Consider the following 72,089-nt stretch of genomic DNA (forward strand, 5'->3'; position numbering starts at 1 on the left):
ATGTATATATATATATATATATATATATAAACATCTTTATCCATTCATTTGTCGATGGACACTTAGGTTGCTTCCATGTCTTGGCTATTGTAAATAGCACTGCAATGAAAATTGTGGTGCATATATCTTTTTGAATTATAGTTTTGTCCAGATATATGCCCAGGAGTGAGATTGCTGGATCATATGGCAACTCTATTTTTAATTTTTTGAGGAATCTCCATACTGTTTTCCATAGTGGCTGCACCAATTTACATTCCCACCAACAGTGTAGGAGGGATCCCTTTTCTACACATCCTCACCAGCATTTATTATCTCTTGTCTTTTTGGTAATAGCATTCTAAAAGGTGTGAGGTGATATCTCATTGTGGTTTTGATGTGCATTTTCCTGAGAATTAGTGATGTTGAGCACCATTTCACGTACCTGTTAGCCATTTCTAATGTCTTCTTCGGAAAAATGTCTGTTCAGGTCCTTTGACCATTTTTAATTGGGTTATTTGTTTTGTTGCTCTTGAGTTACATGCGTTCCTTGTATATTTTGGATATTAAACCATTATTGGATATATGGTTTACAGATATTTTTTCCCATTCTGTAGGTTGCCTTTTAATTTGATTGATGGTTCCCTTTGTTTTGCAGGAGCTTTTTAATTTGATGTAGTCCCCCTTGTTTACTTTTGCTTTTGTTGTCTTTGCTTGTGGTGTCAAATCTAAAAAATCACTGCAAAGACCAAAGTCAAGGAGCTTATCCTCTATGTTTTCTTCCAGGAGTTTTATGATTTCAGGTATTATGTTCAAGTATTTAAACCAATTTGAGTTGATTTTGCTGTCTGGTATAAAATAGGGGTCCAGTTTCACTCTTTTGCATGTGACTATCCAGTTTTCCCAACACTATTTATTAAAGAGACTATCCATTCCCCCATTGTATATTCTTGGCTCCTTGTTGTAAATTAATTGATAATATATGCATGGGTTTATTTCTCTATTCTGTTGCATGTATTTATGTATCTGTTTCTGTGCCAATAGCATAGTATTTTCATTACTATAGCTTTATAATATAGTTTGAAATCAGGATGTGTGATGTCTCCAACTTTGTTCTTCTTTCTCAGGATTGCTTTGGCTGTTAGGAGTCTTTTGAAGTTCTATAAAATTTTAGGATTTTTTTTCTATTTCTGTGAAAAATGCCACTGGAATTTTCATAGGGATTGCATTGAATCTGAAGATTGCTTTGGGTACTATGGACATTTTAACAATATTAATTCTTCCATGAGCACAGAATATCTTTTCATTTATTTGTGTCTTCTTCAATTTCTTTCATCAATGTCTTATAGTTTGCAGTGTACCGGTCTTTCACCTCCTTCCTTAAATTTATTTCTAGGTATTTTATTTTTTTGAAGCAATTGTAAATGAGATTTTCTTAATTTCTCATTCTGATATTCATTATTAATGTATAGAAATGCAACGGATTTTTGTATATTGATTTTGTATTTTGCAAATTTACTGAATTTGTTTATTAGTTTTAAAAGTTTTTGGGTGGAGTCTTTATGGTTTTCCATATATAATATCATGCTACCTGCAAATGGAGACATAGTTTTATGTCTTTCTTTCTGATTTGGATGCCTCTTTCTTCTTCTTGCCTAATTTCTCTGACTAGGATTTCCGATTTCCGATACTATGTTGAATAAAAATGGTGAGAATAGGCATTCTTTTCTTGTTCCTGATTCTAGAGGAAAAGCTTTCAACTTTTCACTGTTGAGCATGATGTTAGCTGTGGGCTTGTTATATATGGCCTTTATTATGTTGAGGTATATTCCCTCTATACCCAGTTTGTTGAGAGGTTTTTTTTTTTTTTTTTTTTTTTTGCTTAGAAAGGTTATTACTAGAGGATTAATACTTTATGTTATTGTTTTTTTATTTTTAACATCTTTAATGGAGTATAATTGCTTTACATTGTTGTGTTAGTTGCTGCTGTATAACAAAGTGAATCATATATACATATACATATATTCCTGTATGCCCTCCCTCTTGCGTCTCCCTCCTACCCTCCATATCCCACCCCTCTAGGTGGTCACAAAGCACCAAGATGATCTCCCTGTGCTATGTGGCTGCTTCCCGATAGCTACCTATTTTACATTTGGTAGTGTATATATGTCCATGCCACTCTCTCACTTTGTCCCAGCTTACCCTTCCCCCTCCCTGTGTCCTCAAGTCCATTCTCTATGTCTGCATCGTTATTCCTGTCTTCCCACTAGGTTCTTCAGAAGCATTTTTTCCCTTTAGATTCCATATATATGTATTAGCATACAGTATTTGTTTTTCTCTTTCTGACTTACTTCACTCTGTGTGACAGACTCTAGGTCCATCCATCTCACTATAAATAACTCAATTTCGTTTCTTTTTATGGCTGAGTAATATTCCATTGTATATATGTGCCACATCTTCTTTATCCATTCATCTGTTGATGGACACTTAGGTTGCTTCCATGTCCTGGCTATTGTAAATAGTGCTTCAGTGAACATTGTGGTACATGACTCTTTTTGAATTATGGTTTTCTCAGAGTATATGCCTGGTAGTGGGATTGCTGGATCATATGGTAGTTCTATTTTTAGTTTTTTAAGGAACCTCCATACTGTTCTCCATAGTGGCTGTACCAATTTACATTCCCACCAACAATGCAAGAGGGTTCCCTTTTCTCCACACCCTCTCCAGCATTTATTGTTTGTAGATTTTTTGATGATGGCCATTCTGACTGGTGTGAGGTGATACCTCATTGTACTTTTGATTTGCATTTCTCTAATGATTAGTGATGTTGACCATCCTTTCATGTGTTTATTGGTGATCTGTATATCTTCTTTGGAAAAATGTCTATTTAGGTCTTCTGCCCATTTTTGGATTGGGTTGTTTGTTTTTTTGATATTGAGCTGCATGAGCTGCTTGTAAATTTTGGAGATTAATCCTTTGTCAGTTGCTTCATTAGCAAATATTTTCTCCCATTCTGAGGGTTGTCTTTTCATCTTGTTTACGGTTTCCTTTGCTGTGTAAAAGCTTTTAAGTTTCATTATGTCCCATTTGCTTATTTTTGTTTTTATTTCCATTTCTCTAGGAGGTGGGTCAAAAAGGATCTTGCTGTGATTTATGTCATAGAGTGTTCTGCCTATGTTTTCCTCTAAGAGTTTGATAGTGTCTGGCCTTACATTTAAGTCTTTAATCCATTTTGAGTTTATTTTTGTGTATGGTGTTAGGGAGTGTTCTCTTTGGTATTTTTTGAGTTTTTGAATTTTATTTCATTTATTTTTTTATATAGCAGGTTCTTATTAGTTATCCATTTCATACATATTAGTGTATATATGTCAGTGCCAATTTCCCAATTCATAACACCCCCCCACCTCCCCACCACTTTCCCTCCTTTGTGTCCATACGTTTGTTCTCTACATCTGTGTCTCTATTTCTGCCCTGCAAACTGGTTCATCTGTACCATTTTTCTAGGTTCCACATATATGTGTTAATATACGATATTTGTTTTTCTCTTTCTGACTTACTTCACTCTATATGACAGTCTCTAGATCCAGCCATGTCTCTACAAATGACCCAATTTGGTTCTTTTTATGGCTGAGTAATATTCCATTGTATATATATACCACATCTTCTTTATCCATTCGTCTGACGATGAGGGAGTGTTCTAATTTCATTCTTTTACATGTAGCTGTCCAGTTTTCCCAGCACCACTTATTGAAGAGGCTGTCTTTTCTCCACTGTATATGCTTACCTCCTTTATCAAAGATAAGGTGACCATATGTGTGTGGGTTTATCTCTGGGCTTTCTATCCTGTTCCATTGATCTATATTTCTGTTTTTGTGCCAGTACCATACTGTCTTGATTACTGTAGCTTTGTAATATAGTCTGAAGTCTGGGAGCCTGATTCCTCCAGCTCCATTTTTCTTTCTCAAGATTGCTTTGGCTATTCGGGGTCTTTTGTGTTTCCATACAAATCGTGAAATTTTTTGTTCAGGTTCTGTGAAAAATGCCATTGATAGTTTGATAGGGATTGCATTGAATCTGTAGATTCCTTTGGGTAGTATAGTCATTTTCACAATGTTGATTCTTCCAATCCAAGAACATGGTATATCTCTCCATCTGTTGGTATCATCTTTAATTTCTTTCATCAGTGTCTTATAGTTTTCTGCATACAGGTCTTCTTTCTGCTTAGGTGGGTTTATTCCTAGGTATTTTATTCTTTTTGTTGCAATGGTAAATGGGAGTGTTTCCTTAATTTCTCTTTCAGATTTTTCATCATTAGTGTATAAGATTGCAAGAGATTTCTGGGCATTAATTTTGTATCCTGCTACTTTACCAAATTCATTGATTAGCTCTAGGAGTTTTCTGGTAGCATCTTTAGGATTCTCTATTTATAGTATCATGTCATCTGCAAACAGTGACAGTTTTACTTCTTCTTTTCCTATTTGGATTCCTTTTATTTCTTTTTCTTCTCTGACTGCTGTGGCTAAAACTTCCAAAACTATGTTGAATAATGTGGTGAGAGTGGGCAACCTTGTCTTGTTCCTGATCTTAGTGGAAATGGTTTCAGTTTTTCACCATTGAGAGCGATGTTGGTTGTGGGTTTGTCATGTATGGCCTTTATTATGTTGAGGTAAGTTCCCTCTATGCCTACTTTCTGGAGAGTTTTTTAAAATCATAAATAGGTGTTAAATTTTGTCAAAAGCTTTTTCTGCATCTATTGAGATGATCATATGGTTTTTATCATTCAATTTGTTAATATGGTGTATCACCTTTGTGTATATTGAAGAACCCTTGCATTTCTGGGATAAACACAACTTGATCATGGTGTATGATCCTTTTAACATACTGCTGGATTATGTTTGCTAGTATTTTGTTGAGGATTTTTACATCTTTGTTCATCAGTGATATTGGCCTGTAGTTTTCTTTCTTTGTAACATCATTTTGGTATCACGTTGATGGTGGCCTCATAGAATGAGTTTGGGAGTGATCCTCCCTCTGCTCTATTTTGGAAGAGTTTGAGAAGGATAGGTGTTAGCTCTTCTCTAAATGTTTGATAGAATTCGTCTGTGAATCCATCTGGTCCTGGACTTTTGTTTGTTGGAAGATTTTTAATTACAGTTTCAATTTCAGTGCTTGTGAGTGGTCTGTTTGTATTTTTCTATTTCTTCCTGGTTCAGTCTCAGAAGGTTGTGCATTTCTAAGAATTTTTCCATTTCTTCCAGGTTGTCTATTTTATTGGCCTAGAGTTGCTTGTAGTAATCACTCATGATCCTTTGTATTTCTGCAGTGTCAGTTGTTACTTCTCCTTTTTCATTTCTAATTCTGTTGATTTGAGTCTTCTGCCTTTTTGTCTTGATGAGTCTGGCTAATGGTTTATCAATTTTGTTTATCATTTCAAAGAACCACCTTTTAGTTTTATTGATCTTTGCTATCATTTCCTTCATTTCTTTTTCATTTATTTCTGATCTGATCTTTATGATTTCTTTCCTTCTGCTAACTTTGGGGGTTTTTTTGTTCTTCTTCCTCTGATTGCTGTAGGTGTAAGGTTAGGCTGTTTATTTGAGGTTTTTCTTGTTTCTTGAGATAGGATTTTATTGCACTAAACTTCCCTTTTAGAACTGCTTTTGCTGCATCCCATGGGTTTTGGGCCATGTGTTTTCATTCTCATTTGTTTCTAGGTATTTTTTGATTTCCTCTTTGATTTCTTCAGTGATCTCTTGGTTATTTAGTAGTGTATTGTTTAGCCTCCATGTGTTTGTATTTTTTACAGTTTTTTTCCTGTAATAGATATCTAGTCTCATAGTGTTGTGGTCTGAAAAGATACTTGATATGATTTCAGTTTTCTTAAATTTACCAAGGCTTGATTTGTGACCCAAGATATTATCTATCCTGGAGAATGTTCCATAAGTACTTGAGAAGAAAGTGTATTCTATTGTTTTTGGATGGAATGTCCTATAAATATCAATTAAGTCCATCTTGTTTAATGTATCATTTAAAGCTTGTGTGCCCTTATTTAGTTTCATTTTGGTTGATCTTTCCATTGGTGAAAGTGGAGTGTTAAAGTCCCCTACTATGATTGTATTGCTGTCGATTTCCCCTTTTATGGCTGTTAGCATTTGCCTTCTGTATTGAGGTGCTCCTATGTTGGGTGCATAAATATTTACAGTTGTTTTATCTTCTTCTTGATTGGTCCCTTGATCATTATGTAGTGTCCTTCTTTGTCTCTTGTAATAGTCTTTATTTTAAAGTCCATTTTGTCTGATATGAGAATTGCTACCCCAGCTTTCTTTTAATTTCCATTTGCATGGAATATCTTTTTCCATTCCCTTACTTTCAGTCTGTATGTGTCCCTAGGTCTGAAGTGGGTCTCTTGTTGACAGCATATATATATGTGTCTTATTTCTGTATCCATTCAGCCAGCCTATGTCTTTTGGTTGGAGCATTTAATCCAGTTACATTGAAGGTAATTATCGATATGTATGTTCCTATTCCCATTTTCTAAATTGTTTTGGGTTTGCTATTGTAGGTCTTTTCCTTCTCTTGTGTTTCCTGCCTAGAGAAGTTCCTTTAGCATTTGTTGTAATGCTGGTTTGGTGGTGCTGAATTCTCTTAGCTTTTGCTTATCTGTACAGGTTTTAATATCTCCGTTGAATCTGAATGAGATCCTTGCTGGGTAGAGTAATCTTAGTTGTAGGTTTCTCCCTTCCATCACTATAAATATGTCCTGCCACTCCCTTCTTGCTTGCAGAGTTTCTGCTGAAAGATCAGCTGTTAACCTTATGGGGATTCCCTTGTATGTTATTTGTGGCTTTTCCCTTGCTGCTATTAATATTTTTTCTTTGTATTTAATTTTTGATAGTTTGGTTAATATGTGTGTTCCCATGTTTCTCCTTGGATTTATCCTGTATGAGACTCTCTGTGCTTCCTGGACTTGATTGACTCTTTCCTTCCCCATGTTAGGGAAGTTTTCAACTATAATCTGTTCAAATATTTTCTCAGTGCCTTTCTTTTTCTCTTCTTCTTCTGGGACCCCTATAATTCGAATGTTGGTGGATTTAATGTTGTCCCAGAGGTCTCTGAGACTGTCCTCAATTCTTTTCATTCTTTTTTCTTTATTTTGCTCTGAGATAGTTTTTTCCCCTATTTTATCTTCCAGGTCACCTATCCATTCTTCTGCCTCAGTTATTCTGCTATTGATTCCTCTTAGAGAAATTTTAATTTCATTTATTGTGTTGTTCATCATTGTTTTTTGCTCTTTAGTTCTTCTAGGTCCTTGTTATACGTTTCTTGTATTTGCTCCATTCTATTTCCAAGATTTTGGATCATCTTTACTACCATTATTCTGAATTCTTTTTCAGGTAGACTGCTTATTTCCTCTTCATTTGTTTGGTCTGGTGGGTTTTTACCTTGCTCCCTCATCTACTGTGTGTTTCTCTGTCTTCTCGTTTTGCTTAACTTACTGTGTTTGGAGTCTCCTTTTCGCAGCCTGCAGGTTCATAGTTCCCGTTGTTTTTGGTGTCTGCCCCCAGTGGGTAAGGTTGGTTCAGTGGGTTGTGTAGGCTTCCTGGTGGAGTGGACTAGTGCCTGTGTTCTGGTGGATGAGGCTGGATATTGTATTTCTGGTTGGCTGCACTGCGTCCGGTGGTGCATTTTGGGGTGTCTGTGACCTTATTATGATTTTAGGCAGCCACTCTGCTAATGGGTGGGGTTGTGTTTCCGTCTTGCTAGTTGTTTGGCATGGGGTGTCTAGCACTGGAGCTTGCTGGTCGTTGAGTGGAGCTGGGTCTTAGTGTTGAGACACAGATCTCTGGGAGATCTCTTGCCAATTGATACTATGTGGGGCCAGAAGGTCTCTGGTGGGCCAGTGTCCTGAACCTGGCACTTCCACCTCAGAGGCTCAGGCCTGACACCTGGCCGGAGCACCAAGACCCTGTCAGCCACACAGTTCAGAAAAAAGGGAGAAAAAAAAGAAAGGAAGAAAAAAATAATAAAATAAATAAAGTTATTAAAATAAAAAACTGAAAAATATTATTAAAATAAAAAAAAAGAAGAGAGCAACCAAACCAATAAACAAATCCACCAATGATAACAAGTGCTAAAAACTAAACTAAGGTAAACATATAAATCAGAAACTAGTCAGTTGCATGTAGCAAACCCTAAGTCTACAGTTGCTCCCAAAGTCTACCACCTCAATTTTGGGATGGTTCGTTGTGTATTCAGGTATTTCAGAGGTGCAGAGTACATCAGTTGATTGTGGAGATTTAATCCGCTGCTCCTGAGGCTGCTGGGAGAGATTTCCCTTTCTCTTCTTTGTTCACACAGCTCCTGGGGTTCAGCTTTGGATTTGGCCCTGCCTCTGCATGTAGGTCACCCTCTGCTGTCTGTTCTTCACCCAGACAGGAGAGGTTTAAAGGAGCGGCTGATTAGGGGGCTCTGGCTCACTCAGGCCGGGGGGAGGGAGGGGTACAGAATGTGGGGCGATCCTGCAGCAGCAGAGGCCATCATGACGTTGCAACAGCCTGAGGCATGCCTTGTGTTCTCATTGGGAAGTTGTCCCTGGATCACGGGACCCTGGCAGTGGTGGGCTGCACAGGCTCCCGGGAGGGGAGGTGTGGATAGTGACCTGTGCTTGCACACAGGTTTCTTGGTGGATGCAGCAGCAGCCTTAGCGTCTCATGCCCGTCTCTGTGGTCTGCGTTGATAGCTGCAGCTTGCGCCCATCTCTGGAGCTCATTTAGGCATTGCTCAGAATGCCCTCTCCTCGTGCACCCTGAAACAATGTCTCTTGACTCTTCGGCAGTTCCAGACTTCTTCCCAGATTCCCTCCCAGTTAGCTGTGGTGCACTAGCCCCTTCAGGCTGTGTTCATGCAGCCAACCCCTGTCCTCTCCCTGGGGTCTGACCTCCGATGCCCGAGCCTCAGCTCCCAGCCCCCACCCACCCCGGCGGGTGAGCAGACAAGCCTGTCAGGCTGGTGAGTGCTGGTCGGCACCAATCCTCTGTGCGGGGATCTCTCCGCTTTGCCCTCTACACCCCTCTTGCTGTGTTCTCCTCCACGTCTCCGAAGCTTCCCCACCCCACCCCCCACCCATCCCCCGTCTCCTCCAGTGAAGGGGCTTCCTGGTATGTGGAAACTTTTCCTCCTTCACAGCTCCCTCCCAGAGGTGCAGGTCCTGTCCCTATTCTTTTGTCTCTGTTTTTTCTTTTTTCTTTTGCCCTACCCATGTACGTGGGGAGTTTCTTGCCTTTTGGGAAGTCTGAGGTGTTTTACCAGAGTTCAGTAGGTGTTCTGTAGGAGTTGTTCCACATGTATATGTATTTCTGATGTATTTGTGGGGAGGAAGGTGATCTCCACGTCTTACTCCTCTGCCGTCTTGAAGGTCCTCTCCCCTGTTGAGAGGTTTTATCATGAAAGGTTGTAGAATTTTGTCAGATGCTTTTCCTGCACCTATGGAGATGATCATGTGATTTTCATTCTTCATTTTGTTAATGTGGTTTATCACATTGATTAATTTTGGATTTCAAAACATCTTTGCATCCCTGAAATAAATGCCAGTTGATCATGGTGTATGATTCATCTAATATATTGTTGAATTAGGTTTGCTAATATTTTTTGCCTCTGTCTTGATCAGGGATATTGGCCTATAATCGTGTTTTCTTAGAGTATCCTTGTGTGACTGGTATCTGGGTAATGCTAACCTTGTAAAATCAGTTTGGAAATATTCCTTTCTCTTCTATTTTTTTAGAGGAGTTTGAGAAGGATTGGTAGTTCTTGAAATGTTTGGTAAAATTCACTAGTGAAGCCACCTTGTCTTGGAGTTTTCTTTGTTGGGAGGTTTTCAGTAACTGATTCAATCTCTTTAATAGTAATTGGTCTGTTCACATTTTCTATTTCTTCATAATTCATTCTTAGTAGATTGTATGTTTCTAGGAATTTATCCATTTCTTCTAGGTTGTACAATTTGTTGGCATATAATTGTTCATAGTTCACGAGCCTTTATATTTCTATGGTATCAGTTTTAATAGTTCCTCTTTCATTGCTGATTTTATCTGTTGAGCCCTCTTTTTTTGTGGTAAGTCTAGCTAAAGGTTTATCTATTTTGTTTATCTTAAACAAATTAAGCATCACATAAGTTTTGATATGTTGTGTTTACATTTTCATTTTTCCCAAGTTTTAAAAAATCTCTCTTAATTTTTTCTTTGACCCATTGGTTATTCAGTAGCATGTTTTTTTTTTTAAAGATTTTTTAACGCATTGTTTACTTTATTTATTTATTTACTTATTTTTGGCTGTGTTGGGTCCTCATTTCTGTGCAAGGGCTTTCTCTAGTTGTGGCAAGCGGGGGCCACTCTTCATCACGGTGCGCGGGCCTCTCACTATCGTGGCCTCTCTTGTTGCAGAGCACAGGCTCCAGATGCGCAGGCTCAGTAATTGTGGCTCACGGGCCTAGTTGCTCCATGGCATGTAGGATCTTCCCAGACCAGGGCTCGAACCCATGTCCCCTGCATTGGCAGGCAGATTCTCAACCACTGTGCCACCAGGGAAGCCCAGCATGTTTTTTAATCTCCACATATTTGTGAATTTTCTAGTTTTCTTCTTGTGATTGATTTTTAGTTTCATACCAGTGTTGTCAGAAAAGATACTTCATATGATTTCTTTTTGATTGGAGAATTTAGTCCATTTACATTTAAAGTCATTATTTGTAGTTATGAACTTTAAAAGAAAATAATTTATTTATTTTTCGCTGCGTTGGGTCTTTCGCTGCTGCACGTGGGCTTTCTCCAGTTGTGGTGAGCGTGTGCTACTCTTCGTTGCGGTGCGTGGGCCTCTCATTGAGGTGGCTTCTCTTGTCGCGGAGCATGGGCTCTAGGCGCGTGGGCTTCAGTAGTTGTGGCATGTGGGCTCAGTAGTTGTGGCTCATGGGGTCTAGAGTGCAGGCTCAGTGGCGCATGGGCTTAGTTGCTCCACGGCATGTGGGATCTACCTGCACCAGGGCTCAAACCCGTGTCCCCTGCATTGGCAGGTGGATTCTTAACCACTGTGCCACCAGGGAAGTCCCCACAGCTTGCTCTTTTTTACCTTCTCTTCTCTTTGCTGAAGCAAATGCCTTAGGTATAAATAAGGCTTTTTAAACATTTTATGTTCATTTGTGAGATATTTTGGAGTTAAGATATACAGGTATGGTTACTAAAGAATGCACTATAATTTTCTGCCTCTGGGGCCTGCCTCTTGCCTGTCAACTTCTTCATATTTTGAATGCTCTAATCTGAAATACACTGATATTGTTATTTGGTATGTAGACTGGTCTTTACCCTGCTCCTTGTAGCATGTTGTCTTTGGTCCACTTGTCTAGAAAACTTAATATATAAGTCCAGTGGGTATGCTTCAAGCTTGCTCATTAAACTCACATTCCAGGGGTTTACTATGATGGGGACATGTTTTTCTTCTATTTGTAAGAACAGTGCTAACCAAGTTGCCTATAAAACTGTAGTACTTCTATTCTTTTAGTCTACAAAAACTCTAGAAGTTCTTCCTTTTAATGTTCATAGTCTTCAAATTTATGATTAGCTATTTTTCTATTGAAGACTTTCATTATTCTCTTTAATTACTTTATTTCTAATTAATTACCTCTATCCCTCTCCCCTTCCCTCTTCTTCTTCCTTCAAAACAGATTCATTGACACTGCTTTGTGTAAAACAGTGTACAATTATAATTACAGCCAAATGTTTAATAATTAGATTGAGTAGCTCCAGTTGCCATCTTTCATCCATGTTGCTGAATGAAGCTTTGACTGTGTTGAGTACAGAGGAAATGGAGCCATCCTCAAGTATTCTGCTAGCTTTTCTCTTTTCTGGCTTCTTCTTCTTCTTTTTTTTTTTTTTTTTCTAGTTTTACTCAGTTGGGTTTGTGTTTATTCATTATACCCTGTGACTCTTGCTGATTGGACTTCTCGTTTCAGATATCACCCATGATTGTTGATGTCACCTGAATCAAATTTATTGTTTTTGGTTTTCTTATGTATGATTTCCTACTTACACACACTGGACATCATTTTATTTTGGAAAATGCTGTTTCTCTGAATTGTCATAGCCCGTTAGAACCCTTCTCAACTTCTAGGAAGCTAACAATTGCACCCCAATGGAGGGAAATACAGATTTACTGGGCTCCTTTCTCTCATAGGTCACTGATAAAAATAAACAACTTGGTGCTTTTTCTCTTGATGCAGAAAGTAGGTTACTATGGGCCCATAGAAAATAGCTTCTCATTTTACTGTGTTACAATGTTGCTTCTAGACCGTGATCATGTGAGATGTTGCTGCAGTTCTGGCATTCATTTTTTTCTGTGTATTCCCTAGTTAAATGTAACATGTGACAATCATGCTTCATGTTTTATTTTATTTTATTTTAGAATATGTGTATATGAAGAGTAACAAGAGATTAAAGCTCTGTCTGACTCTTCTGTCGTAACATGTTATCAGCCAGGTGTGTAGTCTTCCAAAAATATTTAAACATAAAGGCATATCCAGAAGGTTTTTAAAAATAGTTTCACACCATACATACTATTCTGTAGTTCTCTTTTACCACTTAAAATTACATGATAGCACCTCTCCAGGTTAATAGATATGGACTATACTCTTTTTTTATAGCTGCATAATATCCTATAATATGGATATACTGTAATTTATAGCCATTACCCTATTGATAGACATTAAGATTGTTTCTAATTTTTTGCCACTAAAAATATTGTATAACAACATTACAGTGTTACACTGATAATCCTTATGCATATATATGTTTTCATTCTGGTGCTTTTACTGCTGTAGGATAGATTCCCCAAAGTACAGTTGCTAAGTGAAGGTGTATATGTGTTTCTTACTGCAATAGATATTGCCACATTACTTTGCAAAATGTTGTAGCAGTTCATGCTTCCATCAGCTCTGTAGGTGAGTGTCCATTTTTCTGCATCTTTCTAAACACTGGATATTTTTACTCTTTTAAACATAGGCCAAAAGCTAATGGTTAAGAAACAGTATCATGTTTTATTTTCTGTTTCCCTTTGTCCACTGATAAGGTCAATGTCTTTTTTTGGTTTGTTTGTTTAAGTGTTATGGCCATTTGGATTTCCTCTCCTGTGAGTATCCTGTGCATAACCTTTGCTCATTCTTATTTTGAGTTGTTTGTTTTCTTCTTTTCAGTTTGTAGTTCTTTATATTTTAGAACTAGTAATCTTGTATTTGTAATTTTTTAAAAATAAACTTTTAATTTTAGAACAGTTTTAGATTTACAGAACAATTGTGAAGATAGTCCAGAGAGTTCCTGTATTACCCTCATCCTCCCTGCCCCTAGTTTCTCCTATTATTAACATCTTACATTAGTTTGGCACATTTGCCACAATTAATGAACCCATAGAATACCTTATTATTAAGTAAAGCTCATACTTTATTCAAATATCTTTAGTCATTTTCCCTAATACCCTTTTTCTGTTCCAGGATACCATCAAGGAGACCACATTACTTTAAATTGTCATGTCTCTTTAGGTTCCTCTGTGCTGTGAAAGTTTCTCAGAATTTCCTAGTTTTTGATAACCTTGTCAATTTTAAGGAGTACTGTTTAGGTATTTGTTGAATGCCCCTCAATTGAGATTTGTCTGTTTTTCTCATGACTGGACTGAGATTATGGGTATTTGGAAGGAAGATCACAAAGGTAAAATGCCATTGACATTGAATCACATCAAAGGTACATTCCATCAACATGAGTTATCATTGTTGGTGATCACCTTAATCACTTGGCTGAGGTAGTGTTCGTTGTGTTTCTTCATCATCAAGTTACTTTTCCCTGGCCACCACCCTTTCTATACTAACTGCACTCTGGAGAGAAGTAACTATGTGCAGCTCAAACATATAAGGAGTGCGGAGTTATGATCCACCTCCTCTGAGAGTGCAGTATTTATGTAAATTATTTGTAATTCTTCTGCAAGGGAGATTTGTATCTTTCCCCCACTTATTTATTTATTAATGCTCCCATCATTGTTTTGTTTGTTTGTTTTAGCAAGAGTACTTCCTTACATGTTCTACTAGATACTCCAGGCTCATCTTGTATATTTCCTGCCCCAGTCCTAGAATCAGCCACTTCTCCAAGGGACCATGGTTCCTTTAGTAGACAATATTAGAAAATAACATCTGGCCCTACCTAAGATGTGCTACAAATTCAGCTGACAGGGCAAGGAAATGTATGTTTATACATTTCTATACAAATGAATACATTTCTCTATATGTAACTATCTGTATCTATGTTACACTAAACATAAGTTCATACTGACGTCTGCAACTCTATCTATTACCGCAGGGATCATTCTAGTCTCCTCCTCTCATTTATTTGTAACCTCCACTCCAACAATGAGAAACCTAGCCCCCCCCCCCAATGACTATTCATTTTCTTAATTGTACCATTGTGTATAAATTGTTAACCTATGCTTACACCCAGGGGAGGTGACTTTATCAGCAAGAGTTCAGTAATTTAGTCAGGTTTTTTGGCCTTTAGTCTTATAGATTCTACTCATTTCCATTTGTTTAAGTCAGCACCTTTTGCCTCTATTCCCTTCCCTGAGGCTGTTTCAGACATTTGTAATGCAGTTAGAGTGTTTTGTCAAATTCTGCATTCCTTTCTGAGATTGCCTGACCTACTAAATTGTGTTTTTAAAATTTGTATACATTAAGGTTCACTCTTTGTGCTGTAAAAGGCTATGGATTTTTGCAAATTCATAGTGTCATTTATCCACCATTACTATAACATACAGAATAGATTCAATGCCCCCAAAATATCCCTGGTAACTCACTTATTCAACTCTTTCTCCTTCCATAACCACTGATCTTTTTACCATTTCACTAGTTTTGCATTTTCTGGAATGCGATATAATTAGAATCAGGGTAATTAGCCCTTTCACACTGATTTCTTTCACTTAGCAATATATATTTAAGATTGACATGTCTTTTAATATTTTTCTAGATTATACCTTTTTAAAATCACTGAAAAATTCCATCATATCATATTTTACTTATCCACTCACTTATTAGAGAATTTCTTGGTTGCTTCCAGTTTTTGGTGATTATGAATACAGCTGCTATAAACATTCATGTGCAGGTTTTTGTGTGGACATAAGATTTCAGTTAGGTAAATACCTAGGAGAGTAATTATTGGATCATGTGATAAAAGTAGGTTTAGCCTTGTAAGAAGCTGCCAAAGTGTCTTCCAAAGTAGCCATAACCACCAGCAAGAGTGAGAGTTCCTGTTGATTTGCATCCTAGTCCCCAGCTGGTATTGTCAGTTTAGGGGATTTAAAAAATATTTTTTACAGGGGCTTTATTCATAACTGCCCAAATATGGGAACACCTGAGATGTTAGTAGGTGAAAAGATCCTATATGGGGTACATCCAGTCAAGGGAATGTTATTCAGTGAAAAAAAGAAATGAGCTATGGAGCCATAAGGAGACATGTGGGGAAAGGTAAATGCTTATTATTAACTGAAAGAAGCCATCTAAAAAGGTTACACATTACATGATTCCAACTATACAGGATATTCTGGAGAAGACAGAACTATGGAAACAGTAAAAAGATCAGTGGGTTGCCAGGGGTTAAGGTGGAGAGAGGGAAGACCCAGGTGTTTCTCATCCCAGGACTCCCGGAGTCCTGGTAGAACTCCCGAGATTCTGCAAGATCTGGCTTCCTCTGAGAAGAGTGGTCGAGCGCCTCCAGTCTTGATTCCGCCATATTCCAAGCCACCTGTGATTGCTCAGCACAAGTTTTTTTTGCATTTTAACCACTCTAATAGGTATGTAGATGTATCTCATTTATGTTTTAACTTGCAATTCCCTAACGACAGATGATGTTGAGCATCTTTTCATATATTTATTTGCCATCTTTGGTAATATGTCTCTTCAGATCTTTTGCCCATATTTTAGTTGGGCTGTTTGTTTTCCTATGGATTTTTAAGGGTTCTTTCTATATTTTGGATATAAATCCTTTATCACAGGGGTCCCCAACTCCGGGTCTGTGACCTGTTAGGAACTGGGCCATACAGCAGGAGGTGAGCGGTGGGCCAACGAGTGAAGCTTCATCTGCTGCCCCCCATCGCTAGCATCACTGCCTGAACCATCCCCCCTCCTCCATCCGTGGAAAAATTGTCTTCCACGAAACCAGTCCCTGGTGCCAAAAATGTTGGGGACTGCTGCTTTATCAGATATATATTTTGCAAATATTTTCTCCCAGTCTGTAGCTTGTCTTTTCATACTCTTAACAATGTCTTTCCAGAGCAGAGTTTTTCATTTTAATAAAGTCCAACTTATCCATTTCTTCTTTCATGAGTTGTGCTTTTGGTGTCGTGAACAAAGTTCACCACTAAATCCAAGAACACAAGTATTCTCTTATGCTTTCTTCTAAAAGTTTTATAGGTTTGAATTTTACATTTAGGTCTGTGATCTCTTTTGAGTTTAATATTATGAAAAGTGTAAGGTCTATATCTAGGGTGTTTTATAATTTTTTTTTGCATATGAACATCTTTATCATCATTTGTTGAAAGAACATCCTTTTTAAATCAAATTGTCTTTGCTTCTTCATCAAAGATTAGATGATTACATTTGGGTGGGCCTATTTCTGCATTCTCTATTCTGTACATTGTCTATTATTTTTCCAATACCACATTATCTTGATTACTGTGGCTTTATAGTAAAGCTTGAAATTGGGTAGAGTGAGTCCTCCAACTTTGTTATTCTTCTTTAGTATTGTGTTGGCAATTCTAGATCTTTTGTCTTTTCATATACACTTTTGAATCAGTTTTTCGACATCTGTGAAATAGCTTGCTTGGTGTTTGGTTGGGACTGCATTAAAGTCACAGACTAAGTTGGGAAGAATTGACATCTTAACAAGGAAGTGTGTTTCAATACAGGAACACAGTATTTCTCCATTTACTTAGATTTCTAAAAATTTCTTTCATCAGAGTTTTGTAGTTTTCCATATACAGATTTTGTACATATACATAAGAATCTTATTTTATTTCTTGGTGCCATTATAAATGATATTGATTGTTTTTTTTTTTTTAATAGCTACTTTATTGATTTATTTATTATTTATTTTTGGCTGTGTTGGGTCTTCGGTTCGTGCGAGGGCTTTCTCTAGTTGTGGCAAGCGGGGGCCACTCTTCATCGCGGTGCGGGGACCGCTCTTCATCGCAGTGCGTGGGCCTTTCGCTATCGCGGCCCCTCCCGTTGCGGGGCACAGGCTCCAGACGCGCAGGCTCAGTAGTTGTGGCTCACGGGCCCAGCTGCTCCGTGGCATGTGGGATCTTCCCAGACCAGGGCTCGAACCCGTGTCCCCTGCATTAGCAGGCAGACTCTCAACCACTGCACCACTAGGGAAGCCCTTGATTGTTTTTTAAATTTCAAATTCCAATTGTTCATTGCTGCTGTATAGGAAAACAATTGATTTTTGTATATTATCCTAATATCTTGTGACCTTGCTGTACTCACTCATTATGTGAGTTCCAGGAGCTTTTTGTTGTTGCTGTTGATTTTTTAAAAATTTGTCTACATAGTCAATCATATTATCTCCAAATAAATAGTTTCATTTCTAATTTTTCTTTTTGTTTGTTTTAAATTTTCTCTTCTTGTCTTATTTCACTAACTGGGACTTCTGGTACAATAATGAATAGGAGTGGTGAGAGGGGTATCCTTGTTCTGGATCTAAGGGAGAAAACAACCAGTTTCTTCCCGGTAAATATGATGTTAGTTGTCGGTCTTTAGTAGATGTTCTTTATTAATGTGAGAAAGTTCTCTTCTGTTCCTAGTTTGCTGTTTATCAAAGATTTTGCAAATATTATCCCCATTCTATAATTTGTCTTTATATTTTATTCTATCTTTTGTTATATACACATTTTACACTTGCTTCCCAAGATTATCATATATAAGCTCTCAGATAAACTTTGAGCTTCTTTGTATCCTTTTATTCTTCCTTTATTTTTCTCTCCAGTGCCTAAGACTTCTTAGTGGTCAAGCATATGGGCTTAGGAATCAGATTCTTCTGGGTTCAATTCCTAGATTTCCCTTTACTACTTGTCTGACCTTGGAAAAATTCTTTTACCTCTCTGAGCCTTAATTTTCTCCCCTGAAAAAGTTGGTATATTATACCTTTCTCAAAGCGTCTTTGTAACATATTTGTAAGTACTCAGTAAGTGGCTGCTTTTATGGAGAAAGTTAATGTATTTTTTAATTCTGGAAAACATTAAGATTATATTATCCAGTTGTGTGACATTTCTAAGGAAAGAAAGTGACCAGAATATAGTTTCATTTATGCAAATGTTTTCTTCTGTGAACAGAGAAATATCTCAGTCAAATTCTAGATCCATCCATGTTATATCACTGTTATAAGTAAGTAATCTTCTTCTAATTATTAGCCTTGACTGGGATGATAGAAGTGGTATTAAATTTTTGTTGCAGGGAAACTTGATGGGGACAATCTTTCACAGATGTGTGTAAAATGTTGTGGCTATAACCTGGAAAGTTGGTTGCTTAAATGCTTTACAGAAATTATAAATCAATGCAAAGAATGTTATTAACGAGTTACTAATACACAAAAGAAAATCCTTGGTGTACTATTACTTCATTATGGACATTCAAGTGGGATTTGTATTACCTGCACACACAGTTGGGCACGGGGAAGAAGTTGGTGACTGCTGTATTTCGTTGTCACAGTACTTATTTTGTATTTCTCAGATTGACATCACAAATTGGGAACAACTTGTCTAGAAATAGCTAAGGTTCTGCTATGAAGAGGATTTAATTGGGAATGTGCTCTTGGAATTTCTGAATTTGAAGAAGTATGATTGTTGAAGGCATACCAAGTGTTTGGAAAACAATACTTGCCAACTGTGTAAAACCAACGTGAATCCTGGGCTAGAAATTAAGCCGTTTGGGTGCTAGGGGCCCATTATTTCCCTTGCTTTAAATTGCTTAACCTTTCTTGGTTTCTCCAGATATAAAACAGTAATCATACTTTCCATTATTTAGCTCACAGAATGTTATAAGAACAGAACAAAGATTCTTCATTTGTTTTCCATTACTTATAGGCTGAAATCCAAATTCCTTAGCAGTATCATAGTGGCTGAAAAGACAGGTTTTGGAGTCAGATAGATATTTTGAGCCCAGATTTTTACCTCCATACACAGCCATGTTCTTGGACAGTTTACTTGACCTTTCCAAGCTTCGGTTTCCTCATCTATAAAATAAAGATAATAATATTTTCCTCATAAGGGTTGGTGTGAGAATTAAATTGGGTAATGCATGTACAAGGAAAGCACAGGGTTTGGTACATTTTATGTGTTCAGTAAATGGTAGCTGCTGGTATTCACATCACTGTGTCATATAAGGCATTTGCTAGGTGGTCTTTCCAACCTCATCCGCCAGGTGGTCTTTCCAACCTCATCCGCCATCATTGACTCCCTAATTCACTCCTTGTTTATGCTGAGTACACTTCTCTATTACAACACACCCCACTTACCTCCTGACTTTTCTCTATCATTACGCTGTGTATCTTTGATGTCAGAAATGTTAGCCTATTCATGGTTGGATCCTCATTAGTTAACAGGAAATTGTAGCCAGTTAACTCAAGAAAATTGTGTAGAACTAAGCTAATATAGGGATAGTCATAAATATATAAGAATTGGTCAGATAAATGTTATATTCTGTGCATTAACAATAAAGTGAATAAAAATCCCTGTGTATATGAGACATCTTAAACCAGTGGTCAGTGGGCCAAACTAGCTATATGGAGCTGTTTTATCTGGTCTTTGATGTTAAAATAAATCAGAGGAATTGACAACAAAAGTTTGCATTTCTGGCTTCTCTTGAAAAGGTTGGAGACCTAGAAACTGAACCTCCATTGCTTCATAGAAATGGTTGGGGTTCTCCAGTTAGCCTCACTCTCCACTCAGGTGATAAGCAGTAGAGACACTTTGCAACAGAGACTCTTTGTGTGACTACCAGCAGAAAGTTCATATTTTCCTTCAGAAAAGGAGCTTTGATTCATGCAAAATAAGGAAGAATACTGCTCTTTATTTATTCCCAGGTAGGTAGGGCATAACTGATCTACCTGAAGAAGCAACAGCAGCCACCTACACCACATCCCAGTTCACCTAACCAAATATTCTTTAAAATGTTTGATCTTGGTAAAGCCCATATTTCTATTGCTATGTATAGTTTTGGTACTGAAAATCCTATTCAAAATTGCTCTTGTTGTTTGTTCTGTGCTCTTCTGAGAAGCCTTACAGTTTGTAAAGATGACTTTGAGTTATTTATAGAGATGGATTGTGTTAGATGAGCCCTGTTTTCCTAAAGCCCTATGACAGAGGTAGGTGGTGACAGGGTCCAGGGGCCCCTGTGCACTCATGTTAGGAGGCTGTGTAGAAGAGTGTTTTACATGGGTATCAGGCCAGTTTACAAGTTGAGTTTTTTGGGGGGTATTCATTCAAATTTTGATCACTTCAGTAATTAAATTAAATGTCATCTCTTGTGGCTGCAAGTACATCCCATAAATTCTCATGCTTAGGAGAATACCCACAAAGAACAAAGGGAAATGACTTAGCAGTAATCTAGTTAATTTGGTCAATGTAGGCACCCCAATTGGCTGTATCATATTCTGTTTTGAAACTTGAATTGTGCACCCTTTTTTTTGTTTGTTTACACTGACTAAATTGAGCATAAAATTACCAGATCATTTTACTCCATGTTTTACAGATACAGCATAAAAGCCAGATTAAGCAAAGAGATAGTATTTTTCTCTGAGTAGAGTGTGGGAATTTGAGTTCTTATCAGACTTTGAAACCTGTGAATGTTAAATTATACTTGGTTGACATTTCCTGCTTTTACTTGTCATTGAATTTATTTTCTTCTTCTGAAGCCCAAAGCAAACTTTCAGCTGTATATCCTTCAATGCACTGATGTGAGAAGAGATGAGGTAGAGTTGCAGCTGGGAAAATATTTAAAAATTTAATCAAGAAAATTTTGTATTATTCAGCTCAAGTGCAGGAACAAACATGACTTGTGTAAGATTTGGCAACCTCTCATTCCTCTTTCAAAATGAGGCACATCCAAAACACCTTCATGAGGCATGTACTAATTGGCTCTTGCTGCTTGCTAGTTATTGTGTTATTACCTAATCTTATCCATTCAGAGATCCAAAAGGAGACCATTTACAAGAGACAGTATAATTCAGTGGATTAAGTACAAACCCTGAAGTTTAATGCTCTGGTGCTGCTGACTTACTTGCCAGACTCTTGGGAATATGCGTCAACATTACAATATCTGAGTTTCCATAAGGAACATAATGGTTCTCTTTCCCCACCTCCAACATAAAGATATTATAATGACTTAAAGGTAAATTGCTGTAAAAGAAAATAATACAATTCAATGAATGTGATAAGAAATAATTAGATGAGTATATAGACAATATGTTTATAAGAGGATATAATAACAGAGTAACTCAATTTTCATCACCAAATGACTCAACCATGTGCATGATCTTTCTTATATAAGCAGTAACTCTTCACAAGCACTCTTTACTTCTTGTCTGACCAGTGAAATGGGCTTGATGGGTTAACTTAAACTCCACTGAGATGTAGATACTGTCCCACAAGTATGCACTTTTAATATCTGGCTAAAAATCTCCTTCTATGAGAGGCCTTTTCCAAGTAATCTCCCCAATATAATCCCTGACCCAGTTGAATTTGCTCTCTTGTAGGTAATACCACTTAACTTTTCTTACGGAAGCTGTGGCCCAGAATTACATCTTTCAGTTTTGCTGTGGGCCTGCTCCTAAAGAGAGTGCCTTGAGTGCGGGACCCAACTTCTTCATCCTTGTATCCCGTAGGGCAGGTAGAGTGTCTGGTCTCTAGCTGCCTGCTCAATGCATGATGATTGAAAGTATGAATCTATCCGTCAACAGTAGTGCTTTGGTAACCATTTACTCCAACAAGGTTAAGTTACTTCAACTCAATAGACCTCAGACTTTTCTACCTGTAAAATGAAGATTTGGACTAGCTAGTTAAAAAGTTTCCTTACAACTCCAAAATTTGACTCTATGATTTTATGTATTGTAAAACATGGCAAATATACATAACTTAAAAAGTTTGTGGGTCCCTGGTACGAATGATGTGGGAAAACAGAAAGATTTTGAGTTTGACTTATTGAAGTATTACTGTTTAATTTTAATTTATTGATGTATTTATGCTCATTTGTATTTCAGAAAGTATTACAAAATAATTAGGTGATCAAACATTTGAGGGGTTGTTTGTTTATAAACATATACTTAATAGAATAACCATTGAAAATTATAATAAAAAAAGAATACTGACTTAAATAATATACTTACAGAAAATTAAACAGTGAAAAGAAATTAAAACAATAAAACATAATTAGGTATCTTAATGGCCAGCAAACATCAACCATGACTGTTAACATATGACTATCGTCCTAAGTGAAAATTTGTTACTTTTAGTGGAAATCTTAACGTTTGAAAGTTTTATCATCAAGAGTTTGGGTATATTAAACATTCCATGTAGAGAGAGGCTTCTGGACATATGGAATTGACTTTGACTTAAATCCAGGTGACCCCTCTTATGACATGACTACCGATTACCTTTTCTTATAGATGTGAGGGAATGGTCAGGAGGGAGTGTGAGACCTTCCCTTTCTTTAGGTCCTTTTAAGGTGCTGAAAGTCTTGTTTCTCCTCTGCCCATGCCTGACTTGCCTGGGGGAGCGCAAAGCTGCAGGGCCTGTTTAGCTGCTGCTATTTACATGTGCTGACCAAGGTTTATATGCCAATCACTTTCATATCAGAACTCTGTAGTTGAGAAAGCACCTTTGAAAAATTCAGTGATGCCTGTTCCAGGAGGGATTTTTATTTGAAATTCTTGCTTATTACTCCTTCCTCTTCATTTGGTCTCTTCTTCTTCCTTCACCATGATTCTCCATTCATTTATTCACTCATAAACACATATGGGACACTTCCTATATACCAAACACTTTGCTGGGTCATGAGGATAGAGAGCTAAAGATATGCTCCTCACCATCTAAGAGCTTATTGCCGAGTATCATTTTTTTGGGTACAAAGTCTTTGCAAGATTGGTCCTTTGCTGTTTATAACCACTGGGCATATACTTATACTTTGAATGCTTAGCTTTTTTTTTCTTTTAATTTTTTTTGATGTGGACCATTTTTAAAGTTTTATTGAACTTGTTACAATATTGCTTCTGTTTAATGTTTTGGTTTTTTGGCTGCAAGGCATGTGGGATCTTAGTTCCCTGACCAGGGATTGAACCCGCACCCCCTGCATTGGAAGGTGAAGTCTTAACCCCTGGACCACCAGGGAAGTCCCTGAATGCTTAGCTTTTGATTCTTAGCTTTAAATAATTGATTCCTAAATTCTGTTAAGTATCTGTGGAAGTCAATCAGCCAAAGCTGTCTTTAACCATCAGTTAAAAAGATATGACCACTTAATATTAGTTTTCTTTCATTTTGCAAATGTCTCTTTTTCAATGAGAATTTCAAAACCAGGATAATGCTTTTGCAGCTTTAAGCTTTCTGATAACCAGCTTCTAATCTTATTGGTCACTAAATTTGAGGGTGGGTGTGGAAAGAAAATTTTTATTTAGGTTATAAGGTCTGGCTCCTCTCTTAAACTTTATTGAAATCCTCTGATGAAGCTATAAACTTCCTGCTTCCATTTTCTTTTCTTTCTCCTTAACAGTTATAGATATAGGAGACAAAGACTTAGATCTCCGTTTGAAATTTATGGGATAGTTAGTAGAGAAATTATTGCAAGCTTTCAGAGTTGAGGATGGAGAAGCTACTTAAGGCTATTATTGTAGCTAAGCTGAAGGAGAGGGAAATAATAGGAAAAAGGCCATTATAAGGAACCACAGCAGTCAATTTGTTTGAGCCAAAGACAATGACTGTTTTGATTCTTTATTGCTTCATAACTCTCCTCTTCCCCAAAACTTGGTGGCTTAAAACAATAACCGTTAATTATATCTCCTAATTCTTTGGGCTGACTGGGTTCAGCTGAGTGATTCTTCTGGTTCACATGAAGTCATCTGGGGCTGCAGCTACTTTGGATCTCAACTGGGCCAGAGCACCCAAGATGGCATACTTAGGTAGCAGTGATGCTGGCCATCAGCTGGTAGCTCAGCTAGCGCTGTCAGCTGGGGGCCTTGATTCTTCTTGAGACCTCCTAAGCATCTCCTTGTGGCTGCTGAGGCTTCTGTGTAGCGTGGTGGTTGCATTTCAAGAGGCAGGAAGTGGAGGCTGCCAGTCCTCTTAAAGTCTGGCCCTAAAGTGGCATAGCTTCCCTTCCCTTCTATTCTACTGGTCAGAGCACTCACAGGCCCAACTTATATTCAAGGGGGTAAAGAAATAGACTTCACTTCTCATGGGAGGCAGTGACAAAGAAATCGCAGTTAACTTTAATCAACCATAGTAAATCTATGTGTAACTGACCAATATAAAAGCTAGTGTTTGAAAAAAAGAGAGGGGTATAAAAAAGACTAGGTATCTCCTGAATGCATGTGATATAAAGGGGGAAATTAGCTGCTCCTGATCACATTCAGTTGGGTTTAAGAAATGGTTTCCTTAGACCAGGGGTCCCCAACCCCTGGGCTGCACCAGCAGGAGGTGAGCCGTGGGCGAGCCAGCAAAGCTTCATCTGAGACTCCCCATTGCTCCCAATCGCTTGTATTACCGCCTGAACCATTCCTCCCCCCCACCCCCAACCCCGTCCCTGGAAAAATTGTCTTCCATGAAACCGGTCCCTGGTGCCAGAAAGACTGGGGACCGCTGCCTTAGATCATTCATTCTCAAACTTGAGTGTTCAGAATTTCTAGGAGGGCATGTTAAAACACATATTGCTGGACCCAACCCCTAGAGTTTCTGATTAAGCAGCCTGGGTTGGGGCCTGGGAATTTGAATTTCTAACTAACCCTCAGATGATGCTGATACTACTGGTCTTAGGAACCACAGGTGGAGAACCACTGTTTTAGACTGTGCAGGGCCAGAAAAAGTGAGAAAATAAAAAAAGAGAAAAGAAGGAAATATATTCTTTTCCTCTAATGGTATTTTTAAAAACCAGTAGTATAAATTTAAGTTTCAGGCCACCATGAACATGTTAACATGGGGCCTTTATGTTTGTCATGGTCATTAATCCTAGTGCTGCAACATCAACCCCTGAAATCTCATTAGTTTAACACAGCAAAGGCTATTCTTACTTATGTAAAGTCCAGCGTGAGTCAGTAGCTTTCCTCTGTTGGCACTACAGCATCTGGAACATGTGACCCTCAGTATTGCTGAGGCAGGGAAGAGGGAAGAGAGGTGAACAAGGCATACCAGTTCTGAAATGCCTCACCCTGGAAGTGAAACAGGTTAACTTCTCTGAGAGTCCTTTGGCCAGAACTAGTCACATGACCTCAACCTAAATGCAAAAGAAGCTGGGAGATGTTGGGAGCACGTGGATAATTAGCAAGCCCTGACTATCTCTGCTAAAGCACCCAACTAACTTTAATGTCCCATATTCTATGATTAGGCAGGGCTGGAAGTAGAAAGAGTCCCACAGGCCCTCAAAACCACATGTACAGGGGGCTTCCCTGGTGGCGCAGTGGTTGAGAATCTGCCTGCTAATGCAGGGGACACGGGTTCGAGCCCTGGTCTGGGAAGATCCCACATGCCACGGAGCAGCTGGGCCCGTGAGCCACAATTGCTGAGCCTGCGCGTCTGGAGCCTGTGCCCCGCGACGGGAGGGGCCGCGATAGAGAAAGGCCCGCGCACCGCGATGAAGAGCGGTCCCCGCACCGCGATGAAGAGTGGCCCCCGCTTGCCGCAACTGGAGAAAGCCCTCGCACGAACCGAAGACCCAACACAGCCAAAAATAAATAAATAAATAAATAAATAAATAAATAAGAAACCACATGTACACCTCTGCTTACAATTCTTCAAACATTACTGTTATGACTTTAAAATATTTATTCTTGTCTATGAGTAATTTATGGTTTTATTCCTAATTTTCTGTGTGACATTAAACAGAATGCCTAATGACATCACTATCTCAAAAGGAAAATCTGTCGTAAAACCTCTTTTTCTCCTATTACAAATAACGTGGTAAGTCTTTGTTCCAGGCCATTTTAGTTGTTCTGTTAAAGAGTGATGAACACCATCTCTTTTTCTTTGCTGATTTTGCCAAGCACATAATTCTTTAGGTAATTATTGAGGTGATTACTTATGCTTCTGGAGTCTCGACAGCTTGTGCATATTGGCATCAGGGCATTATCAGGACTTTAAAACCATCCTGTGGGTGTTTTTGAAAACAAAGGAATGTTTTAACCATATTATGTAATACTGTTAGCCAAGTATTAGATAATACAGTACGGAATATTGTCAGTGAGAAACAAAGCTCAGGTTTGGTTTAGTTTCTTCATCAGCTTCCCTTTTACTGCTGTTGCCTACCTTTGTCTGGAATTCTTTTCTTAACGGTGCCTCCACAAAAATTGATACAGTAAATCCCCTACATACGAACCTTCAAGTTTCAAACTCTTAAAGATGCAAACGTGCGTTCGAATGTCCAATCGTGAAAGTTAGTTCACATGTCTGGCGTACATTGTCACGTGCGTGCATCCTCTACAAGTGGTTGTGCTTTTGTGTACTTTACTGTACAGTACCGTATAGAGTACAGTAGTACAGTATCTTTATTTCAAGCTAGATCTGCAGGGGGATGACTTCATTGAACTCCTTGCTGTGCAACACAAGGAGCTTACTAATGAAGAGCTGATGGAATTGGAGGCCCAGAGAAAGGATGAAGAGAGACAAGAGGAAGAAGAAGTAACTAAAGAACCGAAGAGATTCACAGCACAGGAAAGGGGATCTTCGTCATCTGAGGAGGCGCTATTAGTTTTTGAGGCACAGGACCGGAACGTAGAACGGTACACGAAGGTTGCAGCAGCCATTCAGAATGCAATCCAGTGCTACCATGTCATCTATAACGAGAAAAAAAGAGCTACTACCAAGACATCACTGGATCGTTTTTTCAAGAGGGTAGATGGAATTGAATCCAGCAAGGAACCAGAACCTGTGCCATCAACATCAGGCATGAGTGCAATTGCAGCTTGCCCTCCTTCTCCTATTGCTGACGATCCTTCAGCTCTACCATCTCCCACCTCCTCTCCCTCCTCCAGTCAGTAACTCTTCTTGCCTGTTCACTCGATGCCAGCCCCTGTGTGCCAGCTGTTGTACTGTACTACTGTACTTTTTAAGGTACTGTACTGTAAGATTAAAAATGTTTTCTTTATTTTTGTGTTTGTTTGTTTTTTATGTATTATTTGTGTGAAAAGTATTATAAACCTATTACAGTACAGTACTATATAGCCGATTGTGTTAGTTGGGTAACTAGGCTAATTTTGTTGGACTTACAAACAAATTGGACTTACGCACTTGCTCTCAGAACGGAACTCGTTTTTATGTAGAGCACTTACTGTACTGGTGAGCAGGACTCCAGCCACACAGAGACTGTTTGGTCATGGGAAAGCAGTTCCTATTTTACTCAGCTGATGGGAAGACTTTATTTGGCAGATAAACATGCTTAGGAAATGCTACACACCCAGTCTCAGTAGCTTTGAGGCAAATTTCCATTTCAGTTTTGTCTCTTAAATTCTGCAGGCTTAATTAACACCTCTGATATGTTCAAACAATATGATGATGAGATGTTTTCTGTAGAAACATGCTTGACTCGTAGCAGTCACCTGTTTGATAAACCGAAACACTGTATGTCATGATTTTTAGAAAACATCCAAGTTATGTGCCTTGATGCCTTAGTTATATGGTCTCAGTTTATACTTAGAATCTGTATAGGATTTTCCCCCCACAATTATTTAGTAGCTACCAGACAGACAGCTTCTTTAAATTAATAAGTGACAGATCAACATAACTCTTTCCACTGAGCAGGTGAAGAAACTGAGACAATTTCATGGCTAGCCCAAAGCATCTTGGTGAGTCAGGGGCAGATTTAGGATTAACCTTAGTTCATATGCCCAGGCCAGAGCACCTTGTGTAACTCTGAAGTTAAATTTCTGGAGGCAAGGACACTCTCTTTTTTTAATATTTACTAGAATAGTAGGATGATGTGTAGTTAAAAAAATCAGTGACTCTTTAAATCAAGTTATGTGATTCATCTCAGAAGCATGGCTGTAATTGCCTACCCGGATGCGTGAAGAAAGACTTGAGAATACACAGAAGGCTGCCTAATGTAGTGGAAAGAGCGAGGTACTACAGCTGGAAGAAGCATGTTCCAGTGAGAGCTGTGTGACCTTGGTCACGTCACTTAACTTCCCAAGAACCTTAGTGTCTTCGCTTGTAATATGCGAGGCATCAGCGTAGATGTTCCCTAAGGTCTAAATTTCTATTGCAGATTTTTGAAACTGTTATGTTTGTGTTAGGAAGCATCCTCCGTAGGTGAATCTTAATCCAACCAAAATTCCCATTCTTTTAAAGAGTTATTTCTAAGTGCAATTGCTATGAGAGAGAGTTTCCTTGGCTCTAACTTGGCATCTGGAATCTTCTCTCTGTCATCAGCTCTGCTGAAGAGCACAGAAGGGAATCGGAGAATGAAGCTTGGCTGTGAGGAGGCTGAGTGTACAGGGCAAGCACAAACTTGTAAGGCCAGGCTCTCCTTACATCCCTGCTTTCCATTTTCCCCAGAGCTGGAGGCTGAACTCTAAACCACCTCCTGCTACCCACGCACCTTACTGATAGATAGAAGAAATCTTGGCGTGGGGACAGTGTTTGCCAGGTTATTTTGGTAGCAGCTCTTGTATTCACCCTCACCCCCATGTACTTGGTTGGTTTGCCATGGAAAGAGTCTGGGGGAATTTGCTTTTTCAAGTTTTTCCTCTTGCTGAGTGAGAAGAAAAATGGGGCATCAGCCTCATGGAAATACAATGGTGCCTCCCTATTTCTCCACCTGCCCCTGTGGAAGGGAGCTTGATGACCCTCATCAAGGGCACAGCATGGGGGTTGGAGTCCCTTTGAAGGGGTATTCTCTGCAGAGGTCCAGGCTTATTTCTGAATATCACTCACCCAGAGGCCAGTTTCACATTCTGCAAAAATCTCTGAGAGAGTGTGTCAGCAGAACCAGCATTGCATGTCTAGACAAAGAATTGATATTAGCATCATCAGCCAGCATCCAATCTGTTAACTCTTGTGTAAGCATTTGCTATCTGTGCCCCAGGCATTTTTTGGCTTAAAGTGAAAACTGTAGCTCTAAGATTTAGACTTAGGTCTTTCAGGAGGTTCTTTCAAGGGAAGGAATCATAAGGTACCTTATTTCAAGATCAGATATTTTATTGATTAATATGAAAGTCTCCTCTTTTTTTCCTTCTTCAGTAAAATGGTGGCTGTGTCCTTACCATCTTCACTGTATTATATATTCATTATTTTAAAAAATATTTATTAAGCAACCTCTCAAAACCTATGCAGGGCATTCTGCTAGGTTCCGCTGATACACTGATGAATAAATCAGCTAAGGTCCCTGCCCCTCTGGAGTTTATAGCTTAATGAGGAGACTGACCACAAACAAGAGTAACAGGATATTTCTGTCTCAGTTTCGACTGAGGCACCAAAGAACAAAGCAGTAGGTGTCGAGTTCCTTGGCTTTCTAAATCGAAGTGCTAGACTACCTCTGCAGGATTTGCAGAAAGGGTGCCTCAGAACTGGTTCTGCCAGCCTGACCCATCATCCACCTCCTGGGCATTGGTGAGAAGGCTTAGTGTTCTTGGAGGTGCAAGTGCTGGTAGGGAGAGTTCGTTTGAGGAGAGTTGTCACTGTGCTGAGTGGTTCTCCTGACCTTGGGGAGGGGCTATGTGTCCCCTCACTCAAGCCTCTTTGGGAGGAGCCTTCTAGGGAACCACTCAGAGAGGGCACTGTCCTGTGTTGCCTGGAGTTTGGGAACTTGGGGACTAACATCTGAGGCATCTCAAGGCAAAGGCCAGAGTGGAGGAGGGTAGGACATGGTGGTGGGGGTCACAGCAGAGAAGAGGTGGCTGCATTGGGAATGCCAGCACTTTTGGAGTTGACTGGGCAAGAACTGACTCTGAGGAAAGAACAGATTGGGTCATCTTGAAAGTAACTTGACAAGAAGGACATATGGAGGGGTGAGGTGACTTTGAAAAAAAAGCCGGGCTTTTAGAATGGGGCAGCTGAGTGGGAATGAGGGGGAAATTCTTTTTTTTTTTAATTAATTAATTAATTTATTTATTTTTGGCTGTGTTGGGTCTTCGTTTCTGTGCGAGGGCTTTCTTTATTTGTGGCGAGCGGGGGCCACTCTTCATCGCGGTGCGTGGGCCTCTCACTGTTGCGGCCTCTCTTGTTGCGGAGCACAGGCTCCAGACGCACAGGCTCAGTAGTTGTGGCTCAAGGGCCCAGTTGCTCCACGGCATGTGGGATCTTCCCAGACCAGGGCTCGAACCCGTGTCCCCTGCATGGACAGGCAGATTCTCAACCACTGCGCCACCAGGGAAGCCCAAGGGGGAAATTCTTAAGGGGCCAACCAGAAAGGGCTTTGCCCAGTAAAGCTGCTGTTTATAAGACATCTGCCATGATGGGAGTCACTGAAACCCCATAAAGAATGGGCTTGGGAAGCTTGGTTGTCTGCTAAGTGCAGAGGCACCAAGCCCAGATTACAGCCATATCTGACAAGTTAGATCTATTTCCCCCTATTCTAATCCATCCCCTGCCCCAACCTGGAAGGGCCTGAATCGACAGCTAGCAAGATGGGAGGAGGTGGGGTGAGGAGAGGTTTGCCCCATTGGACAATCTTCCAAGCCTGAAGCAGATCTGAGCTGGCAGAGGGGAGAAATAGCAGGTTAACTTAGGTTTGCAGTTTTGATATTAAAATCACCTGTGAAAAGGGACTATTTGCTTATGATCAGGAAATGACTAGGATAGCTACGGGACAAGTGGGAAATTTTCATCTAACGACAGGGAAGGACATATGAAGGGAGCAGATTTGAAGTAGCAGGAGTAGGAGAGGATAAATTGCTTTTAGCTCGTGCCATACTGACCCTGGTTCTTTTATTAATCAGGTAACACTAGTGAATGAATAAAATATATAATTATAAAACTGTGTTCTTAAAGGATAATGGGGTGGAGTGGTAGTGGTCTGGAGCCCACTTAGAGAGCTCGACAAGGGTGACCTCTCAGGAAACAATAATTAATGAATGAGAAGGAGCCAGCTGTGCTGTGTTTGGTGAGAGTTGGGGGAAGGCGGTCCCTGCAGGGTCCAGGCAGAGGAACATTTATTAAGTTTATGTGGAGTCATATGATCCGTACCCAGTAAACATTCGAGTGGCTTCAACCAAGGCTATGTACGTTCTTTGTACAGGGCACTGACTTAAATGCCAGGACTACAGACAGGATAAATGCCTCCTTCCCTGAGGTTTAAGGCTTAATTGATCAACACATTAAAACAAACAAACAAAACAAAACAAAAACAAAAAAGCAAACCAAAAAAACCCCAAAAAACTTTGATGAAAGGTTAAGATCTAAAGGCTATGAAGAGGGAAGAAGCTCTTGCCCTCTGCTCTCAAGCTCCTGATGGCCCCAGATAACGTTCTCCCTGTTGGAGAATTGCCATGACAAGCAGCCTCTTTTAGTGCACTGGTGACCTTTTATGAAGTGCAGGGGCAGCTGGACAAAGAAACATAGAGCTCCCCGACAGTTCCAGGAGGGAGGGAAAACCTCTGAACTTGTCCTAGGGCTCTGTTTATGTGTAAGACTTAGAAAAGACTACTTGCTGTAAGCATGCCATCCAAAATAATAGAGGTAGGATGTCAACAACTCTGTCAGTTGGGGCAGATATAACTCCTCGCATTGACACAATGATTGGAAAAGTGGCTCGCCTTAGCTGGTATAAGTTTGTTCACTCAGGAAATGAAAAGAACAGAAAGCTGAACTGGTGACCTGGTCACAGCCTGGGGAGAGTCTTTTTGGGAATGTGGACTCATCCATTTAAAGCTCAGATCCTGGGCAGATAGTGACCTCAGCGAGTGTCTGTGTGGGTGGCACTTTCCCAGCCTCGCTGGGGTTCTAGGTGGCACTGAGTCTCCACCAGGAGATGGAGCATCTCAGGGCAGGGAGCAGTGCACCAAGGCCTGTGGGGCTCTCAGGAGACAAGGACTAACAACCCCTGCTTTCAAGGAACACCCTGGTTGGGAGATAGAACTGCCGTTGCCCACATATCTGGCAGGCACATGTGCAGAGAGCCAACTCAGGGAGGTGAAGAAAGAGGTGAAATATGCTTCCTGTGAATACCAAGAAAAGGCAGTGCAATCTCAATGACCAGAGTTTTCCATGTCTCTAGCTTTTAATTTTGTCTGTTCACTTTCCCAAAAACACATGCTCAACAGAGAAACTAGCAAGTGCAGACAGTGTAAGAAATCAGCGATGTTCATTTTTAAAGAATATTTTGTAAATAGAGAAGACACTACTGAATTTTGGAGGAGAGAGTTTGTGCTATGTCTTTCCTCTTTTCCCTTTGGTGGGGAGAAGAAATTTGCCCCATTAGAACCTGTGCCCCTTAGAGAGGAACCAATCTCTAAACAGGCTGTCTGGTTCTCAGGAAGTTCTCAATAAATATATTTAAAAATCAAAGTTGGGGGATTTAGGGATCTAAGAGTTGCAATTTTTTTAAAAAAAATTTGAATTAGAGTGCTTTGTAACTAGTCTGTCTTGCCAGTATTATGTAAGGATATCAGACCCTAAACATGCTCTCTGATACTCTTTAACTTAAAAACACAGTGAGTTTCAAAAATCAGTTTTCAAGTTGATATTGTGGTCCTTGGGTGTACTTTTTCCTTGGCAACACACAGTAGCAGAAAGAGCACAAGTATTTGAGTCAAGCAAACGTGCATTCGAACACCAGCCTTACAACCTGTAGATCTGGAGTCTGGGACCCTGCTCTAGAGTTCTACTTTGGAGGGTCCTCTCTGATCCTGTGACAGTTGCAGCCCTCCTCATAGAGAAGTCTGAGGGGCTGAGAACATGTGCCCACCTGAACCCTCTGTCCCTGTGCTTTCAGGACCTGAATTCCCTGCCCAGGCAACTGAGAACACACTTCCAGGGACTGCTGGGGCCTGGGATAGGCTGGCTGGGCTGTCCACCCTTTGCAGGATGGGGCCTGACCGGGATGGGTGTGGGGTGAGAGGCAAGGAGGATGGGGCAGTGGGCTGGAAAACTTCCATTTGTCCTCTATATTGAGTACTGAAAGTGTCACACTGCTAGCAAGCGACTTGACAATTCTGAAGGTCATTTTTCTCCTTTGAAAATGTGTATAAGAATTCCTATCTTACAGATATTAAGGATCCAATCAAATTATTATATAAACATAATTGTATGGAATATAGTAAATGATAAGTTCTTAATCCCTGCTACCAATCATGGCTAGAGTTTCAGGCTAAACTCAAAATGTCTGCTAAATCCATCATACAACTGAAATGCACTACTAATTATATTATTAGCACTAACAGTATTTCAGGTATATGGTTTCTTACCTAAAACCTTTGGGGCCAGATGTTTTCAGAATTCAGAATTTTGAGGATTTTAGAAATATGTGCATAAACCATATATCGCATTGACCCTGGAATATTTGAGGCAGGGCCATGTTATCAAATACATTAATATTTTTATAGCAAAACCTATTGAATGAATATGTGTGGTAAGTAAAGACTATACATGGCCTCATGTCAGTTTAGGTTATTTTTTTTAAATAACTTTTAAAATTTTAGAACAGTTTCATATTTATAGAAGGATTGTAAAGACAGTACAGAGACTTTTCCATATGATTATCATCTTACCTTAGTATGGTACATTTGTCACAATTAATAAACCAATATTGATACATTATTATGAACTGAAGTCCATACTTTATTCAAATGTCCCTAATTTTTACCTGCTTTCCTTTTCTGTTCCTGGATTCCATCCAGGATACTCCACTTCATTTATAGTTGTTATGACTCCATAAGCTCTTGTTGGCTGTGACAGTTTCTCAAACTTTTCTTGTTTTTCATTACCTTGATAGTTTGAGGAGTACTGGTCAGATATTTTGTAGAATATCCTTCAACTGGGATTTGTCTGACAGTTTTCTCATGATTAGACTGGGGTTATGGGTTTGGGGGAGGAAAACCACACAAGTGCCATTCTCATCACATCTGAAGGGTACATACTATCAATATGACTTATCACTGTTGATGTTGACCTTGATCACCTGGCTGTGGTAGTGTTTGTCAGGTTTCCCCACTGTAAAGTTACTCTTTTTTTCTTGCCTTTTCATTTTGAACTTGTTGGAAGTCACTCTGTACAACCCATACTTAAGGAGTGAGGAAGTATGCCCCCCTCCTAGAAGGGGAAGTGTCTGTAATTGTTTGGAATTCGTCTGTGCGGGAGATTGGTCTCCTATTTCCATAAATCAGATCTTGCTGCCAAATGGGTTAAGAAATCTTTTTTTTTTCTTTATAAATTTTTGTACTGTGGATAAGGGATTATGGACCAGAACCAGTGTTATACCTAAATTTTAAAAGTGCTTGCACTCACTGTACCCCCTGGTGATAGAAGAGACTGAGTTGGTGGTTCCTTATAGGAAGAAAGAATGAAAGGGGCTAGTGGGAAGGGATAATGGTGGCCTGTTTCTGAGAGCCGTGGATGGTCGCCTCCCACCACACGTGGCTTGGCTGTACATTCCTAAACAAGAAGTACATTTGGTTGCTTCCGTACCTTCATAACAAATTTATCCTGAAGGGAAATACTGGGAGATATGGTGATGACTGAGTTAAGAGTGTAAGTTTTTAAAAATAAGACAAATTTTCCCCTTCTTGTGTTTGTCAGACCTTTTAAAACACGCATTTTCATAGAAACTCTTAAATTGGGATTATTCAGGACTAGGAGAGGTGTGTATAGAAAGCAATGTAAATTGTTCTCGCCCTGGGCATGCAGAGTCACCTCCCACAGTCACCAGGGATCCGCTCCACCCTCCTACATTCCCTCCTCCCTCTGAGATGCCCTGTACCTGCCTCCAGGCAGCAACATGTCCCAGGCTGAGTCTTCTTTCTCCTCAACTCTTCTCACCCTCCTGCCCTCCCAGCTGGGTGAGACTCTCTCAGGATTTTTATCATCCAGTCCTAGCTCCCCTGTGGTCTCTATATGGCTTCTGAAACTTGCTTCTCCCCAGGGTTAATATTCAAAGTGTCTGACAATCTATGCCCTGGAGCTGCAGCTGGGTCTTACTGTGCCAGGCACTACCTCTTCAGGTACAGAGGGTCCAGTAGGAGGGGACTCACCGAACGATGTTTGAAGGGATGTGGAAATGGCTGAGAGCAGCTGCAATTTATCAACCTGAAGAGGGGTCTTGATATTTTAACATTCAGGAAAAGTAAATATTATTAAATATATTTTGTATCATATTGGTCATAGGAGGCTTCCAGAATTAAGCTCTAGCCTCCACTTACTGATTACTAACATAATGCGTACATACCCTCAGGGTTGACTTTCTAGGTTTTGGAGTTGCTCACTGATGCCCCAAGAAGGCATCCATTTTAATTAGGGCTGCAGTGTGACCTAATATTGATATGTTACTGTTCAAACTCACCCCTAAAACCTAATAGCCAATGTCATAATGATCTTAGAGCAAACTCACAAGATGGTATGAGCCCCAGGCAGCACCAGAATTGTTTAAAATGGGCTGACAAGAATGTAGCTGTAGTGAAGTTTTTCCTATTTCAGTCTTCAAAGGAGCACAGGTCAGGACATTTCTCTTCTATTGATTTCACTTGATCCCTCTCCAACCTATGACATCATTGCCTACAATTACATGCATCTCTTTAGTATACTATGGGTGATCCTATCTCTTCCACCTAATTTAGAGGAATAATGTGGAGGTCTTGAAAATGGTATGAACTTCTGAGAAAAAAAAGTTACATGTAGGGGTTATGGGGACATGTGTATGCATATGACTGATTCACTTTGTTGTGCAACAGAAACTAACACAGTATTGTGAAGCAATTATACTCCAATAAAGATCTATTAAAAAAAAAAAAAAGAAAAAAAAAAGAAGAAAGTTATATGTAATTTAGATGATGAATAATCTTCAAACAACTCCCTGAATTTGAGCTCCAATTAGAGAGGAATAATTAGACATGTTGGCATTGAAGAAATAAAATATTTCAAACCACTCTCTGATCTTGGTCATGTCTCTTTTTCAAAGTCCAAAAATTAAACATAATGATGGACTAGATAAGTAAGTTTATTATTCACCATCTGGTTATGCCACTTGATGAATTGACTGGAGTTTCTCAGAGACCTTCTTTTCAAAGGCTTCCCTGGGTTAACAATTCCCTCAAGCCTGTTTTTTTGTGGTGTCTTTAAACCACATGTCACTGGGTTTAATTGCCTATAGCAAAGGCCTCTCAACTTTTTTGTCAAATGCTTTTATCCATAAAAATTATTTGACTTCTTAAGTCTTATAATACACTTTATACATTTACTACCAAAATAATGCATTATGTATGTCGTAAAACTGTTTGCATAGTTCATTTGGAAATTTCTTGTGTACTGCCTTGTGAAAACCTTGTATCTTGAATTGTTTTTTAAATAGTTAATTGTGATTTACATTTTCATTGGTTTATGTTTCCTTTTTGTGTCTGATTAGATTTATAAAACTAAGGTCAAGAATTAAAAAAAGAAAAATATTCTCTACAACAGAACCTTTCGCTTAACTGGAGTCTTGTCCGGTTTTGCCCCATTTGTGTGATCAGGAGCAAGCCACTTAACTTGCATGAGCCCTGATGATCTCATCTGTAAAGGAAGGGCTTGGACTAGATGATTTCTAACATCCCTCCAGCTTTATAATTTGGATGATAGGATTTGATTTGGCAAATCTCCCAGAGAGATGTTCTCTGGGTTTGAGAAGGCTGTCCTAATTTGACCATGGATGTTATGAATTTAGAAAAAACTGTTTTAGAAAACTCCCCAAAGACAAACGCCCTAGAGGCTTGGTGTCCTAAACCATCTTCCTGCTGCACGGCTCTGACAGTAGGTTGAGGGGTGCCACTGTGGAATGCCACACCACAGCACCACAGCGGCAAGAGGCTGGTTGCACATGTGAATCATGAAACTGTCAGCAACAGCATTATTCATAAAGAGAACTTCAGTTGAGAGCTGAGTTCAATAATTTTTAGCCCAATATGCCAGCACTTGGCCTTCTCACATTTTTTGGTTGCATTATGTTAAAAATCCTGATTTTATTTTCTAATCCTTTGTGTGTGAGCTGTGGTGTTTAGAGAAATAGATGCATAAAAAATACATATCAAAATGCCACATCCTGTAAGCATAGCTTACACTGATTATTTTAAATGTTTTCTTTACTCAAGCAGGTGGATTTAGGACATAACAGTAATAATAAACACTCATCTAAAGAACAGATTTTGATCAAGGAAGTCTCCCATTGGTTATATATATATAATCTTTACTCTGTTGGTTTTCCCAGGGCAAAAATTGCACAAAAGAAACAGACCACAGCTCTTGCAATATAATACCAGTAAAAGAAAACAAACAAAAGAAAAAGCACACAAAAAACCAAACAAACCCCCTCCCCCCCCGAAAAGTAAACAGAACCTCAAGACAAAAACTGGCCTAACAATGCAAACTAGAACTTAAATGAGATCCTACCACACCTAGGCAGCCTCCCGTATCCAATCTGTATCCTGGAAAGACTTATGACTAAGCAAAGAGAGGAGAGACCATGAAAAGAATCAGTCATGGATTTTTAATTTATAAGCACAGACTGATCCAGGGAAGACTTACAGCAAATTTTATTCCAATGCCTCTTGCTGTTTTTTTATCATACAATCTGTGTCTGTCAGCAACAGCCTTTGATCGCTTCTTTAGCCAACCTGAAATGCTAGGAGGATCCTTGTTTAACCAGTTTTTAATAACTACGTCTCTATGCCACCCTCACCATCATTTCATTTGTTTTCAGGACCAGAGATCTTTACTCACATTATATTTAAGGGTCTGTTAGAGTATTATCAAGGGGGGTTAGAAGTAATTATACAGGAAATGAAAAATCAAGAATCTTCTATTTCTGTCCCAGGCAAGGACCATAAATTAGTTGTGCCACAGCAGTCCTCTTTTCCGTGGGATTATCTTTGTGATAACACTGATGATAACACATTTGACATTTTGTGTAAAAGATGCTTTATATTTGTCATATAGAAAATAGGAATGTGCAGTCGGCATTGGCATCTAAGCAGATGTAGATGCTGTGGTTAAACACAGGAGGAGATCTCCTATGAAAAGTGGACAAATGTGTATTACATGAAAGTGATTGTCAGCACTACTTCAAGTAGATACTGCTGCCCTTAGTGAGAAGAGTGTAGAATAAATGCCAGTTGTTTTTATTTCATGCCTAGATTTTGTGTGTTAAAAGTCAGGTTAGTTCTCTGATTATATGATTTAAATGCTTGGATTGATTCAGTATCATTAATAATTTTGCATTTTGTGACCTCAGTTGTTCAAGCCAGCTGTTTTGCTCACCAGGTATGCTCAAACTGGGAAGAAAGGCAAAGTCTGTCAGTCAACTGAAGTCTGATATAGACTTTCCTTTAGATTTAAAAAGAAAAAATTTAAATCATGATATTCCATGTGGAAAATATACTCTACTGTCTTTTTTTTTTTTTTTTTCTTTAATGCCAATGAAATCCCCACAGCACGTTCAAGGCTAAATAAGCAGGGAGGTTGCAGACCATGCTTATACTTTATAGTCTGGGTATTTGGGAGACTCTCTGAGTCAGCACCCTTTCTTCTGTGCCTTCTGCCCTCCCTGCCTGGGAAGGCCAGTATGAGTAGGGCTAGCCTTAACTGTGGGGACAGTCAGTAGGTGGCTCTCTTAAAAATGCTATTTTCCCCCCTGTTAATTTGTCCTTTTCAGATATCTATCTATCTATCTACCTATGATGTATATATATGTAATTTACTAACTTGATAAAATGTACTGAGTACATTTATGTACAAGGTATGTAGAAGACAGAAGATAGAAAAACAAGTTTCAGTGAGTTCTTTAGCTTACAGAGGTGTGTGGAAAATGAGAAATAGTCACCTATAAATATAATATAACGTAGAAAGTGTCAAGTGCCATAAAAGGGAAAGAGCTGAAGTACTCTCTCCTTTGGGTTAAATGAACATATACTCTGGGTGCAGCCTCATTTTGGCTTCAGTCTGGATAATTGGTCTGGCTAGCCCATCATCTCGCAGAATGTGAAACAAGAGAACCCATGAGGAGAAAGATTTGCTGCACGAGGCATTGCAAAATCAGATCAGGAAGATGGTTGGCTGATTGTTAACAATCCGTCTGTAAATCTTTACTGAGTCTCCACTTTGGGCTGGGCGATGGGGATATGGAAGAGAACAAGCCAGATGTGGTCTCTGCCCTCCAACAGTCTGGAAGTTGTTTTAATGAAGAGCATGATCAACCAGAAGGCAGGAGAGTGTGCAGAGAGAATAAACTGGAAATAGAAAAGTAGCTTTACCTGCTTATAGTTATGCTATGCGTTAGCCAAGAATGTGAATAAATGTCATGAGTCTAGATCTAATATTTCCCTTTTCTCTCTCTTTGCATTGAATCTGTCTGTGAATTAGGCAGAAGTACCAGGAATTGTAGTGGGAAATAGATTCTGGAATGGTCCAGAGCCTGGCTGAGGGAAGAGGAGGGAGAATTGGTGGGCAGCCTTGGTAGTGCGGTGGGATATGAAGAATGGAAATTCTGGGAAGAGATGTATACATGGTTTTGTACTGGAGATGCTGCCATTTATGGTTATATTTATAAATATTTTGATTCTGAGAAGATTAGAAGTGGCTGAGGAGAAAGGGAGAGCTCTGAGAGGTGTCTGGCAAGTGCGTGATAGGAGAGGAGAAAGCAACAGTGGAATCTGACAACTCAGCAAATTCCTCAATCTTTTTTCCCCATTAGCTAAGGAGATAGTGTCTTTGGGTTGGTGATAAGAGAAGACAAATGGAGTGGAGAAGGAGGATAGAGCAGAAACCTGAGACACAGTTGGGCTGAGTGCCCTTCTCTGGGGAGGATATATGTATGGAGAGGTGCAGAGATTGACTAAGGATAGATTTTAAACCAAGAAAGTCTATGTGAAAATGTGTTAAGTACTTTAAAGAGTTAAATAATGTAAGCATCAATTGTATTCATTGTTTTCATTTATGTCTCCAGTCTGCCCTCTCTCCTCTTTTCCTGTTTTCCTCCCTTCCTTTCAATCCTTTTTTTCTTTTTTAAGTACTAATTAGGACATATAATTCTTTTTTCCCTGGTGAATAACTTCCCATCTACCTAGTGGTGTGCTGATAAAGAAAAAAAAAAGCATATTTATGTACATACATTTATTATAAACTTTTTTTATATGAAGGATGTATAGCACACAATTTACAAATAACAAAATATGCAATACTCTTTATTGTAAATTTCATATAGCCAATTGATTCTCACAGACTGCTTTTATTGATTTTTGCTGAACTCCTATATTCTTAGCCAAACTGTGGTTGCAGCTGATGAAAGAGCATAGTTCTGATGTGAATGTTCGTTGCATTTTCATTAAAGTTAATAAGTAAAACACAGGCAGATCAATGATGACAACTGTCAGAACTTCACTTGTTTGTCAGTGGTGTGATGACTTCTTTGCTGAACTAGCTAATAATTTTTGAATACTGGAAGAATAATTCCTGAAGGGTTTGTTTGTTTGTTTTTATGTTGTTTTATTCATAAGGTGATAACTACAAATAGGACACACTTTTGAGTTTAATCTGCATTATTAACATTTTCTCACTTTCATTATTCATTATTAACATTTTCATCACTTTCTTAAATGTAAGCAATTAACAAAACAATAAATCAAGCCCCGATTGGTAGCTTTTGCCAATTTCCATGGTGTAAATACTTCCAGCATAGTGTCAACTGAACATGCAGTTGACTAGTAATAGGCAGCAGCATACCATAACACATGGACCATTTCCTCTAATTCAGATACAATAGAGGTAAATCACCTCAACAGAACAGATAACAGTAAATGTAGTAAAATAATTAGGAAATGATGAATTTTGAGTATTTATGACCTTTCTTTTAATACATTTTTGAGAATTTATTAACTTAATTTTTAATATAATGAATTTAGTTGTATGTTTCTATAATTTAATTTTTAATAATGGCAGCATTTAACAAATAACTGAAAAATTCCTGAAACTGTAACAGTCAGCTCTCTTGGGCCAGAATGAGCTACTATTTTCATTATTATATTATAGTTTAGGAATCTAGGTCTCAGAGAAGTAAAAATTTTTTTAAGTCACATACCTACTAGGAGATTCATCTTTTTTTTTTTTAAACATCTTTATTGGAGTATAATTGCTTTACACTGTTGTGTTAGTTGCTGCTGTATAACAAAATGAATCAGCTACATGTATACATATATCCCCATATCCCCTCCCTCTTGCATAGGCGATTCATCTTGAACCCAGATTTTTTACTCCAAATCTCATGAAGACAGTCACTCCAGAGAATCTGGATAAAGGGCACCCCATCAAATACAACACAGAGAAAGTCATGCAGAGAGACTCTGAGATTCCCAGGAGCCTCTTTGCGCTACCTAACCTTACCAGTTTTCTCTGCTCTGGGCGTTTGGTTCTATTCCACCAAAGAAATTCCTGTTCTGATTCTTTCTGGACCATACATTACTAGGTCAAGTTATTGCTATGAAGGATATCTTCCAATTTGCATAGTCTGCTAAACAATCAATTCACAGCTATTTGTTGAGTAGCTGTGAACAAGGTCCTGTGCTGGGTGCTGCAGTCATTCACCCCTCTGTACACTTCTGACAGGTCACACTTCCTCTTGTTTATGAGGGGAAAAAGAGCCAAGTTAGAATCATCTGTGTGGCAAGTCTACTATTCATTGGATTATAAAGCTTTAATGTTTGGACGTAGGTTATAGTTTTAGTTTGGCAGGTTTCCCTCTCTAGTTAGAGTTAATAGTTTAATATTGGAACACTTATTTTTTTGGAGGGGGCTCTAATTTGTTTAAGAATTTTTAGAGGAAATACAATTTCTCTCTCTCTCCCTCTCTCCCTCCCTCCCTCCCTCTTTCTCTCTCTTTGTACAGCTTCTGACTCATGATTTGTATTCTTGTTAATCTTTTCTTTTCTAACCAATAAAAATGAGTAAAATTGTGGTTCCTTATCGTTGCCATAGAATTAATGGGATCTGACCATATACAATCCCTGTAATTCGTTCCCCAAATGGGGTGTGTGGTATTCTAACATTTCACCAAAGTATATATTTAAATTTTTTTGGCTTTTAATGAGTTAAAAAACTTTCCTCCTCAATCAATTCTTTTCTATTAATTTCAAATTTATCTAGGCAAACTGATATTAATAGTTTACTATCAAGTCAATCGGAAGATAACACATTTTGACTGGATTTTTCAATGTATGTGAAAAAATACTTAGCCTCAGATATATCTTTTTATGTATCAAACCAGAAGAAAATCAGCATAAGCTTTTTAACTTTATAAGACATAGACTTTCCTTACTTTTATTATTGCTCTAACAGTAATACTCAGAAAATGTAGTATAAACTAACTATGAAATAGTACACTTGAGTAAATGAAGTCAGTACAATACACAACAGTGGTTTTCCACTGGTCAGGACTCATTAATTGATGAGAAGAGCCCATTGGTACATATGAATTTTTGGTGATGTGCAAGGGGTTTCCACTTCTTTTTTCTGGGCAGCCAGTGCCAGTGAAGATGGAAATTGCTTTAATTCTGAGGTACCTTGTTGCACATTTATTTAAAAATATTATTGAGCATCTGCTGAATGCCAAGCAATCATCTAGTTTCTGGGGGTGTGAAGCACTGAACTAGACATACGAAGTCCCTGCTCTCATGGAGACTATCATCTAGAGGGGGTGAAGTAAAAGCAAACTAGTTAACATAGAAATGAATAAGACACTATCAAAGAAAGAGACATTTAATGAAGATGGCAAGCAGGGCAATGGGATAGAAAGTGATTGGGGTAACTTTAACCCAGGGGTGGTCAGTGATGTCCTCTCTGAGGGGGTGACATTGTTGCTGAGACTTGAATGACAGGAGGCAACTTTCTGTGGAGCAATCTGTTAGCATTTCACGCAGCTGCTGTTCTTATGTATGTTGTAATGGTTAGACTGGAGTGATACTTCCACTCAGTGAGAGCAGTAAGTTCAGAGATGTGTTAGTTTTCTCACACTTTTGTGACTTTCTTCTGCTATGTCCTGATTAATTAAAAAAATTTTAAGCCAGTACCAAGAGTACATAGTTAATTTCCCTAGGAGCTCCTATTTGAAGCCAAACTACTGATGGATAATTTCACAAATACTGTTATGCCTCTAGTTAGGTCACTGCTGTGTAGCAATGGTAGTCCAAGTGGGTAAGTGCTATCATAGTGGAAATCACAGGGTGCTATGAGCCTGTTTAGCTCCATTTTGGAGACCAGGTTAAACTTTTTGAAATAAGAGACTTCTAAACTGGTATCTGAAGGACAAAGAGGAGTTTCCCAGATGAAGGAGTAGGGGAGCAGGAGAGAAAAGTCTTCCATGCAGAGGAACATGTGCAACAGCCTCCAGGGAGAGAGAATATGGTACCTTCAGGAAACCACAAATCATCTGAATTTGGCTGAAGTGTATAGCACAAGAGGAAAAGTGGTGTGAGAGAGGACACTAGCAGGAGTCAATTACAGAGGGGCTGGTGAACCTTGTTAAGAAAGTAAGACTTTAGAGAGACCTTCAACATGGCGGAGGAGTAAGACGTGGAGATCACCTTCCTCCCCACAAATACATCAGAAATACATCTACATGTGGAACAACTCCTACAGAACATCTACTGAATGCTGGCAGAAGACCTCAGACCTCCCAAAAGACAAGAAACTCCCATGTACCTGGGTAGGACAAAAGAAAAAAGAAAAAACAGAGACAAAAGAATAGGGACAGGACCTGCACCTCTGGGAGGGAGCTGTGAAGGAGGGAAAGTTTCCACACACTAGGAAGCCCCTTCACTGGCAGAGACTGCGGGTGGCGGAGGAGGGGGAACTTTGGAGCCACGGAGGAGAGCACAGCAACAGGGGTGCGGAGGGCAAAGTGGAGAGATTCCTGCACAGAGGATCGGTGCGAACCAGCACTCACCAACCTGAGAGGCTTGTCTGCTCACCTGCCGGTTCGGGTGGGGGCTGGGAGCTGAGGCTCAGGCTTCGGAGATCAGATCCCAGGGAGAGGATTGGGGTTGGCTGTGTGAACACAGCCTGAAGGGGGCTAGTGCACCACAGCTAGCTGGGAGGGAGACCGGGAAAAAGTCTGGAGCTGCCTAAGAGGCAAGAGACCATTGTTTCGGGGTGCGTGAGGAGAGGGGATTCAGAGCACTGCCTAAACGAGCTCCAGAGATGGGCATGAGCCGCGGCTATCAGCGTGGGCACCAGAGACGGGCATGAAACGCTAAGGCTGCTGCTGTAGCCACCAAGAAGCCTGTGTGCAAGCACAGGTCACTATCCACACCTCCCCTCCCAGGAGCCTGTGCAGCCCGCCACTGCCAGTGTCCTGTGATCCAGGGACAACTTTCGGGGGAGAACACATGTCATGCCTCAGGCTGTTGCAACGTCATGCTGGCCTCTCCCGCTACAGGCTCTCCCCACATTCTGTACCCCTCCCTACCCCCAGCCTGAGTGAGCCAGAGCCCCTTAATCAGCTGCTCCTTTGACCCCATCCTGTCTGGGTGGGGAACAGATGCCCTCAGGTGACCTACACACAGAGGCGGGTCCAAATCCAAAGCTGAACCCCAGGAGCTGTGCGAACAAAGAAGAGAAAGGGAAATCTCTCCCAGCAGCCTCAGGAGCAGCGGATTAAATCTTCACAGTCAACTTGATGTACTCTGCATCTCTGGAATACCGGAATAGAAAACGAATCACCCCAAAATTGAGGCAGTGGACTTTGGGAGAAACTCTAGACTTCGGGTTTGCTTTCTGCATCTAATTTGTTTCTGGTTTTATGTTTATCTTAGTTTAGTATTTAGGGTTTATTATCATTGGTAGATTTGTTTATTGATTTGGTTGTTCTCTTCCTTTTTAAAATATATATAGATATATGTATATTTTTCCTTTTTCTCTTTTTGTGAGTGTGTATGTGTGTGCTTCATTGTGTGATTTTGTCTGTATAGCTTTGCTGTTATCATTTGTCTTAGGCTTTTGTCTGTCCTTTTTTTTTTTAGTATAGTTTTTAGCAATTGTTATCATTGGTGGATTTGTTTTTTGGTTTGGTTGCTCTCTTCTTTCATTCTTCCTTTTTCTTTTCCTTTTTTCTATTACTTTTTAATTTTTTAATTTTTAATAATTTAAAATTCTTTTCATTTTAATAACTTTATTTTACCTTATTTTTTCTTTCTTTCATTTTTTTCCCTTTTCTTCTGAGCCGTGTGGCTGACAGGGTCTTGGTGCTCCGGCCAAGTGTCAGGCCTGTGCCTCTGAGGTGAGAGAGCCGAGTTCAGGACATTGGTCCACCAGAGACCTCCCAGCTCCAAGTAATATCAAACAGTGAAAGCTCTCCCAGAGATCTCCATCTCAACGCTAAGACCCAGCTCCACTCAACGACCAGCAAGCTACAGTGCTGGACACCCTACGCCAAACAACTAGCAAGACAGAAACACAACCCCACCCATTAGCAGAGAGGCTGCCTAAAATCATAATAAGGTCACAGACACCCCAAAACACACCACCAGATGCGGTCCTGCCCCCCAGAAAGACAATATCCAGCCTCATCCACCAGAACACAGGCACCAGTCCCCTCCACCAGGAAGCCTACACAACCTACTGAACCAAACTTAGCCACTGGGGGCAGACACCAAAAACAACGGGAACTATGAACCTGCAGCCTGCGAAAAAGAGACCTCAAACACAGTAAGTTAAGCAAAATGAGAAGACAGAGAAACACACAGCAGATGAAGGAGCAAGGTAAAAACCCACCGGACCAAACAAATGCAGAGGAAATAGGCAGTCTACCTGAAAAAGAATTCAGAGTAATGATAGTAAAGATGAACCAAAATCTTGGAAATAGAATGGAGAAAATATAAGGAATGTTTACCAAGGACCTAGAAGAACTAAAGAGTAAAAAACAATGATGAACAACACAATAAATGAAATTAAAAATTCTCTACACGGAATCAATAGCAAAATAACTAAGGCAGAAGAATGGATAGGTGACCTGGAAGATAAAATAGTGGAAATAACTACCGCAGAGCAGAAGAAAGATAAAAGAATGAAAAGAATTGAGGACAGTCTCAGACATCTCTGGGACAATATTAAATGAACTGATATCCGAATTATAGGGGTCCCAGAAGAAGAAGAGAAAAAGAAAGGGACTGAGAAAACAGTTGAAGAGATTATAGTTGAAAACTCCCCTAATATGGGAAAGGCAAGAGTCAGTCAAGTCCAGGAAGCACAGAGAGTCCCATACAGGATAAATCCAAGGAAAAACACGCCAAGACACATATTAATCAAACTACTAAAAATTAAATACAAAGAAAAAATATTAAAAGCAGCAAGGGAAAAGCAACAAATGACATACAAGGGAATCCACATAAGGTTAACAGCTGATCATTCAGCAGAAACTCTGCAAGTCAGAAGGGAGTGGCAGGACATATTTAAAGTGATGAAGGGAAAAACCTACCACCAAGATTACTCTACCCAGCAAGGATCTCATTCAGATTCGACAGAGAGATTAAAACCTTTACAGATAAGCAAAAGCTAAGAGAATTCAGCACCACCAAACCAGTTTTACAACAAATGCTAAAGGAACTTCTCTAGACAGGAAACACAAGAGAAGGAAAAGACCTACAATAACAAACCCAAAACAATTAAGAAAATGGTAATAGGAACATACATATTGATAACTACCTTCAATGTAAATGGATTAAATGCTCCAACCCAAAGACATAGATTGGCTGAACGGATACAAAAACAAGACCCATATGTATGCTGTCTACAAGAGACCCACTTCAGACCTAGGGACACATACAGACTGAAAGTGAGGAGATGGAAAAAGATATTCCGTGCAAATGGAAATCAAAAGAAAGTTGGAGTAGCAATTCTCATATCAGACAAAATAGACTTTAAAATAAAAACTATTACAAGAGACAAAGAAGGACACTACATAGTGATCAAGGGACCAATCCAAGAAGAAGATATAACAATTGTAAATATTTATGCACCCAACATAGGAACACCTCAATACAGAAGGCAAATGCTAACAGCCATAAAAGGGGGAATCAAAAGTGGCATAATCATTGTAGGGGACTTTAACACCCCACTTTCACCAATGGAAAGATCATCCAAAATGAAAATAAATAAGGAAACACAAGCTTTAAATGATACATTAAACAAGATGGACTTAATTGATATTTATAGGACATTCCATCCAAAAACAAGAGAATACACTTTCTTCTCAAGTGCTTATGGAACATTCTCTAGTATAGATCATATCTTGGGTCACAAATCAAGCCTTGGTAAATTTAAGAAAATTGAAATTATATAAAGTGTCTTTTCTGACCACAATGCTGTGAGACTAGATATCAATTACAGGAAAAAATCTGTAAAAAATACAAACACATGGAGGCTAAACAATACACTACTAAATAACCAAGAGATCACTGAGGAAATAAAAAAATACCTAGAAACAAATGAGAATGAAAACACGGCCATCCAAAACCTATAGGATGCAGCAAAAGCAGTTCTAAGAGGGAAGTTTATAGCAATACAATTCTATCTCAAGAAACAAGAAACATCTCAAATAAACAACCTAACCTTACACCTAAAGCAATTAGAGAAAGAAGAACAAGAAAACCCCAAAGTTAGCAGAAGGAAAGAAATCATAAAGATCAGATCAGAAATAAATGAAAAAGAAATGAAGGAAACGATAGCAAAGATCAATAAAACTAAAAGGTGGTTCTTTGAGAAGACAAACAAAATTGATAAACCATTATCCAGACTCATCAAGAAAAAAAGGGAGAAGACTGAAATCAATAGAATTAGAAATGAAAAAGGAGAAGTAACAACTGACACTGCAGAAATACACAGGATCATGAGAGATTACTACAAGGAACTCTATGCCAATAAAATGGACAACCTGGATGAAATGGACAAATTCTTAGATAAGCACAACCCTCTGAGACTGAACCAGGAAGAACTAGAAAATATAAGCAGTCCAATCACAAGCACTGAAATTGAGACTGTGATTAAAAATCTTCCAACAAACACAAGCCAAGGACCAGGCTTCACAGGTGAATTCTATCAAACATTTAGAGAAGAGCTAACACCTATCCTCCTCAAACTCTTCCAAAATAGGGCAGAGAGAGGAATACTCCCAACCTCATTCTATGAGGCCACCATCACCCTGATACCAAAACCAGACAAAGATGTCACAAAGAAAGAAAACTGCAGGCCAATATCACTGATGAACATAGATGCAAAACTCCTCAACAAAATACTAGGAAACAGAATCCAGCAGCACATTAAAAGGATCATACACCATGATCAAGTGGGATTTATCCCAGGAATGCAAGAATTCTTCAATATGTGCAAATCAATCAATGTGAGGAGAAAAACCATATGATCATCGCAATAGATGCAGAAATAGCTTTAGACAAAATTCAACACCCATTTATGATAAAAACCCTCTAGAAAGTAGGCATAGGGGGAACTTACCTCAACATAATAAAGGCCATATATGAGAAACCCACAGCCAACATCGTTCTCAATGGTGGAAAACTGAAACCATTTCCTCTAAGATCTGGAACAAGACAAGGTTGTCCACTCTCACCAGTATTAGTCAACATAGTTTTGGAAGTTTTAGCCACAGCAGTCAGAGAAGAAAAAGAAATAAAAGGAATCCAAATTGGAAAAGAAGAAGTAAAGCTGTCACTATTTGCAGATGACATGATACTATACATAGAGAATCCTAAAGATGTCACCAGAAAACTACTAGAGCTAATCAATGAATTTGGTAAAGTAGCAGGATACAAAATCAATGCACAGAAATCTCTTGCATTTCTATACACTAATGACGAAAAATCTGAAAGTGAAATTAAGAAAACACTCCCGTTTACCATTGCAACAAAAAGAATAAGATACCTAGGAATAAACCCACCTAAGCAGACAAAAGACCTGTATGCAGAAAACTATAAGACACTGATGAAAGAAATTAAAGATGATACCAACAGATGGAGAGATATACCATGTTCTTGGATTGGAAAAATCAACATTGTGAAAATGACTATACTACCCAAAGCAATCTACAGATTCAACGCAATCCCTTTCCCACTACCAATGGCATTTTTCACAGAACCTGAACAAAAAATTTCACAATTTGTATGGAAACACAAAAGACCCCGAACAGCCAAAGCAATCTTGAGAAAGAAAAACGGAGCTGGAGGAATCAGGCTCCTGGGCTTCAGACTATACTACAAAGCTACAGTAATCAAGACAGTATGGTACTGGCACAAAAACAGAAATATAGATCAATGGAACAGGATAGAAAGCCCAGAGATAAAGCCATGCACATATGGTCACCTTATCTTTGATAAAGGAGGCAAGAATATACAATGGAGAAAAGACAGTCTCTTCAATAAGTGGTGCTGGGAAAACTGGACAGCTACATGTTAAAGAATGAAATTAGAACACTCCCTAACACCATACACAAAAATAAACTCAAAATGGATTAAAGACCTAAATGTAAGGCCAGACACTATCAAACTCTTAGAGGAAAACATAGACAGAACACTCTATGACATAAATAAACCATAATTCAAAAAGAGTCATGTACCGCAATGTTCATTGCAGCTCTATTTACAATAGCCAGGACATGGAAGCAACCTAAATGTCCATTGACAGATGAATGGATAAGGAAGATGTGGCGCATACATACAATGGAATATTACTCAGCCATAAAAAGAAATGAAACTGAGTTATTTGTAGTGAGGTGGATGGACCTAGAGTCTGTCATACAGAGTGAAGTAAGTCAGAAAGAGAAAAACAAATACCGTATGCTAATGCATATATATGGAATCTAAAGAGAGAGAGAGGAAAAAAAAAAGGTTCTGATGAACCTAGGGACAGGACAGGAATAAAGATTCAGACATAGAGAATAGACTTGAGGACACAGGGAGGGGGAAGGGTAAGCTGGGACAAAGTGAGAGAGTGGCATGGACATATATACACTACCAAATGTAAAATAGATAGCTAGTGGGAAGCAGCCGCATAGCACAGAGACATCAGCTGGGTGCTTTGTGACTACCTAGAGGGGTGGGATAGGGAGGGTGGGAGGGAGACGCAAGAGGGAGGAGATATGGGGATATTTGTATATGTATAGCTGATTCACTTTGTTATAAAGCAGTAACTAACACACCATTGTCAAGCAATTATACTCCAATAAAGATGTTAAAAAAAAAAAAAGAAAGTAAGACTTTAGATGAAGAAAAGGACAATGTTCATTCAACACATTTTTATGAAGTGCCTCCTATGCACCATGCACTGTTCTAGCACTGGGAATACATCAGTGAACAGACAGAAGTTCCTGCCCTCATTTAGTCTATATTCTAGTGGCGGGGAAAGGTTGATAATAAACACAAAACATTCTTTTTTTTTTTTAACATTTTTATTGGAGTATAATTGCTTTACAATGGTGTGTTAGTTTCTGCTTTATAACAAAGTGAATCAGTTATACATATACATATGTCCCCATATCTCTTCCCTCTGGTGTCTCCCTCCCTCCCACCCTGCCTATCCCACCCTTGTAGCTGGTCACAAAGCACCGAGCTGATCTCCCTGTGCTATGTGACTGCTTCCCACTAGCTATCTATTTTACATTTGGTAGTGTATATATGTCTATGCCACTCTCTCACTTCATCCCAGCTTACCATTCCCCCTCCCTGTGTCCTCAAGTCCATTCTCTAGTAGGTCTGTGTCTTTATTCCCGTCTTACCCCTAGGTTTTTCATGAGACAAAACATTCTTAATCAAGTAAGGTGCCAAGGTTTGGAGGATTTTTGAGCTTGATGCAATATGGAAACAATTTTTCAGCTGGGAACACTCAAGAGATTGTAGGTTAACACCATAGAATGTATATATTGTTGACAATGGCACTTGAGATTTTGACACACTTTTCACTTTTCTGAGTGAAGCTAAACTACCATTTCACAGACACAAGGACCCTTTCTGATCAGGATTGCTCCAAAAGCCTGAATCTCTTGAATTCTCAATAGTAAGTATTAATTAAACAGAAAGAGATTGGTGGATAAACTGGTAGCAAGAGTACTACTGATATCTTAAAGTTAATTGGAACTCACTGAAATTGTATTATTTTGCAGAGATTCTGCAGTAATGTGCCTTTAAGCTTAGGGCTGCAGTGTCCAAACTTCTATGCTATAGAACTTTTCAGAAATTGTACTAAATTTGGAGGAATATGCTATTATAATATGTACCAATTCAAGGGAACTTCTCATTATCCAGGGTATTTGCCCTATAGTAATTAAGAGTTGGTCACATATGTAAGTTGAATTTAAGAAGTGAAGTTTTGTGGTTAAGCAAATTTTTGATTATTATTATTATTATGGAGACAGTGAAATTACATTTAGTTTAAAAAAAAAACCAAAAAAACTGCACTTAACCAACAGGGTAGATTCCAATGAAGCACCAAGAGATTGCTCTAAAGATAAGTTCCAAATTGCCATCAACTTCCTATTTTTGGAGAGAAGAAAGGAATCCAATTTTAAGCCCTGTCTCTTTAAAACAAAATGCGAGGTGGTGAACTACGTGGCACTTTTGATTATATGTTGAAACTGCACTAAATCCCTGAAATCCAAAAGAATATTGCACTCTGGTCCTTTGTGCAGAATGCTCACATGAGTGCTCACAGGAACCAATCCAGAAGCAAATTGCTGCTGATAGTAACTGACAGCATGAATTACTGCACTCTCAGAGACTCTGCCAGCATCAACCCATATGATCTCACTGTTGCTCATATGGCAAGCTGAATTTGTGCATGTGCTAGAACCAGCCTCTCAAGTTCAGGGAACAGCAAGGTTTCTCAGCTGTCGTTTGAAAATAGCCAGCACCTTTGAAGTGAATCACCATGGCATCTCATCAGCTCACCCTTTTAAAACTGGGGAAGATTTTTCCTTTGCTGAGTTTTTGACCCTAATCATGTAGAGTCCCTTAGAAAAAGGGGAAACTGACTCATCTGTTTGTCATATGAAAAACAGACAAGTCAGTGAATGCAGAGGACAACATCAATTTTTCTTCCACAAGAGAAATTGCCTCTGGGTCTGCCCCCTGCTATGGTCCATTTGGAGACATTCTGCTGCTGGTAATTGCTGTGCTGATTCATAACAACCTTCAGAAATCCTTCTCTAATTTGGAATGGAAGAAGAATTATACTCTTCATTAGTAATGCTCAATTGAACTAAAATATATATGATGGGAAATTCTCTAAAAATGAATTTGTATATACCAGCACAACCAAGATCACTAAAATATAAATCAAATATAAGAGGAGCTCATCCCATATGTATATGACTGTAAAAAAAGCAGGAACTAGAAACATTTTTCCAAAGGATGAAATCATAGACCCAATATCCACAACCCAAGATCAGTCTTCAGATTTCTTCTCTTATTTCAGTTCATTACAAAACTCACCTAAATAGTACCAAAATTATAGGGAGGAAAACTCTTATGGTTTAGCCTTTGCCCATCATTAGCAATATAATCTACTGTTTCTGGGAAAACATGGACCTTCTGAGGTCTTGAACTCTGTTCTTGGCAGGTAAGAAGCCTTCCAGGTCATCTTTAAAGGCATATTTATTTTTAATTCTTAAGCCTACACATGTTTTCTGTTAATAAGTTGGAATCTTAAACAAGATTGTTATTCACTCTATTTATTTACCTTAGAAAGTACTCAGTTCTTCTGAAACAATGGTCCCTTTGAAAATGGGTGCTATTAAAATAGAGGGAAAATAGCCTTTCTTTTTTCAGTCCATGTTTTTGGTCTCTCTAGAAGAGGTGATGAACGACAGGCCTTGCAGGATATTTCTTCCAAGTTAGCACGGTTCTAATGAGAGACAGGAAAAATGGGAGAGCCTTGTTTGTCATGGGCTAGTTGAGGGCACCTTGAAGGGGAAGTTTTGGGATTGAATGATCTTTTCTGTCTGGGGAAAGTCAGAGGTAGAAGACAGACAAGCCCAGCAATGATAACACAAGGTAATGCAACAGGGTAGTGAGCACACAGAATAATGAGCACTTACCTCTCAACGTGGATGTTCCACAGGCCTCTCCTGTTCAGCAGATTCAGAACTCAACCAATCACTTCTTGCTCCTCCTCCTGAATTCCTGATCTCAGTGGGTCTCACTGTCTACTATGGCAAGAAGGCAGAGAAACCTGGGGTTCCCTCTTGACTCCTTTCTGTCCTTTGTGCACCACGGCCCATCCATGACTAAGTCCTATCACTTCTCATTCATTTATCTCTCTCAGATTCTCAAATTCTCTTCCATATTCTTTTTTTTTTTTTTTTGTTCTTCAGTAAAATTTTGCAGTTTTATTTATATTGTTCCTGTCCATTTCTTTCTTTATTTGAATTTTATTTTATTTATTTTTTTATACAGCAGGTTCTTATTAGTTATCCATTTTATACATATTAGTGTATATATGTCAGTCCATGTTCTTGATTCCCATACTAAGTAACCATGTCATCTTCTTTGCAAATTGGTCTCTCAACTGCCCTAATCTCGCTCTCTCTAATCCGATCTCCACACTTTCTAAAAGATACATCTGATCATCTCATTCTTCTGCTTAAAATGATCCCCACTGCCTTCTAGAAAAAAGTAAAATCTAAACTCCCTTGAATGACATATTTACCTCTCAATCAGCATTCTTTCTCTCCACCCTTGCTTCAACATATATAGTTTCTGTCTTGAATGCCCTCCCCTCATCCTTTCTTCTCTTGGAAAATTCCTACTCGTCTTTCAAATTTTGATTCAGCTGTTACCTCCTCCAGAACACCTTTCCCTGACCCTCTTCCTGGCCCCCATCACAAAATGTTCCCACTGTACCTCTTTTGACGACTGTGCATCATGCATCTTGAGGGCAGGTGCACTGTTTTTATGGTACTTACTCAGCATCTAGCATAGCGCCTGGCAAATTGCAGGTGAATGAATGCAAGGAGTAATCAGAGAAAGTCACAGAGGAGGTGGAGTTGAACTGACTCACTTTTTTTTCATTTTCCTTTTGTTTACTGTAGGCAATATATAATATTAGGATTTTGTTTACCATAAACAAGGTACATATATTTGAAAAGTAATGTTTTTAATGAAAATTTTTAGTTAAAACTTTTAAGATTAAAGTTAAGTCTAGTAAGAACAGTTGGCACTTTTGATATCATTTCAATGACTAGTTCCTATTCCAAATTAATTTCTCCAGAGTTCCACATAATGTATTCACAAGACTCATCAATGTTTGTTTATTAAAGTCATGAACTGACTCACACTTGAGAGAGAAATAAGACAATGTAGAGAAGAGTGTTGAAGCAGACGGCATAACATGTACAGGAGGCATGAGAGAGCTTGCCATGTGTAGAGAAACTACAAATGGTTTAGAACTGCTAGAGAATAAGAGGTGAGATACAGAATTCTGTGGCATGAGCCATATTCACAGTTATGACACATTTGTTATAATCTGTGACCAGCTTTTCTCAAGGGTTGGAAAGGCTTCCTGCTGCTTTTCTTGAGGCTCTATGTATAGTTAAAAGTGAAGAAGCATATAGATCCCTACTTTTCTTTTTCTTTTTTACATCCTTAATGTACTTGTTTTGTCTTCTTGCCATCAGATAAAGAATGCATTGGTGTCTCTGAGAATATTCACAACAGGAAACATGCTTACATTTATAAAATGATCAAGCTGTTATTTCTTCATTCCCTGATAGAATCTCTTAAAATCTTCATCTGGGGCGAAATATTCCAGATTACTTTTAGTCCCTGATTCAACTTCATTAGAAAAGTTCAGAATTTATACATCAGGATTTTTCTTCCTCTGGAGTCAGTGCAAAAATTTTTCTTCAAATGAAAATTTGGGCAAATCCTGTTGAGTTTCCAGATTCTGTGTATCAGGGTCTGCTTTTGTCCTTTGCCTCCTTCCTGGGGCTGCTGTTACCTTCTGAGGTGGACTTAGGACACAGGGCAACAAATGGACTTGAGGAGCCACAGTTAACCTCCCAAGAGGGTTAGCAAGACTTGCAAGCCACTGTTTGCTGTTTTTTCTCATTTCTCTCTATCACATAACTGTGACTCAGGTCTGTTTCTCAGAAGGAGAAAAGTGAGGTGCAGACAGCTGCAGCATCACTGGTGACTCACTGGTAGAAGACGATTTAGGAAGAATACAGCTTCCCTAACTTTTGATTCTGTATATTTATTTTTCTCAATATTTTGTCTGTGGTTATTTCTTTATTAGGGGAGTGGGAGAAATATCAATTAATACTTTAAATGACTTTATATACAGGAAACTGAAAAAAGGGCCAAACTCGCAATATTTCATTTATAGTTAGTTGCATAAATACACAGACATTAAAATAGAAAATTTAGAGGTTGTAACATTCTTTTTTTGTTATATAAACATACCAAGGAAGATTAGAAGTGGCAGTTTCATCTTATTTTTTTAAACAATTGGAAAACCTCAGTCACACCAGTTTTCAAAACAGGACATTTTTCTCATTTCTATAAGGTAAGTGAGGAAGATAACAAGAGCTGTGTTAACTTCTTATTTATATGCATAATATTTAAATAAAGTCCTTGTGATTTAAAAAAATGCCTTTTATATTTAGTATCCATCTTTAACTTCCTCAGTGAGGTTCTTAATATTGTAAAACTTTGAGTTTCTCTCTTTGTTTTCTCTTCTCTTCCACATTTTATGCCCTGGCAAATAGCCCTCTGGGTTAGAAGTTCCCTTCACATTTCCTGGGGTGTTTCCTAGTTAGCCTGCTAGTGGTCTGTAGGGCACTAATGAGAAGGCATCTGGTGATTTGAACTGGAGACTCTTGGCCAGTCAAGAAGTCCTCACTTGTGCTTGGGAGTAGGGTCTGAAGCAAAGCATGGACTTCACCTCTAGAGCCCTCCTCTGGGTTGGAATAAGGAAAGGAAAGCAGTATTCTACTTCTGCACAGGCTCTGGTTATCACCTAGGATTTAATTATGGGTGGGTCTAAAGAAAGACCTTTAATCAAGGAGTCGTCTCTGGAAAGGGATGGATTGCTTTTAAATCAAGGGTAGGCAAAAGTTTGAACTCTTCCAAATATTAGTGTTATAGATCAGATTTTTACCATATAAATATTGGACATAATGTGTGATATACAAAGGTTGATGGAGAATTTTAATACAATATAGTATTCATTCATTTATTTATTCAACTAATATTTATTTAGTATATTCTATAAACCAGGTGCTGTGATAGATGCCAGTAGATGCTGATAGTCATAGGCAAACACAACACAGTCTCTGCTCTAATACAGTCTATTTTTAAAATACAGTGCCTTTAGATATAAATATAAGTAAATATTAAGAAAGTACCTATTTAAAAAATATTTCCTATTTTTGCTTTGATAAAACAAAAATTGTATGTAAGTGGATGATTAGCTAATTACCATTTCCCTGGCTACTTTATTTTTTTTATTTTTATTTTTTTTTAGCAGCTAGTAATTTATTAATTCAAGAAATATAAATTAGGATTCAGGGAGGCAGGCTGGTGGGTAGCATGGGGGTGAGATTTGGTGGGGGGGATATCAGGGTGAAACCCCAAACTCAAAGTTAGTGTAGAAACAAAGGCAAGGAAGTGTCCTTGTCCCAGAGGAATTGGGGACTGGGTGGAGTTTTTTTTTTTTTTTTTTTTTCCACACACACACACTGTATTTTATTTTTACAAGAGATAAATAGACTGACACCAAGCATTGTACATGGATGACCACAACAAGAGCAACAATGATTGCAATTACCAAACATGAAACACAGTTATACTATGTCATAATATTGACATTCAGTCCAGTAATCCTCCACTGTAACAGCTCCTTTACTTTGCAGTGAAAATTGATTTGTATATTCTTTTCCTCTGAGTCCTTGTGGGATTTTTTTTTTTTTTTAATTCAGACAGAAAGTCACAAAAATTATACTCATCCTCATCAGTTCACTCAGTCCCATGTAATTAATTTCTTTTTTTTTTCATCTTGATCTTTTGTTAGCACTTTTATGAGTTCATCAGTTTTTCATTAGAGTTCTGAAAATGCTTATTCATTCAGTTCAGCAGTACAGTCAGTTACCAGAAACCTGTACTTGTCAGAGTCTTTTCCATGAATTTCTTGAAGATGAAACCCTTTTATAGGAACATATTTGCAAAATCATCAGAGTACACCCAGAACTCTCTGTAAATGACAAAAGACTTAAAAATGACCATGGTTAAAGATTTGATGAAAGTTCATAATAATGCAGTTGACAAGAAAAGTAGTTATTTCTGAGATATACATTTTAAAGTAATAACTAGGATTATTACTTATAACATTATACCAGAACATATAAGATTTTTAGACGTTTCCTGTAATGTCTGAAACATTTATATTAACATATTTCCATACATATTTCCATACAAATACAAATATAAGATTTTTAGAAATTTCATGTAATGTCTGAAACATTTATATTAACATATTTCCATACATATTTCCATACAAATACAAATATAAGATTTTTAGAAATTTCATGTAATGTCTGAAACATTTATATTAACATATTTCCATACATATTTCCATACAAATACAAATATAAGATTTTTAGAAATTTCATGTAATGTCTGAAACATTTATATTAACATATTTCCATACATATTTCCATACAAATACAAATATAAGATTTTTAGAAATTTCATGTAATGTCTGAAACATTTATATTAACATATTTCCATACATATTTCCATACAAATACAAATATAAGATTTTTAGAAATTTCATGTAATGTCTGAAACATTTATATTAACATATTTCCATACAAATAACCCAATGATAGTTTAGTATTAGTTGTTTTGTTTGTTTTTTTATACTGCAGGTTCTTATTAGGCATCAGTTTTATACACATCAGTGTATACATGTCAATCCCAATCGCCCAATTCAGCACACCACCATCCCCACCTCATCGCAGTTTTCCCCCCTTGGTGTCCATATGTCCATTCTCTACATCTGTGTCTCAACTTCTGCCCTGCAATCTGGCTCATCTGTACCATTTTTCTAGGTTCCACATACATGCATTAATATACGATATTTGTTTTTCTCTTTCTGACTTACTTCACTCTGTATGACAGTCTCTAGATCCATCCACTTCTCAACAAATGGCTCAATTTCGTTCCTTTTTATGGCTGAGTAATATTCCATTGTATATATGTACCACATCTTCTTTAGCCATTCGTCTGTTGATGGGCATTTAGGTTGCTTCCATGACCTGGCTATTGTAAATAGTGCTGCAATGAACATTCGGGTGCACGTGTCTTTTTGAATTACGGTTTTCTCTGGGTATATGCCCAGTAGTGGGATTGCTGGGTCATCTGGTAATTCTATTTTTAGTTTTTTAAGGAACCTCCATATTGTTCTCCATAGTGGCTGTATCAATTTACATTCCCACCAACAGTGCAAGAGGGTTCCCTTTTCTCCACACCCTCTCCAGCATTTGTTGTTTGTAGATTTTCTGATGATGCCCATTCTAACAGGAGTGAGGTGATACCTCATTGTAGTTTTGATTTGCATTTCTCTAATAATTAGTGATGTTGAGCATCTTTTCATGTGCTTCGTGGCCGTCTGTATGTCTTCTTTGGAGAAATGTCTATTTAGGTCTTCTGCCCATTTTTGTATTGGGGTGTTTGTTTCTTTGATATTGAGCCGAATGAGCTGTTTATATATTTTGGAGATTAATCCTTTGTCCGTTGATTCATTTGCAAATATTTTCTCCCATTCTGAGGGTTGTCTTTTCATCTTGTTTATGGTTTCCTTTGCTGTGCAAAAGCTTTGAAGTTTCATTAGGTCCCACTTGTTTATTTCTGTTTTTATTTCCATTACTCTAGGAGGTGGATCGAAAAAGATCTTGCTGTGATTTATGTCAAAGAGTGTTCTTCCTATGTTTTCCTCTAAGAGTTTTATAGTGTCCAGTCTTACATTTAGGTCTCTAATCCATTTTGAGTTTATTTTTGTGTATGGTGTTAGGGAGTATTCTAATTTCATTCTTTTACATGTGGCTGTCCAGTTTTCCCAGCACCACTTATTGAAGAGACTGTCTTTTCTCCATTGTATATCTTTGCCTCCTTTGTCATAGATTAGTTGACCATAGGTGCGTGGGTTAATCTCTGGGCTTTCTATCTTGTTCCATTGATCTATGTTTCTGTTTTTGTGCCAGTACCATATTGTCTTGATTACTGTAGCTTTGTAGTATAGTCTGAAGTCAGGGAGTCTGATTCCTCCAGCTCCATTTTTTTGCCTCAAGACTGCTTTGGCTATTCAGGGTCTTTTGTGTCTCCATACAAATTTTAAGATGATTTGTTCTAGCTCCATAAAAAATGCCATTGGTAATTTGATAGGGATTGCATTGAATCTGTAGATTGCTTTGGGTAGTATACTCATTTTCACAATGTTGATTCTTCCAATCCAAGAACATGGTATATCTCTCCATCTGTTGGTATCATCTTTAATTTCTTTCATCAGTGTCTTATAGTTTTCTGCATACAGGTCTTTTGTCTCCCTAGGTAGGTTTATTCCTAGATATTTTATTCTTTTTGTTGCAATGGTAAATGGGAGTGTTTCCATAATTTCTCTTTCAGATTTTTCATCATTAGTGTATAGGAATGCAAGAGATTTCTGTGCATTAATTTTGTAACCTGCAACTTTACCATATTCATTAATCAGCTCTAGCAGTTTTCTGGTGGCAGTTTTAGGATTCTCTATGTATAGTATCATGTCATCCGCAAACAGTGACAGTTTTACTTCTTCTTTTCCAATTTGTATTCCTTTTATTTCTTTTTCTTCTCTGATTGCCGTGGCTAGGACTTCCAGAACTATGTTGAATAATAGTGGTGAGAGTGGACATCCTTGTCTCGTTCCTGATCTTAGAGGAAATGCTTTCAGTTTTTCACCATTGAGAATGATGTTTGCTGTGGGTTTGTCATATATGGCCTTTATTATGTTGAGGTAGGTTCCCTCTATGCCCACTTTCTGGAGAGTTTTTATCATAAATGGGTGTTGAATTTTGTCAAAAGCTTTTTCTGCATCTATTGAGATGATCATATGGTTTTTCTTCTTCAATTTGTTAATATGGTGTATCACATTGATTGATTTGCGTATATTGAAGAATCCTTGCATCCCTGGGATAAATCCCACTTGATCGTGGTGTATGATCCTTTTAATGTGTTGTTGGATTCTGTTTGCTAGTATTTTGTTGAGGATTTTTGCATCTATATTCATCAGTGATATTGGTCTGTAATTTTCTTTTTTTGTAGTGTCTTTGTCTGGTTTTGGTATCAGGGTGATGGTGGCCTCATAGAATGAGTTTGGGAGAGTTCCTTCCTCTGCAATTTTTTGGAAGAGTTTGAGAAGGATGGGTGTTAGCTCTTCTCTAAATGTTTGATAGAATTCACCTGTGAAGCCATCTGGTCCTGGACTTTTGTTTGTTGGAAGATTTTTAATCACAGTTTCAATTTCATTACTTGTGATTGGTCTGTTGATATTTTCTGTTTCTTCCTGATTCAGTCTTGGAAGGTTATACCTTTCTAAGAATTTGTCCATTTCTTCCAGGTTGTCCATTTTATTGGCATAAAGTTGCTTGTAGTAGTCTCTTAGGATGTTTTGTATTTCTGCGGTGTCTGTTGTAACTTCTCCTTTTTCATTTCTGATTTTATTGATTTGAGTCCTCTCCCTCTTTTTCTTGATGAGTCTGGCTAATGGTTTATCAATTTTGTTTATCTTCTCAAAGAACCAACTTTTAGTTTTATTGATCTTTGCTATTGTTTTCTTTGTTTCTATTTCATTTATTTCTGCTCTGATCTTTATGATTTCTTTCCTTCTGCTAACTTTGGGTTTTGTTTGTTCTTCTTTCTCTAGTTTCTTTAGGTGTAAGGTTAGATTGTTTACTTGAGATTTTTCTTGTTTCTTTAGGTAGGCTTGTATAGCTATAAACTTCCCTCTTAGAACCGCTTTTGCTGCATCCCATAGGTTTTGGGTCGTCGTGTTTTCATTGTCATTTGTCTCTAGGTATTTTTTTATTTCCTGTTTGATTTCTTCAGTGATCTCTTGGTTATTTAGTAACGTATTGTTTAGCCTCCATGTGTTTGTCTTTTTTATGTTTTTTTCCCTGTAATTCATTTCTAATCTCATAGCGTTGTGGTCAGAAAAGATGCTTGATATGATTTCAATTTTCTTAAATTTACTGAGGCTTGATTTGTGACCCAAGATGTGATCTATCCTGGAGAATGTTCCGTGTGCACTTGAGAAGAACGTGTAATCTGCCGTTTTTGGATGGAATGTCCTATATATATCAATTAAATCTATCTGGTCTATTGTGTCATTTAAAGCTTCTGTTTCCTTATTTATTTTCATTTTGGATGATCTGTCCATTGGCGTAAGTGAGGTGTTAAAGTCCCCCACTATTATTGTGTTACTGTCGATTTCCTCTTTTATAGCTGTTAGCAGTTACCTTATGTATTGAGGTGCTCCTATGTTGGGTGCATATATATTTATAATTGTTATATCTTCTTCTTGGATTGATCCCTGGATCATTACGTAGTGTCCTTCCTTGTCTCTTGTAACATTCTTTATTTTAAAGTCTATTTTATCTGATATGAGTATAGCTACTCCAGCTTTCTTTTGATTTCCATTTGCATGGAATATCTTTTTCCATCCCCTCACTTTCAGTCTGTATGTGTCCCTAGGTCTGAAGTGGGTCTCTTGTAGACAGCATATATATGGGTCTTGTTTTTGTATCCATTCAGCCAGTCTATGTCTTTTGGTTGGGGCATTTAATCCATTCACATTTAAGGTAATTATCGATATGTATGTTCCTATGACCATTTTCTTAATTGTTTTGGGTTTGTTTTTGTAGGTCCTTTTCTTCTCTTGTGTTTCCCACTTAGAGAAGTTCCTTTAGCATTTGTTGTAGAGCTGGTTTGGTGGTGCTGAATTCTCTTAGCTTTTGCTTGTCTGTAAAGCTTTTGATTTCTCCATCAAATCTAAATGAGATCCTTGCTGGGTAGAGTAATCTTGGTTGTAGGTTCTTCCCTTTCATCACTTTAAGTATATCATGCCACTCCCTTCTGGCTTGCAGAGTTTCTGCTGAGAAATCAGCTGTTAACCTTATGGGGGTTCCCTTGTATGTTATTTGTTGTTTTTCCCTTGCTGCTTTCAGTAATTTTTCTTTGTCTTTAATTTTTGCCACTTTGATTACTATGTGTCTCGGCGTGTTTCTCCTTGGGTTTATTCTGTATGGGACTCTCTGCGCTTCCTGGACTTGGGTGGCTATTTCCTTTCCCATGTTAGGGAAGTTTTCGACTATAATCTCTTCAAATATTTTCTCTGGTCCTTTCTCTCTCTCTTCTCCTTCTGGGACCCCTATAATGCGAATGTTGTTGCGTTTAATGTTGTCCCAGAGGTCTCTTAGGCTGTCTTCATTTCTTTTCATTCTTTTTTCTTTAGTCTGTTCCGCAGCAGTGAATTCCACCATTCTGTCTTCCAGGTCACTTATCCGTTCTTCTGCCTCAGTTATTCTGCTATTGATTCCTTCTAGTGTAGTTTTCATTTCAGTTATTGTATTGGTCATCTCTGTTTGTTTGTTCTTTAATTCTTCTAGGTCTTTGTTAATCATTTCTTGCATCTTCTCAATCTTTGCCTCCATTCTTATTCCGAGGTCCTGGATCATCTTCACTATCATTATTCTGAATTCTTTTTCTGGAAGGTTGCCTATCTCCACTTCATTTAGTTGTTTTTCTGGGGTTTTTTCTTGTTCCTTCATCTGGTACATAGCCCTCTGCCTTTTCATCTTCTCTGTCTTTCTGTAACTGTGGTTTTTGGTCCACAGGCTGCAGGATTGTAGTTTTTCTTACTTCTGTTGTCTGCCCTCTGGTGGTTGAGGCTAAGAGGGTTGATGGGAGGCTCTGGTGGTGGGTAGAGCTGACTGTTGCTGTGGCGGTCAGAGCTCAGTAAAACCTTAATCCACTTGACTGTTGATGGGTGGGGCTGGGTTCCCTCCCTGTTGGTTGTTTTGCCTGAGGCAACCCAACACTGGAGCCTACCCGTGCTCTTTGGTGGGATTAATGGCAGACTCTGGGAGGGCTCACGCCAAGGAGAACTTCCCAGGACCTCTGCTGCCAGTGTCCTTATCCCCACGGTGAAACAGAGCCACCACTTGTCTCTGCAGGAGACCCCCCAACACCAGCAGGTACGTCTGGTTCAGTCTCCCCCAGGGTCACTGCTCCTTCCCCTGGGTCCCGATGCACACATTACTTTGTGTGTGCCCTCCAAGAGTGGGGTCTCTGTTTCCCCCAGTCCTGTCACAGTCCTGCAATCAATTCCCACTAGACTTCAAAGTCTGATTCTCTAGGAATTCCTCCTCCCGTTGCCGGACCCCCAGGTTGGGAAGCCTGACATGGGGCTCAGAACCTTCACTCCAGTGGGTGGACTTCTGTGGTATAAGTGTTCGCCAGTCTGTGAGTCACCCACCCAGCAGTTATGGGATTTGATTTTACTCTGATTGCGCCCCTCCTACCGTCTCACTGTGGCTTCTCCTCTGTCCTTGGATGTGGGGTATCCTCCTTGGTGAAGTCCAGGGTCTTCCTGTCAATGATTGTCCAGCAGCCAGTTGTGATTCTGGTGCTCTCACAAGAGGGAGTGAGAGCACGTCCTTCTACTCCGCCATCTTGGTTAATCTCCTCCCTGGCTACTTTAGCAGAATAAAAATGTGTACTTTTAATAATTATTAATAACTTAAATAATTTAAAAATTAATTAAAATAGTTTGAAAAGAAATATTTTGTATTTTGGTAGCCAGTATGTATACATTTTGTCCAAGTAGAAAAACATCTCAAGAAAAATAGATCCCTTAAAAGCTATTTGGAATTTATTTCAGAAACACTGATAATTCTACATCTATTGCCAATAACTTAATTAAGCATTACTTTTAATTTCTTTATTATCTTTGATTTTTTTCCTGTCCTCTCATTTTTTTTTCAGCATAGTATCCAGAAGAAAGAGCTTCTGGACCTGCATTTGAAAACTTGGTTTAAGTCCAGGCTTTGCTCCTTGTGGTTGCATAACCTTGGGAAGTCACATTTACTCTATCTTGGCCTAGTTTCTTCATCTGTAAAATAATAGGATTATATTGAATAATATTCGAAGTCCTTTCCAACTTTAACATTCTCTGGTTCTTTACTCTTTTGGACTTGGGGGCAGAATGTAGACACATGGACATGAACATATGTTGAGATATGGTATTAAAAATAGAAACTACCTAGGATTTCAGATTTAGTTGGAGTTATGAATGAATTCTGTTTTGCTTATACCACAACACAGACTTCTCTCTGCTAGATTTCTGGTTTACCAATTCATATTTTCCAAGGAAAATGCATATATGTGAATAAGCGAGGCATTTGAAATGAATGTAGCATTTAATCACAGAAATTCAGAGTCACTCCAAACTGGAGATACCAACATTATCCATGTCCAGGGCAGGTACAGCTCAGATAATATTGCTCTCAGAGTACATCCCAAGTCACAGCTGCATCACAGCACTATCCTGCAGGCATCCTGTTGATGCAAGGCCCCAGGATCCCACCTCCTTTCTGACATCTTCTCACTTAGTCTTTTTTTAAAATTTATTTTTAGCTGCATTGGGTCTTTGTTGCTGTGCCTGGGCTTTCTCTAGTTGCAGCGAGCGGGGACTACTCTTCGTTGTGGTGCGCGGGCTTCTCATTGCAGTGGTTTCTCTTGTTGTGGAGCATGGGCTCTAGGCGCATGGGCTTCAGTAGTTGTGGCATGTGGGCTCAGTAGTTGTGGCTCACGGGCTCTAGAGTGCAGGCTCAGTAGTTGTGGCGCACGGGCTTAGTTGCTCTGCAGCATGTGGGATCTTCCCGGACCAGGGCTCGAACCCATGTCCCCTGCATTGGCAGGCGGATTCTTAACCACTGTGCCACCAGGGAAGCCCTTCTCACTTAGTCTTTCCTGATCCCTTCCTAAGTTGGAAACACTTTCTTCCTTCTTTATGCTCCAATTCGCTTGCATTCAGTCTTGTGTTAAAATTAGCTGCATACAATTCTCTCTTGCTCAGTGGTTCTTAAGCTCCCTGAGAGAACATATCTGTCTCGTTTACTGTGTATTTCCCATGGTGCCTTGCACAAAGTAGGCACTCAATCGTTTTTGTTGAATAGTTCAACTCAGCTGAGAGACTACTGAAGTTAAAAACAACTACAAAAGTGTTGCGTTTTATCTCCTTTTAAGTTCCAATGCAAGGTTAGAGCTTGATAGAGGTACTGAGCTTGATAGTGGCAGAATGGCGTCCAGTGAAGAACCTCACGTCTACTAAGGTATGGGAATCTTGGCAGCTCAGTCAAGATGAAAACAGATTCTTGCCTGGGGTTTTGGAAGGAGACTCCAAATGCCTTTGTAGTTACCCAAGGGATGACACTCACCTTTGGTTAGCCCAGTCACTGATCCGCTCTCCCATCCGGGGCTGTCTACATTCTCCCGTAGAGCCTGACTGTGGGTCATGCTAATATTTCCTCACATGATTCATTACTTGCTGACTAGATAGGCCTAAGCCTTTATGTTGTACAAAAAAAGTACTAGCCTGAATAAAGAATGAGACACTAAGTAAAAAAATCATCTAGTATAGAAATATTTAGTAGTAAAATATACTGTTCTCTGTCCTTTTTGCAAATCACATTCTTCTCAGTTAAAATCACTTTTATTTTTTCAATAGTTTCTTCCATAAATATAGTAATATATTTATACTGTTATTTCTTGATTAAATCAACTTTAATTATTGATGTTTTCCTGCTCTGAATATTGTGGATTTAACTTATTGAAACACTACTCAAATTTTCTTCCATTCTTTCTCCCAATGTTTGTTATTATATTATTAATTTTAGGTTTTCTGTTACTTTTTTCATGTCTGCAATAATAGTATGTTTTACTTCTTGTTCCCTCAACTTTAGGTGTACTTCTTGAATCAATACTAAGTAAGACAATGATAATATTTAGTGGCCCTTTCAATGTGGCGGCTGTATCTTTCTATATTTTCTTCATTTTTAAAAAAAAATACTGACTTTTCTGTATTTTCTCTGTTCTCTTTCTGGAACCCCAATTGGTTGAACATTGAACTTTGTGGATTGATACTTTGTGACTCTTATCTTCTTTGTCACCTGTTTCATCTTTTAATTTTTCCATTCTATGTTCTAATTTTTTTAAATCTTTCTGCCCGTTTATGAATTTTTGACTTTTGCATTAAAAAAAATTTAAGAGCTAGTTCTTACTGTGATCTATCCCATTTTTGTAGATTCTTGTTCTTGTTTTTAAGGTTACAATATCATTTAAAAACTCATGAGGAGTCTAATTAGAATTTAAGAAAAAGATTTCTTATGTTCCTTGCATTTCTACTATATTCTCCTGGGTCTGTGGCTCTGATTTTATCTTGATCTTTGTCTTTAATGCTGTTAGTCTTCCTCATATGTCTGGTAGTCCTTGATCATCTGTTCCTATTTTAGGCTAAATGTTTAGGTTGATTATTCCAGGTTGGAGTGCAAGTTTCCTTGACAGCTGCTCTATAGGTCTGTTTCTTTCCCCAGGATGACTCTTCCCTGAATTGAAGGCTCTTTGTATGTAGGTAGGGCTTATTATCTGCAGGATTTACATAAGGGTGGGTGGGTGAGAGACTTGAGAAACCAGAGCTCACACTAGTACCCTATACTTTTCCCAGGCAGCTTACTCAATTCCTTTAGATGCCTGCGCTGTTTTTCTCTCATAGGAGTGAACACTGGGTTGCCTTTTATTTTACATGCAGAGGTCCTGGGTGTGTTAGATGTATAAGCGTGTGTGTGTGTTCGTGTGTGTGTGCGTGAACTAGTACAGCTATTTTATTGAAGGACTTTCGATAACCCCCCTCTTTTCACTGTCCACCACTGTATCTGTTCACCCTGAGCTGGCAGTCTCTCCAAAGTTCTATTGGAAATTAGGCTCCACCCTTTGCTGTGGCCCTTTCTGCTGTTCTGTGCTGCAGCGTCCTGTGCGCCATTTCATGTAGCCATAGAATTCTATCTGCTTTCTGTCCCTAGGAGTTTACTAATTCATCTCTCTTGTTCTCTTTGCTGTGAAGGCTTCATTCTCTTGTGAATTTCTTTATTATCTTTTTCATGGTCTCAAGAAAAAGGTAAAACAACCTGAGTTGTCAGCCCACTATCTTGAACTGGAACTCCTTTCCCATACTCTTGCTGTAGGTGCTGGTTCCCAGTTTGATGCGTACTTTAGCAAGCTTTTAAGGGAATTATTTTAGAGAAGAATACTATCCTATAAGATTGTAAGAAATTATAACTTCTATATCCAGCAGAAGCAGAAAACTACCATACCTGAGGAACTTTAACTATATGATCCAATAATAACAGGCATATAGAGCTACTTATGTACCAGGGCCTGTTCTGAGTACTTTATATATTAACTCATTCTTACAATAACAGTATAGGGAAAGTACTATAATTGTCCCCATTTTACAGATGAGGAAACTGAGGCACAGAAAGTTTAAGTAACTTTTCCAGGGTCACACAACTTATGAGTAAAAAAGCCAAGATTCAGATTTCATCTCCTGAGACTGAGCTCTTAAACTTTATGCTATATTGCCTCTCCTAATCATGTCATTAAAAAAAAATAAACCATGAGGATAGAATAAAGGTGGAGTATCAAATAATAACTGATGAAATATTGTCTTTAAAAAATAAAACATTTTCGGGCTTCCCTGGTGGCGCAGTGGTTGAGAGTCCGCCTGCCAAGGCAGGGGACACTGGTTCGAGCCCTGGTCTGGGAGGATCCCACGTGCCGCGGAGCACCTGGGCCCGTGAGCCACAATTGCTGAGCCTGCGCGTCTGGAGCCTGTGCTCCGCAACAAGAGAGGCCGCGATAGTGAGAGGCCCGCGCACCACGATGAAGAGTGGCCCCCGCTTGCCGCAACTGGAGGAAGAGAGGCCGCGATAGTGAGAGGCCCGTGCACTGCGATGAAGAGTGGCCCCCACTTGCCGCAACTGGAGAAAGCCCTCGCACAGAAACGAAGACCCAACACACCCAAAAATAAATAAAGAAATACATTAAAAAAAAAAAAACATTTTCAAGAAAAGACAAAAAAGTGAATGTAATTCCATGGTGATGAGGAATACTGATTTATGGAATTCTGGCTACACAATTAAAAATACTGTCAATGGAAAGAAAATGGGGAGGCATGAAGAGAAGGTGGCATATTGCACTGTAAACTGTCTGATAAGGCTGGAAGATATCTGCGTAAATTGTGGATAGGAGACTATATAACTAAGGAGAATACAAAGGAATAGGACAAGAATTTCAAGACAGTCAAGGCCAAGGATTAGCTGAGTCTCACAAAAACCACTAGAGACAGCAGCAGCAATTTTTAGAGCTATTTTCAGAACAATATATAGATGAAAATTATAGGTCCATTGCTTGAGAATGAGGGTATCATGTTAAAAGAAAACACTGTACTTCCGCTTTTTTTCTGTCTATACCAAGAAGAATGACCTTTAATCTGGCAACAGTGAAAGATTGTTGCATTAAGAGGTCATTGACATCCAAGATAAGAGATGCTTAATGATAACTTAAATATTTTAGATTAATTCAAATTCCAGGCCCAGACAAATTACATTTTAGGCAATAAACAATCTTACTGATATGATCATAGTACTATCATACTGTTTGAGAAATTTTGGAGAACAGGGAAAAGAATTCAAAAGGTTGGAGAAAGGTACATAAGATCCCAGTTTTCAAAAAGGGGGAGATGATGGGTTATATTGTGTGTTTTAAATATTTACTCCCCTTTCCTGCAAGCACCTTTCATTTGGGCCCTTTTGTATAGGAAGATTATACTTCTAACCCCATCAATGTCAGGCTTGGCCATGTGTCTTGCTATGGCCAGTCGAACGTGAGAAGTGACACTAGCCACTTTCAAGCAAAATCTTTAAGAAACTCCGTGTTTTCTGCCGTCATTGTTAAAATATGTAATCAATTATTTGAATGACCGTATAGATGTTATATTTCTCAAGTTTACATAACATCAGACCATTACATAAGATAATTTCTAGAAAAAAGATTCAATATGTTGGATGGCAAAATTAGAATTGAAAATGATATAATCTGTTGAAAAGATACAGAAACAAAGGTGATAGAATTTATAACTTGAAGTTATAAATAACTTCATATATAAGTATAACTTGAATAAATGTGTAACTTGAAATTGTATTTGTAAACATCAGTTGTATTGAATGAAGGAGACCTGCTTGTTGAAATTCAGGTAAAACCAAATAGTATGGATTGGTCCAAACCTCAAGTAACATCAGTTTGCTGGTACCTCTATAAAAGTGAAGGTGATCTGAAGCTATATTAATAGAATGTTTAGTATCCAGATTATTAAGGGGGTTATTATGTATTAGTATTATGTCCAGTTATGGGTATTACCCTTTAATAGGAATATTGGTAGAACCCAAGAGTGTTGAGGTCAGTTTGCTGGGGAGAATTGGGCAGGTATAGCAAGTATGTCTAAACCTAAAGCAGAGGACACCTGGCTTGATACGAGAAAGGCTAGAAAAGGAGGAAAGGATACCAATTGCAGGTGTGTCCATACCTAAAGGAGGAAGCTGGCTAAACATTTATATATCACGATCTGCCTGGCTGCTTTAATACACTTGATTGGACTCCTGCTTTCCGAATCAACCCCACACCCTGGTGATTTTAAACCATAAATACCTGGAAGAGAGTCACTGAATAAATGCATATCATGAAAGTGCTTTCTAATCCTGGACAAACATCAGGATCATTTGGGGAGCTTTTAAAAATGCAGATACCAAGACTCACCTCAGACCTACCGAACCATAATTTCTGGTGTTGGGCCCTGGGAATCTGTATTTTCATAAAACTCTGTTGATTCTAATGATCTAATGATTTGTGAGCCACTGTGTCTTGTAAAGTGGTAGGTGTTCCAGAGGAAAGGGTTGGGTTAGAGAACATTGGTGTATCAGCACAGGAGGCAAGTCTAGGTCAGTGGTTCCCAGATTTTGGTCTTCAGGGACCAGTACAACTCGTAAAGAAATAGGACTCATCAACATAGGATGGCTGACTTTCTAGTATAACAAACCAACCAACCAAGCAAACTATCTATTATCCTTATAGTTTCATTTAAAACAAAAATTTCAAAAGGACCTGGGCAGATCACGATATAGGAAGAAAGTACTACAGTCTTTTAGATTGAATGAACTTAGCCATTTTTCTCCTTTCAGCATAGACTGGTGACATTTTCTTCGCCTTGTAGTGCCATTTGGTATGTCAGCATTTGAGAAGCAACAGTGTAGGGTATGTACGGTTCCACATGATCTCTGGCAACATGCTGCTCCACTGCTAGGCAGGGTCAAATGGCGCATAGCTGGGTTAGGGACTCTACTTCTGACAGTGGTGGAGGGGAAGGCTCTGAAAAGAGAATATGAATGGTGCAGTAGGGTGCAGGGATGCTTTGGATGATATAGGATCTGTGAGCAGTTGTTTGGGAAACCAGCTCTCTAGCTGTAGTAGAAAAACTTGTGGGTACCTGAAAGCTGCATTAAAATGCATGAAGGGCTTTCATATATAATAACCCTTGTCATGCCAGAGGGCAGAGCTAGACCTATGGGAGGAAGCCACTGCAGACCCATTTCAGTTTAAAGTAAACAAAAGTTTTCTGATAATCAGACCTTTCCAATAGATGTTAACAAACTACACGGAGATGGGATTATCCCCTCCGGAAGAGCTCAAAACACATCCGAGTAACAATTTGTTAGAAATGTGATAAATTAGGAGTTTGGGATTAACATATACACACTACTATATATAAAATAGGTAAACAGCAAATTCCTATTGTTTAGCACAGGGAACTATACTCAATATCTTGTAATAACCTATAATGGAAAAGAATCTGAAGAAGAATATAACTGAACAAGTTTGCTGTACACTTGAAACTAATACAACATTGTAAATTAACTATACTTCAAGTAAAAAAAAAAAAAGAAATGTGGAAAAAGTGTTCTGGACTAAGTTGGAAATTGGATTAAAATCACTGTTTTCGGGCCTTAATAACACCTGGAAAGCCTTTTAAACAAATACAGATTCCTGGACCTCTGCTTAGATGCATAGAAACAGAAACTCTCTGAATGGGACTAAGGAATCTGTATGTTTAATAGGTACCCCAGGAGACTGTAAGTTAAATTGCCTGCTGCCATGGAAAACAATTAGATGAAGTGAACTCCAACATCTGAGCATCTGTGATGAAAGATTCTATAAAATTCGTAAAAAGCACTTTTTTTTAATGACATTAACATTTGAATATTCACTTAATATCAAGTGTTTTATTATTGCTTATTTAAAAGTTACATCTGAAACAACTGGTTATCTGAACATCAACACAAAATGAAAGCACTGAACTGTTTTTAAAACATGGTTTGCTTTGAGCTTGAAAGAGGAATTAGCTTCACATGATGAAAAGGAGTTATGGACCTAATTATGAAATATGGATATGTAAAACTGCCAGAGATAACATGTTTGTGC

The sequence above is a fragment of the Balaenoptera acutorostrata genome, chromosome 2 (assembly GCF_949987535.1).
Source record: "Balaenoptera acutorostrata chromosome 2, mBalAcu1.1, whole genome shotgun sequence".
Lineage (NCBI taxonomy): Eukaryota > Metazoa > Chordata > Mammalia > Artiodactyla > Balaenopteridae > Balaenoptera > Balaenoptera acutorostrata.